The 72,089-nt window shown below is 41.9% G+C and overlaps 2 protein-coding genes across 2 annotated transcripts; both read right to left on the bottom strand.

Annotated features, from left to right (window-relative positions):
* Positions 1-433: 433 nt before the first annotated feature.
* CPZ (carboxypeptidase Z) lies at positions 434-34,689 on the bottom strand. The gene is made up of 11 exons (XM_071447345.1): positions 34,458-34,689; positions 22,438-22,461; positions 21,159-21,533; positions 20,055-20,267; positions 17,818-18,014; positions 16,720-16,881; positions 10,782-10,940; positions 6,665-6,800; positions 5,457-5,596; positions 2,740-2,839; positions 434-895 (listed from the first exon to the last, which is right to left on the bottom strand). The coding sequence occupies exons 1-11, from the start codon at positions 34,543-34,545 to the stop codon at positions 540-542; spliced, it is 1,950 nt and encodes a 649-aa protein (XP_071303446.1). The 5' UTR covers positions 34,546-34,689; the 3' UTR covers positions 434-539.
* A 15,428-nt stretch (positions 34,690-50,117) lies between these two features.
* GPR78 (G protein-coupled receptor 78) lies at positions 50,118-56,835 on the bottom strand. The gene is made up of 3 exons (XM_071447296.1): positions 56,165-56,835; positions 55,523-55,636; positions 50,118-51,692 (listed from the first exon to the last, which is right to left on the bottom strand). Exons 1-3 carry the CDS (start codon positions 56,830-56,832, stop codon positions 51,455-51,457), a joined length of 1,020 nt encoding a protein of 339 aa, XP_071303397.1. The 5' UTR covers positions 56,833-56,835; the 3' UTR covers positions 50,118-51,454.
* Positions 56,836-72,089: the final 15,254 nt, after the last annotated feature.

Raw genomic sequence — 72,089 nt, forward strand, 5'->3', positions numbered from 1 at the left:
GCATTTTCCTGTATTTTGCTAAATACATTAAAAGCTTATTTTTAAATTTGTAAAAAAATTTAAAATTTTAAAAAAAGACCCTATATTTTGAGCTGTTATTAGAAAAGGTAATGAACTTAATATGCTAAAGTAAAAAGGGAAAAGATTTTTCTGAGTGTTTCTGAATGTTGTTTTTAGTATGTTATCATTAATGTATTAAAACATGTACAAAAATGCATTAAAGGATCAGGAATATTTTCCTGCAGGTACTTAGAACCTAATAAATAATGAATGTGATGATTAACTACATGGGCAGAAGTACAGAGCATTACCAAGAAAAAACCTGCATAAAATCTGCCCTTTGAATGGATGTGCACCGTTGTTTTTAATACTTAAAAGCCCACTTGAATATACTCAGTTGTGTGTGAAGAGAAAACAAAAGAAGCAAGCGTGCTTGAATTAATATTATATTTTCAAATGAAACATTTAAATATTGCCAAGAGCACCGCGGGTGTCTGGAAGGGCAGCGGAGCGAGCCGAGAGGCGCGCGGCGCCGTCCCTCAGCGCTGCTTGAGCAGCCACAGAGGTTTGTGCAGGTCCAGGGAGCTGAAGTACGACCACCACCACGGCTTCTCCCTGCCTGCTGCGGTCCCTCCCCGAGCCTCGGCCTGCCCGTGCTGGGCGTGAGGGTCAAAAAGTTCCAGCGGGTCCTGAGGGTCGTAGGCGTCCTCCATGGAGCGCCGGAGCAGCTTGCTGGGCCAGGCCTCGGCGGGCCGCAGCACGAAATCCACACGGCCGGCCTGCTTCATCCTGGTGGGGATGGTGACCCTCTTCATCACCCGGCTGTAGCCCGGCGCCTGGGCGCTGATGATGAACGTCCCCGGAGGCAGGAGCCGCCAGTAGTCGCCATCAGCAGCTTGGGAAAGGGACAGGCACAACAAAACCCAGCTCAGTTTTTTGCCTTGCATCCCCTGTAGCTGCACGCACTACCTTAGACGGCAGCTAAGGGGTAGGCCATGGAAGCAGCTCAGATTTTGGAAAATGTTTGAAGGCAAACTTTGGATGACACAAAAGAGACTTTGCCTGTGAAAACTTGGCCCTTGGGAGGTCATGGAGTAAAATTCACATACAAAACGTCGCTACCTGCTGTTTCTATATCACAGGGAAGAGATGCTGCTTTTCTCAAGGGTACAAGGAATAACTCCCAAAGAAATCAATTTAAAACTAAGTGAAACTTAAGAAAACTTGGCCCTTGGGAAGTAATGGAGTAAAATTCACATACAAAATGTCCCTACCGGCTGTTTCTGTATCACAGGGAAGAGATGCTTTCCTTCATGCTGCTTTTCCCAAGGGTACAAGGAATAACTCCCAAAGAAATCAATTTAAAACTAAGTGAAACTTAAGAAAGCAAAATCAGAATCCAGGCTGCAATATATACACATATATATATTTAGAATGTCTAAGGAGCTAAGAAATCCCTCTTTTAATTAAATTACATTCAATTCCTTTGCAGACATTCTTGCATGTAAGACTATGGACTTGGAGCTGCAGCTGGTATAAATTGCCATTAGTGTAAAATGGGTGTAAATTTCCTCCAGCTGAAGGTTAGACCCTGCAGGCAAAAGCAGGGGGCTTTAAAACTGAAAAATTTATTCCTCATTTTATATTTCCTTTATTTTGAATGGCAAGTCTCTTAGCTCAGTTAGTGTTGCATTAATACTATTTTCTCATGGAATTTCCTAGTTCTTTTTAACACTAAAATCAAAAACCATTTTAACCATATGACATTTTTAACCCCACCTAACTCAGAGCAAATACTCTCTTTCCTACAGTGTAAACATATTTTTCTTTAATTCTTAATCCTTTAAAGGATTATATATGGAAAGCCATTGTCTGGGAAGAAGTTTGAAAAAGACCCTAATTCATGCCAGAATCTCCCACTAGCCTCAATAATCTGCATCATCTCCACTATTGTATCCCCTCTAGTACTAGTTTTTTGAAAGCTGGAAAACATCCACTACATTATAAGCCATTCTGGCTTTCCAAATTGATTCAACAACGATCATTAGACCAAAATGTAACCATTCATATCTTCTATTTTGCACTTCTATGGCCTACCCTGTTCTCACTGAAATCAATAATAAAAAGAAAGCATTGATTTCAGTGACAGCCTAAGAGCTCAGAACTTTATGACTGTGAAAAATAACAGTTGTATATGCCCCAATATATGTTTATCAGCGGATGACAGGTATAAAGTGGACATAATTCAATGTTCTAATAATAATAGTTCCAAAAATTGCACATGTTTACGTGTTTCCACATGAACAGGAAAGGTTGTGGACTCTTCAATTTCTGCAATTATTCTAGTTGTGAAAATCAGAGGGGATCCTACTGCACTACTTACAACATGTTCACAATATCTCAACTAACTTATTCCATCAAGGTTCCACATCTCCTCATGCTGAGTTACAGCCTCTGAACAGAGCTATTGCCATATTTCCCCAAACACTGGCTTTGGTGAACAGCAGACTGCTCCAGGTGAAATTTTTCACATCAAGAACTCCATCATCCCAGAGACAGAACAGACTTAGCAGTCAGCTCAACATGTCTTCTCTCTTGTTATTCCAGAAGAGAACCCCCACCTGAGCCTTCAGTTTTCCATTAAGGTGTCATTTCTACCAAACATGGCAATACTTTTGCAGGTTAAGTTCCCAGTACTTTCAATCTGCCCCAGGAAAAATCTTAAACTAAAAATATTACCTGTGGTGACATCATGCTGAATGCCCCTGACTGAAATACGAGCATTTTTTATTGGGTTGCCGAACTTATCAGACACAATTCCTTTTATCCCCCGATGAACCTGGCAAAGCAAAGCAGAGTTAGATGGGAGCCACTGAAATACCATCCTCATCACAAGGAAACCTTTGCAGAGAGGAAACAATGGTCCAAAAGTTCACCCCATTCAGAGGCTCTCAGGAGATAATGCCCCTTCAGATCACATTGCCTATTTAGGGAGGTCCAAGGGGACTGAGGGAAAGGGAAAATGGAACCAGAGCTTTTTTGGGATAGGTATGTGGCTCTGCTTGGAGAGACCCTTCTCTGCACAAATCACTGGCACCTTGTGGTGTGACCACAGTATTTAAGGACTGTTCTGAATGTCTGCCCTAGACACAGAACCATAAAGAAATGGAAAGTTAAGGCTTTCAAAACCAATCTGGTGCCCTGAACACAATGAGAAGGCATCACTTCAGGTACTTGTGACTCATCATCACTCTGCTGCCTACACTTCACTGCCTGTCAGAATGCCATGACAGCAGTGTGTATGACAGCCATGTCCCCTTCTCTACAAGCACAGAGATGCTTGAGATGTTGAGAAATGTGCTTGGTGACAAACTAAAGAGCAATGTGAAATTTTTCATACAAGGAGGTGCACTAACAGCTATACTGAAAGTTCAATAAAATAAAACAAAACAGAAAAAAGTTCCAAGTATTTAAACATTAGGCCTATTAAGGTTCTCTTTTTACAACATTCCAAATTTAAAATATTTTGTATTGGGAAATGTATATGACCTTTTTAAATAAAAATAATTCCATTTTTATTTTTTCTCGGAACAGCTTAAGTTGTTCTTTACTTCCCCACCTTCTCTTTTCTTTTTCACTCACTTTCCCTTTCCCATCACCCTTGTCACAAGAGAAGAATAAAAAACCCCACAAAGCATCAAAACAATAGAAAAAGCACATTTGCTTTTCTGTTGGAATATAAAGATATTTAAAAATAACCATTAAAGTATCCAACTTGACAGTAGTTGATTATACAAAGTTTGAAAAAAAGTCTAGTCTAGTGAGAGCAGTTTTTAATTTAGGGTGAGACTGTGTTGTCACTGCTCTTGTTAAGCAGCTGTTCCATATACTGAGTTAAGCTACTCACTGGAAAGTTTAGGAGCAACTCAATATAAGGATTTGAAAACTATCCCTTATAATGAAGCACTTCAGTTTGCTTTGCAGCATGAACTTGGGGATTTATCATATGGATAGAGAGTAAATATGGTCAGAAGAGTCATCTTGGACTCAAATTCAATTTACAGTGTAGACATACTCAAAGTAGTATGACCTCATCCAGCTTCAATACTAATTTTGCAATTATAACATGACAGGATAAAAATGAAAAAACTGAAATTTCTTTCTCAGTCTTGCTTTGGTTTTCTTTAGTAAATGTACTATTTTTCATTTTTCCTCAAATCGGTGTCACATGAGTGTGGCAGGGTATTTTGATATTGCTTCTGATGGAGAGAAGAGATCAGTGTTTAGGAAAATGAATTCTACTTCTGTGTGTTGAGTCAAGTATATTTGTACACACACCAAACAGCCTGGTATATATCAGAATAAGAAAAGTTTGAATTGGTTATGGCAGACTTAATCCTTATCGTGGGTAATTCAGTCATCCTTATCTGCAAAGTTGTTTTGCTTACTGTCCTGCATTTACTCAAAAAGCTTTTCCAGCACAGACTTCTACAGTATCTCACACTATAAAATCTTTACATCTTGAAGACTTCAATTGTAATATATATGGATTTAACCCAGCTCCATTTGGATTCACTAAAACTCATTTTCATCAGACAGCTGTAAAACGAAATGAGTTTGGTGGTCTGCACTGTAGACTTTATTGAATGATAATACTTACCACAAGTAGCAAGAGGTTGCTTAGAAAGGCCATAAAAACACTCCTAACAATTTTAAATTACTGCATACTCTATCAAAATAAGGCATGACAGAAAGCTAATCTACTAATGGCTGAGAGAAAGATGAGCAACTTCTGTTTCTGTGCTCACTTACTTATTGTCAGTGAGGTATTTGTTTTTGCTGAGCTTAAACTTATTATTAAAAATGACATTTAAGTGGCAGGTTTTAATGCTCAGAGACACACAGTTCTTCCTTTAGAAGATTTGGCTTGAGGTTTTTAATAACTACTTTCATAAAGAAATCAAGATGGAAAGTGTGTAAATGGTATTTCTAGCAAGATTTTAGCTGAATCTAAATTTCTTGCTGTGGGACAGTAGAGTTTGGGACACAAACATGGAATATGGAAAGGAAAATTTCAGGAAGCTCTCTGGAGAGCAGATCTTGTTGCTTTAGTCTTCAAAAGGAAAGTTGATTCATACTTTTCTGAATATTAAGGTTTTCTCTAGTGCTAAAATTTTGGACAGTTGATGAATAATGCTGCCCAAAGTATTCACAGATAATTCCCTTTCTCACTATTTTCAAGGCCTTTGCAGTCCTCAATCTCAATCCCTTCTGCAGCATAGATAAAATACCACCTGTGTGTCCTGCCAGATAAACTGAGGCACTGGGGCCTCTGGAGGAGTGGGGTCTCGAGCATCGTCTCGAGAGCTAACCAGGAAAACAGCAAAGAAATTAATTTGACAAAGAATGAAAAAGAAAAACAGAAAGCAAAAAGGTCTGTAAAAGCAGAGCAGTACCATTTCCATGTAATTCAGAAGGGCACCTTTGTTTTCATGCCAGATTGTAAACAGTTCTTCCTCCAAAGGAAACTTTTCACATCCTACCTCCACGGTAACTTCAAAGCAATTTGTGTGAAGGTAATTAAAATCTGCCATACCTACAGGTTTAAAAAGAAAGAGGACAGCTCATGAACAGCCATGTAGCTTTTAGCTGGAGCTTTGCTGCTGCAGTCAGCTGAATGCTGTTCCCATGGGTGTGGGTTATTATACTGTAAAAAGTGCTTGCAAATATATAAAAAGTGTTCAACAAATTCAGAATTCCATAACTTGTTTCAACGATAAAAGCTAATGACAATGACACTCCTTTCAGGCAAAAAACCATAATTTTATATTATTATTCACCTGGCCAAGAAGTAGCAATAGAGCAATAAAGATTAGTTAATCACAGTAACTGTATAATCAGCTGTATCAGAGGTGATTGCCAAGGGTCACCAGAACAGAAATGACCTTTTGCCATTATTATGTTCAAAATTGTTTCTGTACCAAAGACATTGGATTTAATTTTGGGAAGAAAGTAAGCCAAAGATATCTAAACCTAATTCTCACACATGCCCTAAAGCATTCCAAATGTCTAGTTTCAACATAATTATTTGGGCATCCAGCTGAGTCTTATTGGAAAACACAAGTGAAGCACTGCTGAAAATTTATGAACACTGATATTTTATCCATGTCAGTATTGAAGGAATTCTAAAGAAAACAAAATACTATTATTGGGGAAATCAAATTAACAGCAGAAGCACAAATGAACTGGATGTTTTCCCTGAAGAAAGAATTTATTTAAACAGATGAGAAAGCAGCACATGCATTGTCTACAAGATGGATTCAGACTCATGAGGCTAAGGAATGAGAGCATAGAATTAAGAATTTATTTCTACATGTCAGATTTGAAAATAAAAATATTATATTATATGGTATAACAAATTTGACCCTTGCATAACTTGTTAATTTTCCTCAAGTCCCATTGGGGTTGAATGCATCCCATGTTATCTGCATAAAAACATTACTAACATAGATTTTACTACTTAAATCCCCTAAAAATTATGTTTTGCATGGGTAGGACCTTAACCAAACTGAAATGAATGAAATCATTTTGTTCAAACCCTGGTGTCTTATAAAGGTCACATAGAGGTTTTACCTCACTTGATATGATGGTAAAGTGGTTTTACCTCCAGTGAAGCTGTACCACTCAGCACCATTTATAATACCTCCACGTTTCACAAAATTCCCACCACAGCGGAGCTCAGACCGGTCTGAGATGACAGGGTGTGCATCTGCATAGGCTTTAGCCAGCATCTTGAACACCTGTAACAGACATGATTGGAATATGTTTGCTTTTACAAACTGAAAACTTTGCCATTGCTGTTATTAACTATTGCTGTTGTCAGTCCAGACAATGAGCCACCCTGTGTCCTCGAGACTGAAGGAGGGGATGAACTGCTCTACAAGGAAGTTTTGCTTGTTGTTAAGAAATTTTGATTTGTCTTCTTCTCTAGAGTTCTCTTCAATCCAATATATTTATCCAGGGACAACATATTAGATAACAGTGGATTTTTTGATACTTGGCTTCAATCTACCACCTGGGGCAAGAGCAAAGGATATTTTTGGTTGTACTTCAAGTTCCAGGTTTTAAAGTTGAAATTTAGGCCTCTTCTATGTTTTGTTTTAGATATTTTTTACCCTTCACGCCAACGAAATCTTCACACTGAATGCTGCTGTTTAAAATAGTCAGTGTCAATTTGCTTTGCACTTATCACTCACACAGGAAAACCTGCCAGTTTGATCTCAGAGAGAGCTCCTTCTGTGTGGGGCAGAAACCATTCCAAAAAGTGAAGGGTAGGATGTGATGATGCAGGATGTCACCACTGATTTCCAAAGAGTGTTGACACTGATGAAGAGCAGAGCAGTCACCATGCAGAAAGGAACAGTGGCAGAACATGTAGTGAAGACAGAAGAAAGAGCAGTTATCTGAAGAAACCATTTATTTGAATCATGTTCCTGCCCTTCTTCTCCAATAGTTATTCCAACTTTGTATAAAAATCCTCCCTCCCCTTTTGGTCTATTTGGACCTTATCTGCTAAGACAAGACTCTCAGATTTCAACACTGAAATTACAGCAGTTATCAGGTGCTACTTGATGTTACTATTCATCATCATGAGTTTCATCCCATATTGCTTAAGACAGTGTGTGCAAGAAGTTTGGTGGCTAAAATCCTAGTTTTAGAAGTGATCCTAAAGCTTTATCCTAGTGTTGTCATCAAGGATACAGACCCAAATGACCAAGCACACAACGTTGATTGATATTTGTGATTGTTTCTAATAATCACATGGCTGAGCCAATTATGGGATCAGGTAGGTGAGCAAAGAAAGGTGGAAAGACAGTTTAATGTAAGTGTAAAGACACATTGCTGAAATACTTCTGATGATCAGAAACTAAAAATTCAGACTTAATATACAATGCTTTTGCAACTCCCTTAAGTTTCTATGTGTTTAAATATTGCTTAGACCAGAAAATTGTGTTCTTTAAAGTTTTGCTGAAAAGAAATAGAACATGTTAATTAAATGTTAATTAAATAGGTTAAGAAGAACTTTCACTGCCAATAGTTCAGTGCCAGGCACAATATCTTTAATTTCTACAGGAATTTGGGTCCCAGTTCTGAATGTTCCATGGAAGGTATTTGATAGAAAGTTTAGAAGGTGCCTATGTGAGTTACAAAGACATCTGCAGATGTCCTATTTCCAGTGACCAAGCCTCCTCTTGTTTCACACCAAGAGGCATAAGGCTTTTGTCTGGCCAATAGTTCAAGTGAAGGAAGGCCAGTGGTAGTGAGAAGAGGAAAAAAGTTCCTGGATAACAATACATTTGTTATCACTTAGAAGCAAGTGATTTTTAGGTATAATATAGAGGAACAAAAAGGGGAAAAACAGAGGAATCCTTGTGACTTTGGCAGTGTGAGGTTTCACTCAGTAAAGTGAGGTCAGTGCTGTTACCTCAGCCAGCACTTTTACCCCACTGACCATCACAGGTTGGGTTTTTCAGGGGGAGGGAAGGGAGTATTTCAGTTCACCAAAGGGAGTGAACTTGACTTGGTGTGGACCTTTGTGCTCTGGTGAGCAGAGTCATCAATTCAGTTTCTTGTTAAAAAAAAATAAGTTAAAACATCCATCTCCACAAACCCCGAAATATGGGAAAGTTTTTAGCGGGGCTGAACCAGATGCAAGAATGTGAGCGTAAGGACATGGTCCAGCTTTGAGAGTCCTTGCTCGCAGCCAGTACTGCCCCAGGATGTGGTGCAGGCCAAAAAGAGACGTGAAATCTGCAGTGTCTGGGAGCAGAGGAGAGGATCCTTGTGCTTCCATGCATGCACCATGATGGACATAGGGAGGTGGAAGCACAGATGCATTTTCAAATAGGGAAACGTGGTTTGAATATATTTCCCAAAATTTGATTTTTTAATATCTGGCTATCATCTGCTCTGCAGCATTTCACCCTGGTCTGCAAGTTTCCCCTTGCAGAGCAAATGTAGCAGATCAGCATTCAGAACAATGGTTATGGCCAATGTATGGCAGATAACCAAACTGCTGTATTTTGGGATGAAGGTTCCCTGACAACAGCAGCTGTATTCACATTACTTAAATGCAGGTCACTTCACTGGTTTTCTGTGAAAAATTTCAAGTGATGCTAACAGGGCTGTTAAAGTTTCTTGTGCTGAGTAATTTGAAAAATCAGTTTTTCACTGAAGACATCCCCAGCCCTCCCCTGCATGTTCTAAACTTCCAGATTTGCAGCCAAATTCCCAGATTTCGCAGTCACAGACTATGCAGCAGTCACCTGTATAGGGTTCCCTGTCCCTGTGCTGCAAGCCAGGAGTGCCATTAGGGTTTGTCCAGCTGTGCACTACACTGGGATAGAGACCTTGTCTGCATACTTCCACTCAAAATACACGTGCTGTGCCTGAGTGGAAATGATAGAAGTACTGCTGTACTTCCATTCCAGGGGTGAACTGCTTAACAAAGCACACATGGCAATATGCCTTCACCACCTCTGCATAGGATAGCCCTAGCCCAGGCAGTGGAATGTAAAAGCACAATTTGATGATTTCCCCCAGTCCTCAGCAAGAGGTTCTGCAGCTTGCATTAGCACCCAACAGATATTTCTTACACAGGCTTGTTGCTGTGCAGTGCCTGGTTAATTATATTGCTAAATAATTTTCATACACACATAGTCACTAGGCATTGTACAGCTCAGAAGAAATGGATTGATACAGAAAATGTTTAACAACCATACATCTTTAATATGTGTTAGTGAGAACTGCCATTTCAGAAGAAGTCAGCCTAGAGATATGCTCAAAGATAAAGGATGCTTCAAGTCAAAGATCAACTTCTGACTATTTTCAACTGTTCTTTGTTTATATAAAGAACCACTTTTCTTCAGAGGCCACAGACATTTTTAGCTCAGCTAGAAGGCTGAAAAGCTAGCTGTTCTCCTGGTGGGCATGTCAGCAATGAATACTAGATTGAGGAAACCAAAGGGAAATAGGAAAGATGGCAAAAAATTTCACAGAAGATTTACAGTGAGTCCCAAATGAGGAACTTTCCAGGGACAAGAGGGGGAAACCAATCCCATTCATCTGACCTGGAATAAATGTTACAAGGCTGCCACCATATGGCAACAAGTCTTTTTTTCCCCTCACTCTTTATGGATTCCACAGGAAAATAACACTGCTGGTCAGGCTTGTTCCTTTTCTTCTGGAAACCACTGGTAAAAATATCACAGCCTACTCCCTTTAAAAATTAAAACCTGGATTTTCCTAATCTGTGCTTTATGAAACCTTATCTGGCCTCACAAAAGATAGGTCAATCTTTCCAGACTAAGCTGATAGAGTATTAACAATCCTATATTTGAAAGTACATTAAGTAAGTGTATAAATTAGAGTCACACAATATTCTGAGTTGGAAGGAATCCACAAGGATCATCAAGTCCAAATCTTAAGTGAAAGGCCTCTGTGGGAATTGAGCACTTGACCTTGGCATTATTAGCATCAGCTCTACCCAAATGAGCTGTATCATGTTGTATACATACATACATATATACATATTTATATATATATATACACACACTTGGGTTATGTATATAAATATGTTATTTATACATATTTAATACATAAATGCATACATATACCCACATATGTACATGATCTAAATTAATTAAAGTTTGTTATTTATTAAAAGTAAATGTTTCCATAGTTTCACAAATGGAATCAACATCCTGCAAAAGCAACATTACCTTCTCATCAGGTGTAGGAGAGAACATTTTTTCTTCCATAGGATGCCTTGAATAGTCATAAGGATAGGTCACCACCAGCTCACCCCCATGCAGGCTGGCAGAGAGCACAAATGGGATAGACCTCAACCACTTCATGACTGCTTTTGTCTCAGGGGCCACCTGAAATCCAGGAGGAAAAAAAAAAAAAGTTGTGACTAGCCATGCAATTCCAAAGGGATTTGATCCTCTGCAGGATGAAGCCCCATGGAGAAGAGACTGTGTCAAAAAGAGAACCTTGAAGCTCTTTGGCTCTTCCAGCCTAAAAGATACTGGGGGAAGAAAATCAGTTTTCTCCAGGGAATGGATGATACACATTGTTCACTGTGGAAAAACTGGAACACAAAAGGGAAAAGAACATTTGACAGAAGAAGAAACTTTTCATTACAGTGACATTTTCAGATGATGATGGCAGTACTTTAGGCTGGAAAACTTGTGGCATTTATCACAACTTACCTAACTCCCTATCTAATTTCATTTCTGAATCAGCAGGATTGAATTTGAATGGATAAACTGGAATAGGGGGACAAATTTGCAATTCTCATCACTTGTTGAAAAGCATTTGCTATCCTTAGGTGCAGGTTAATCTGTAAATAAATGAAAACTAATATATATAGTATTAATATAGTATAAAGCACAGCAAAGCCTGCAGTTTGCCTGCAGTGAACTGTGGCAGATAAGTCACCAAATGCAGGTGTTTTTGCCAGTGCCCCCTCAGTAACAGCGGCCAAGGGAGAGGGCAGCAGACTCCAGGAGATGTTCAGGCAGCCGGCATGCAGGAGGCTCCTGCACCCCGTTTCTGAGGAGTGATCACCGGACCTGCTCCGGTGCTGGTTCATTCTTAGGGATAACAGTGGCATCTGGTGGCCGGTCCCTGCAAGGCCAGACTGACGCCAGTGCCCGGGAGAGCTGAGGTTCCTTTCCTGGCAGCTGGGGGAAATTACCTGGGGAAAGCCTGAGGAGGGCACAGGCTGCTTATCTGGACCCCACGCCACTGCAGGTATGCGGGTTTCATAAAAATGAGATACACCTGTGATGATGAAGTTAATCCAGCATCTATTTAGGGCTGCTTTAGGGATTGCTTATCAGCCTTTGCTTTGACTCAGCTGTCAGAAAACCAGGCAGCCAGGGCTCCAGAGCACTAGTGACTAACAGTGTGCAGGGAAAAACCATCCAAAACAAACAAGAAAAAAACTACCAAACCAACTGAATAAAGCCCCTAAAGACCTATATACTTGTGTTTCAACAATAGTAATTCCTGTTTTCTTTGGATCAGTCCCTAATCTACTGTTGTTAAAAAACCTTTGGGGATCCACAAACCCAGGTGTGGAGCACAGAAAAACACTGTGAAGGTGCACAATACATGTATTATAGTTCCATCAACGAGGCACAAAGCCAAGGAAAAAGCCATGTCTAAACATAGCTTTACCTGGAATGATTTAAGAAGATATTGCCCTGTCTGCTCCTGACCAAAGTAGGAGATTACTTCCCTATAGATGCCATGGTTTTTAAATTAGTCCTTCTAGTGTTTGGGTTCCCTTAAAATGCTCTTCTGTAGCAAATGAGATAAATGCTACTCTGTAGGTTTCAACTTTGGCATTTTAAAGAGGCAATTTAAAAAATGGGATGTAACAGGTAAAGTCTGATCAACTAAGGAATACAGAATGCACTTTCCATACCAGAAGCCTAATCAAAGTTTTTTTACATAATAGGGAAGATTAAATACAGAGTTTCCAGGAAGGGCATGACATGGAAAAAAAAATATTAAAAAATGCAGATAAAGGGCACTCCAAAAGGAAAGGACTTTTAGCAGTCTCACACACCCACTCACACAATACAGAAGTGGGAGAAGAAAGCAGCCCCCAGGCTTCCTGACAAGAAACATGTCAGTGTCCAAAGAATGCTATCTGCACCAAAGGATTTGTTTTTCTGGCCTTTGTACAGTGCCCTGGGGTGAGCTGATCATGACCTTTATCCCAGTAGTGCTTTGGACTGAACCAGCCACTTCCATCTGCACCCTGGAAGTTCATCCTCTGAGCCCATCTCTTCTGAAGAGAAGACCCCAGAGGGCTTGTAAGGGGCTGTGTCACTGCCTGCCCCATGGATTGGGCACTTTGGGAGTTTCTCAGGGTGGCTGGGCACCTGGAACAAGCTCACACCTTCCAAGCCCATAGCACCAGCCCTTCTGAGGAGGTCGCTGTCCCAAAATCCCATCAGCTCCCTGCCCTTCTGCAGGGAGCTGCCCTTCTGCCCCAGCTCCTGCTGCCCAGCCAGAGGCCATGCCTGACACAGCATCAGCCCTGCTTTCAAACTGCAGCCTTGGGCCTTGATAGGATTTCTAAGTTGCTTCTGCAATTCAGTGAACAAGGGTAAAAAACACATTTTTATTTGAGAGCTCCTGGTTTCAGTCCTTCAGCCTGATCAGCCAACTGGCTAAGCAGATACCTGCATAAGCCCCAAGACAATGCTGTCTCACAGAGCCGGAGTCTTGCTGAAGTGAATTTTGTGAAAAACCAGGACTTTCAATGACACTATTTTTATGCTAATAACATTTCAGTGACATGAAATTAGTATATTCTGGTTCAGCTCCACTGCATGATAGCAGGTGTTATCTCTGCCACTCTGGCCTTTGACTTTTCCTTTAATGTGGGTTTTGTGGAGTGTAATTTTTTTTCCACCAGAGCTTTTGCTTTTAAGTTAGATGAGATAAATTTTAAAGTATCCATCTCACAAGAACAATTCAGAGCACAACTAGAAAACAGGGAAATTATTTCTGCATGAGCACAGAGAAGAGCTACTACCCTTTCTAAACCTGAATCTCATTTCTTCAATTATACTGCAATTAGTCACTGTCTCCATGGCTTTCAAAGATTTTTTTTCTCCCTTTAAAAAGCAGCCAGACTAATTTTCTTAAAGAGTATGCCAGCCTCCACTGGCATAGACTTCCGAATTCTGTTTGAACCAAGACAATTGAGCTATACTTGAGATGTAGCCTGAGGTCTGTCTGTCTGAGCCCTCAGACCACTTATTACAATCATTCATAAAAGAGGGGAACAAAACACTCTGAATGATGCCAGGCTTTTGGGGAGCAGGAGCCCTGGCTGAGAGCTCACTTTCTGCTTCCTGATCTTTACACAATGCCCTGCAGCACTCAGGTAATTACTTTAAAAAGGCAGGTAACAAACACTGTTAAGTAAATGAAAGAGGAGAGGCTGGTGTTGAAACATTCAACCTAATGCTCCTGCATGCACAAAGCACCACTGTAAGAGCCATGGGCTCATCTGCCTGACAAAACTGAAGGTCAAAACTGAAGGGACAGCTGATTTGGAAGTCCCATGGTACCATCAGCAGAGGAGACACAGGGCTGGGAGAGCACTTTCTGCCAGGTTTGTGAACCATAGGAAACTACAGTCAGCAAGGAGATTTTGTGGTGCCACTAAGGCCACAGGCCTGGTTCCCTCATATGCTCTGTAAAGCATGTGGATTTGGAGATGTTTTGAGTGTAGTTTATGTGAGGACCAGCTTTGGGGCCAGGAGAGCACCTAGAAGTTCCCTGAGTTTTGGTATTCTGAGGGGTACCTTGGATGACCATCTTATTCTTCTTTAAAAACAAAAGCTTTGCAGGAGAAGTGATGTATTTGTAACCCCAGGTCCCCACCCACTGAAGCAGAGGTGGGGTGGTGGTGTGCCAAGGTTGTCCCTCCCTTGTCTGTGACAGATAACCCAGGGTGATGCTGCAGCTGGGGCAGAGCTGTGGTGGTAGCTGTGAGAGCAATGTTGGGCTGCCTCCACCCTTCCCTCTGTAAGCTGCTATGATGTTACACAGTGTTAAAGAAAGATAAATACATGGTTGTAAAGATGGCTTCTGCAAGTGGCTGCCTGCCACTACCACCTCTCTCACAGGTCAGCAGAAGAAGCAGGGCAGAAGCAGGACTTGGAGAGGGAGGAGGTTAAAGCTGGAAATGCAGAGTTATAGGGACAAGCTCACAGTTTGCACCTGGCACTGGCAAAAAAATGGGGGTCAAAGATAGGTTTGTCCTTCCTCAGTGTTGCCTAGGTCCTCAACCCATCACCTCTGTACAGAGAGAGAGAGGGAGCACATGGCTGAAGAAAGATCTCCATCCTTTCCTTCCCATGTTGGAGCAGGGGAAGGTACTCCCTCAGATGGAAGGAGTACCACAGATAATGTGGGATGAACTGCCCACAGCCCCCATTTCCAGTTCCTCTGCACCACAGTGGGGAAGCAGGTATGGAATTCAGGTGCAAAATTAAGCCTAGGAAGAAGGCAAAGGCGGGGGCAAAGTGTTTTTAAGATTTCTTATTATTCTACTCTGATTTGACTCATAATAAATAAAATAGATATAAATAATTTTCCTCAAGTTGAGTCTGGTTTGCTTCTGATGTTAATTAGTGACTAATCTCTCCCTGTCTTTATCTTGACCCATGAACTTTCAGTCATATTTTCTGTCCCCTGTCCATCTGAGGAGGAGAGTGATAGAGTGGCTTTGGTGGGCACCTGGCATCCCACTAGGGAAACTCACCACAGGGATAAATCAAAATCTCTCTGAATTTTGTTCTAAAATCCCTTTTTTTCCCTCTCAGTTATTTTCATTTGGCCTCAGGGTCTGTTCCACAGCTCTCAACCTTTCTTTACCATCTCAGGCTCTGAACTCCACTTGCATTTACACAGCTTGCTGTTATCTGTTATTATTCAGTCATAAGTTGAAAACTTCTAAGCTTGTGCCAGAAATTCAGTGCCATAATCTGCAGAAATTCAATGCCATAATCTGGAATCTGTGATTACATGCAAAAATAAACTACTTGAGCTTAATTAGGGCAGAAATTAGTAGTCTAATACACTGCATTACTGAGCCTCTTACAGCCTTGGGTCTTCATCTGCACATTATCTTGATGAAGTGAGGTGCTTTTATCTAGATTTTAGTACTGTGAAATGGGGTACCAGAACACTGGGGTAGCATCAGGGATGCCTTTGGGATTCAGACCTGGCTTTACATAAGACCACCTGCAGCAGAGTAGGAACATGAAGTATGATCTCTCAAATCTTCTGCTGACACCAGATGAAGCAATCCTGCTCCCCACCTGTCTGAGGCTTTGTGCCAGCAATAAATATTGAATCAGAATATAATTAGTTTAAAAGTAGAAGAAAAGCAGAGCTCCCAATATCTGAACTACTGATTTAGCTTCCTGTGATTCTTCTTTCAAGGGCAGCTAAGGTCCACTTAGAGTTGTGCTGGGGCCTGCTGGTCTGCCAGCAACACAGGTAGGGCTGAGCTTTGCATTCCTGACATAACATCACACAGAGCTTAGTGATGATGAGTGTGAGGCCCTGTAGTGCTGCCTCCATCCTGCTCTGACCTCTGCAGCAGCAACTTTCCCTCCCAGCACCTCTGCAGCTCAACTGGCTGTTTCCACTGCTCCATATGGTTACAGTCATTTATAAACATCCTCTCTTAATGGAAGATGACACCACACAGCTTTACATGCAGCCTTTGTACATTTTCCGTGGCAGAAACTCCTATTGCATCAGACCTGTGCAGGGCTTGGTGTAATGACAACCAAATCCACAAAGGCTTTAACAGGCATCACAGTTTAAAGCACTAATGATGAATTATTACACACTTGTGACCCCCTCATAACAGTCATTATTCTTAATCTAAACCAGCAAAGTTCAAATTGTCCACAAATTTTCCAAATTATTTGTGACACCTGCCTCTTTGGCCAGACCTACACCATGATTTTCATGCAAATTCTGAGCCTGTCCACTTCAGTCTTACTTATAAAATCTGATTACAAGCAAATAACTTGAGAACAAGCAATCTCAGTCTCTTAACTCCTGAGTTGCTCTGCAGTAGAAATGATTTATAAAATGTGTAATTCATACCTTACCCCACCAGTAGGACTGTGGAATGGGGATGTGGTCCAGACGGGCCCCACGAATCCCAGCTCTTCTGTAAGCCTCAGATGTCAAATCTGGGAAATTTCTGTTCAGGTCCAAGTTCTGAGCTGTCTGTCGGCCGATGACCCATCCATTGTAACCAGCCCCCTATTTTGTCACACAGAAGCCAATTTCAGAATAACTCCCTGTCTCAAAATAGCACTTTGTGGAAATTGATTAATCAAAGGGAAGTTTTAAAAGAAATAAACTGAAAATGTCTGTACTGTTAAAAAACCCACGCTTATTAATTAATCACATTTTGTCCCCATGAATATTAATGCACTAACTAGCATTCAGGAAGTGTTTCACTCACCAGTGATGTGACTCATGAGAGGAACACAGGAGCCTCTTGCTCAGAGCAGCATGCAGAGTCGGTTAGAGGAGAAAAAGAAAATACAGCTGATGCCGCAAGACAGGATGAGGCAGAGTGCAATAACCCCAGACTCATACAATGGACAGAGCTCACCACACGAGCAAAAACAGAGAAAAAAGGTCTAATTTCATGCTAGTGGTGGTAGAGAAAACAGAGAGGGGGAAATGAGAATCTCAGGTAACAAATAATAGAATCTTAGTTTTCACAGGTCTCCATCAGACATGAGCTGATCTCTGAAAACTGCCATCCATTATGAAACTTTGACAGTACAGAAAACATTCACATTTCATTATGCCTACAGATTTAAAAGAGGGGGAACATGAGCATGTTATTAGACTGCATTTCCTTATAAAACAATGTAAGTCATTATAGTGAGTCAGGCATTTTGTTCTAGAACTGATAGCAGAGAGTGCTAAGTGTGTGAAAAAGTAACACAGTCATTCCTACATCATCACATGCAGGCAGCAAAACTGACAAATATGGCTCTGATTTCCTCTTAGTTCTGTTCACATCATCTTTGGAAAGCAATGCACCACCAATGCTACCTGGGATTCTGGCAGTCAATTATTAGTGTTCCCCCTTTACATGACACCCCCTCCCAGTTTGCTCTTTCCCATGGAGAATTATAGAAACACGAAGGCCTGAAGATCTCCTTATAATAAAACTTTTACCTCTTCTGCAGCCAGTTCATAGCCATCAGGATTGAGTGAGGGCAGGAGATGAATTCTGGTGTTGTTGATCAGGGCCTGGATGCGAGGGTTCCCAAGAAGATATTCTGAGCACAGATACTGTGCGAGGTATATCAGCAGCTCCTTCCCCACAACTTCATTTCCGTGCATGTTGCCAATGTACTTAAATTCTGGCTTGACTGTGGAATGTCAAATAATGAGATGCTTTAATTTGATTATACATGAGTGGCTTCCAAAATCAGACTAATCCAAGTTGCTTACTGATTAGTCAAAGTTTTATTTACACTAAATACATGCACATCTTCCTGCAAATAGCACAGCAGTTCTAGGTGAGCTTCTCTCCATTAAACATCAGTTCAGCCACAGTTTAAGTAGTGTGAAATAAAGTTAACTCCAAACTATCAGGATTCCATACCATAAGAGGTGATCATTGCTCTGAGCTTTTGCTAGAGTCATCATTAATTGTGTGCAAAGGATGCTGAAAACAAAAACATCAAGGCATGGCTGGGGAGGAGCAAAACACAACCCTGGTACTCTGACCTACCTTGGGGGGCTTCAATGCCTTATTTTGTCACATATCCTAGAAACCACCTGCAGATATGTAATATATTACCCCTTTATTTAGGAAAGAAGTTGGGTTATGCATAAAAAGGGGCTTTCAGGCTAAATAGCCCTGGAATAAGCCCATTAGAAACACATAACTTTGCAATTCCCTGTAGTTATTCTCTCAATTTCCATCCTTCCTTAGAGACTAATGGAAAGTAGAAAATAGGTGCACTTTGGAGACACCCTTTCCTGTCTATCCCTTCATCTTTGCCTTTGATCCTGGCCAGCCATGAGCACTAGACACTGGAGGGAGCCTGGCACAGAGCTATTATGCCACTTGCTCAGGCTGGTAAAATCTCCAGCTCTGGACCTATTTCTACCTCCTTTTATGGTGTCCCGAGCAGCATGAAGCAATAGATTTAGAGAAAAATGCTAGGAAATGTGTTAAACTACCATCTTTTATCATGCCATATCACAGTTTTCATTTAAAAGCCTGATTCATAGGCTTTGTGTTTTCCTGGAAAATGGAGTACAAGATTAAAAAGACACCTGCAACATATTATCTTTGAAAAAGAGACAAAGGGTGATAGGCCAGGAAAATGTAACATAGATCTTTGCTCTGTTAATGACATCTACTGGGACCTGATTAAGTTTAAAGGCACCTCAAAATACCTCTAGACCACACAGGGCAGCACAGCTGAGAGTAAACAAAGTGACCAGTCTTTGCTGTCCTCTCTGAGTCCCCTCTGTGGGCAGCACAGCACACAGAGGACACAGCAGCCTGACCTGAGACCATAATCTCAATAAAGTATTAGTCAGATGTAGTTCAGTTCAGCCACACTGCTGAGGCTATGCTGATGCTGGAGCTCTTCTGATGAGAAGCAGTCTGAGGCTCTCAGCAATGGCCATAGCAATCCACCAAATCTAGACAAGTATAATTTTTGACCTGGGAGCTGGTAACTGGAAAACAATACCTAATTCTGCCCTAGAAAGTTATCTGCTTTGTGAAGAATTTAAAACACTTAAAAATCTGGCCCTTGCTCTCTTAGTGACGAAACTACAAAATAGAGATTTGTAGAGTTCCCCTCTACAGAAAATTCGTGAGGACTCATGTCCTAATTTATATATTAGCACCTATAAATGGTATAATAACATCTGTTCAGGAGCTATGATAACATAAATTCCTGTTACCACCGACAGGTATAATACTGACTGAATCTCTGTTCAAGAGGATTGTTTTCTGTGCTGAATCATCTCTTTTTAGTGTCAATGTCCTTCTCTATCTGAGGTCTTCTCAGAAGATTTGTGTATTTTAGGATGTGTAGGAGAGTGAGGAAATGGTACATGATAGGGAGGACAAGTCAATGTATCCCAAATTTGTGCATTGGGCACAAATAGATAACAGTGATATCACTGCAACCAAATACACAGTGATACAAGGAACAGCATTACCAAGTATGGTCCTGCACAGAGAGAGCCCATAACAGTAAGAAATTGCTGCTGGGTTGTAATTGCTACAAGGAATCATCAGCTATCAGTGCAAATCAGGAACCCAAGGGAGGAGAAATATTTTGGAGTCAAGGCTTTTTACAGTTTAGGAGATGTCCCAGTAACAGGGCCTGTTTTCCCTTGGATAATCTGCTCTCCCCTGCAGCAGCACTGATCAAACTCACGCAGTTCGTGGTGTCCAGGCTTGGTTGAAAACTCAATCACAAAAAGATCCTTCCCCTCAAAGCTGCGGCCGATGCTGTAAGTGGTGGCAATGTGGGAGCACCTCGAGGCTGTCTTCTTCAGCGTGCTCACCATTTGGGAATAGGAGTGGTGCTTGAACTGAATAAAAGTTGCTGGCAAGTCTGAAGGCAAATCTTCCTCAGCATCTACTTCTCCTGCAATGAAAAATCATAACAGTGTTTAAAACCATAGTGCTCAGAGGACTGTAAGGAAACCTGCACTTTTTCTCAAATTATCTTTATAAGTAAAAGAATTATAGAAAATAAAGCTGCAATCAAAACCTTAAATGTATGTAGTACATCCTACACTTTATTGTGACATGTTTTTTTTTTTTTAATTCCACTAATGCATATGCACACTAACAAATATTTGTGCAATCTCCAGTTAAATTTGACCTTTGGCATGCTAGCTCACTTCAGTAACAAATTGTGCAGATTTTTCCCTTTAAATTTGGTGAATCTTTTTTTTTATGAGATTCATCTATCTTCAGCTATCTATATCTTCATCCAAACAAAAATCTGTGACAATCATTAATGAGAATATTTTAATGAGCTGTTAAGCTTGACAGGTAGTCATAGATTTATAAGTGCACTAAAGTTTCAGTTTTTAAGTAAAATATTTCAAATATATAGACAGCTATCACACAGGACAGGGATTATCTAAATGCATCCAAATATCTTGCTCTGAGCTGCCTGTCTTGATGCTCTTTTTAAATGAGGGGGACAAATAGATACTTCTTCAGCACAGTTTAATTAAGTCTTTAAAAGAGGTTGAGCAAAATTAATGACACATTAGAGGTCTCTACAAAGACAGCAGGCTGACATGACAAGTGAAGAGGTTGTGTGCCATGGGTAAGTCAAGCTGAGTGAGACAAGACCTCCCCATGCCGACAAGGTGTGCCAGCAGAGCTTCCTTCCTTCCTTCCTTCCTTCCTTCCTTCCTTCCTTCCTTCCTTCCTTCCTTCCTTCCTTCCTTCCTTCCTTCCTTCCTTCCTTCCTTCCTTCCTTCCTTCCTTCCTTCCTTCCCTCCCTCTCTGCCTCCCTCACCTCTCAGCTTGGCCAGTGGGTCGAAGCATCCCTCTTCCTCCCCAGCGAAGAAGCGGTCACAGTCCAAGAAGTAGGGCCAGGCCATGTCTATTGCATCAAAGGCAGGGAGGCAATTCTTTTTGAGGTTTTCACAGACGTGCCTGCAGGGCTTTATGACTTTGTCCTTTTCACACTGTGGGGCCAGCACTGAGCAGCCCAGGAGCCTCAGGTCGGGGTTGCATTCCCCCTGGAGCAGGTTGTGCAGCACGCTGATGAGCAGGTACTCGGAGCTGTACTCAATCACTTCTCGAGACTTCTGATCCAGAAAGTTGGGATACACCATTTGAGTGTAGGCAACATCAGTACAAGAACTCAGGGCAATATCCACACATTTTGCTATGAAAAGGAGGTGAACACAGGAAAAATAACTTTCTTCACTGATATTCTGAGTAGACAAAGAGAACATAACAAATACCGTGTCAAATGAACTTATTTCTTTAGCTGTCAAGTAGGCTGGGAATAGTTTGCAAACTGAATTGCATGTTTAAAACCACTTATAGAAAGATGATGAGAAGCATGCTTAGTTCTGGAGATATAAGTTGAGCTTAGAAATTTGACCAGAGAATTACTAAGAGAAAGGTGGGAATCTGCTGGTGAGAAAAACTTAGATTCCTGAATAAAAGTGTATTTGTGATATGGCTCTCTCCCCTGTCCTTGAATAGTCACATGGATTCCCTGAGTAGGTGTGAGATCCTATAGGTTTTCTTCTTTAGTGGGGAATGTACCACTAAGTTACCTCTTTTCTCTGCTCCACAAAATTTGTAGAGTTTAATATCTCTGAAATTACAGACCCTCCACGAAGTTTGATTGAAATTGCCCAGAAATAAAAAGCCATTCTGGTGCTTAACTCACAGGCAAGCAGACCCATAATATGATTACATGTATATTCTCACAAACCCAATACATTTTAATGAATCAGGTTAGGAGGTCTTAGGAAAGATAAGTGTTGATAAAACCCTCAATCCACTTAGAAGTGGAAAAGAGTAATAGAAAGACATCTCTTCATAAAATTACTGGCTGTTAAAGTAATGGGTCTACATTTGAGTGTCCTTCTCTTGGTAATGATTCTGGCTGGTAAGAAACACTGTTGTCACAGCAGCAAAATACTGCACTGCATGAAAGAGCACATTTTTCTTGTGAGCAAGCCCACCATAGCACCAAAATGAGTATACTTATCAGGAAATTATGAAGGAATACTTATGGTTTTGAGGTTCTCCAAGAACAGCAAGACACTTCATACCTTTCTGTACAGTTTGACATTGACCTGTAAATTAAGAGGAAAAGAAAAATCATTACAGAGTGGGTACACATGGTTCCTCCTTTGTGTTAAGAGTTGTCTGATCTGGTATCTGCTGCAGCTCAGACTGAGCCATACCAGCCATACCAGGAACAAGCACATATTCCCAGCAGGCACATATCACAGAATCACAAAATAGGCTGAGTTGAGAAACCCCATTGCCCCTCATCCACACACAGTTAGGTGCCTAGGAAATTTCACTAATCAAAACCTAGGTATTTTTTAATCTGGTTAGTCTAAAAGTCCATATGAGTCCTGTACATATCAAGGTGTTTTATCAATCTCCTCTAAAAGATATGTTTGTCCCTTGTAATGCTGTGGATACCTTTCATGTTAAAGCAATTCAGCCTTTGGTAGATATGAGGGGACTTCATTCATTCCTCATCCTACTTAATTGTATCTCTAGCAGTTGGGTTTTATCCCACTTTTAATAATATCTTAAAGCTAATTATTTTCCTCCCCAACTACTCTCACAGGAAAGCTTTTCCAAAAGATCACTCTTCTAACGACCAGAAATTGCCTTTTAATTTCCTGTTTAAAAGTATTTGTGGTCAGTTTATTTCCATTGTTGTTGTGCCAGCATTGTCCTTTAGCTTAAGTAGCTCTCTCATTCCCTGGTGCATTCCTTCACACTGTGTTAGCAAAGAGCCAACAGATCTCCTCTGCCTTCTGTTTACTGGGTCAAATAAATGATGCTCTCTTGATTTTGAAGGAGCATGGTTTGGTGACCATCAATTGGTCATCAGTTGCTTCTTTTGCTCCTGTAGCCAATAATTCTGTCCTGTCCTTCTCCAATACTGGCAGCTAAAGAAACATATTTCTGCCAAGGTATTGGAGCTGGTTTCACCAGTGCCTCATAGGAGCTAAATCACTCTGTGCCAGCCTGAACACCACCAGGTTCACCCTTCTTGAGGTGTACTGGGGATCTCTTCTGTTGCTATTTCTTCTTGCTCTCACTGGGGGGACAGGCATCCCAGCTTCTTGGTCAGTAAATTGAGCATTTATCCTCACAAGACCAAATTAATTACATTTTCCTTTTTTCCTGCTAAAGAGGTTAAACTTCTACTCCTGGCATATTTGTTTAAACGTAATCATCTGCATATGTGTTGCTAATGAGTTGATCATTCTTTTGCCAAAATAAAGTCATTGTAATGAGAACAAAATTAACCCTGGGATTTTATATTGGAGGGAGACATTTAATTGGAAATCAGTCTCGTTCTATATTATGGATTGTAATTGAGCCACATTACCTCATAAAATAAATGAGGCATCAGAACTAGCAGAAGTAGCCCATCCCCAACACCAACAAGTTCTGTTAAGCAGCAAGCTAGAAAAAATTATATCCATACAAACTCCTTTCCTGGCTCAGTACATTATGATAATTGCATTAAATAATACCTGGTTCATCAACAGTGATGAATCCATTATAGGATTTCATTGTTTCCCCTAGCTAGGCACAATCCCCTCTGTGAGTTTGTTATTAAGGTCAAGGCATTTCTAAAAAAGCTTCATCTCAGCCAGATACTGCATACAGTGCTACATCTGGGGATAATCAAGGAATAGCATTTCATACAATGCCAGTTCGGAGAGAGAAAGAAATGATCTCTTGTTCCAGCAATTAATCCTGCTGATAAAATTGGATGTTACTGCCCCCTGAATCTGGATGGTCTAACATCAACACACTCACATTTGAGAGACCTTGGACATAAGTCTGGAGCCAGCCAAACATTCCTTACAGAGGGGAAAATGTAGTGTGGGGAGGACTGGCTTGAGTTTAGCCTCGTCCCAACGGGGAGAGTAACAGTGACACTATCTCCATTTATCACCAGGGTTATTAGCAATGAATCCCCTTTGTTACCTTGAGGGGTGGATGAGAAATATTTGACAGCTTTTTTTTTTCCTCTTCTGAGCAGAAAATTAATGTATTGTAGCTATTATTTTAGACTAGAGGGTTGTATGTGCTGAGCAGAATTCTTTGTGGGGTATTTGGGGAGTGTGAATGGTCTTTCTACAGCTGCTCACATTTCCTCAAAGGTAAGAGGTATTTCCCCCTCTGCTGGCTCCAGGACCAACCTACAAATGTCCTGTTAGTTTCTGTCTCTGACCTGCAATGATCAAATAATGAAACTGAGGCACACACAGTCTCCCCAAACACTTTGACTGTGCAGGAGTGCTATTAGCCATCAGTCAGTTTGAGATGTGGCATAGCCCTGTTCTCAATGCATCTCAGAATTCTGCCTATTCAGCTGGGGCAAAAAGGTGTTCTGGCAACACACTGGAGCAAGCAGAGGAAACCAAAGGGAAAATGCAGCAGGGAGGGTCTGGAGGTGGTGCTGCCTCTGCCTGCCCCAGCACCTCAAGCAGCAGCAGACTTACTGCCTTCAGCTGATGCCTCTTTCTGCCCAGCTGGCCAGGAGAGGCACCAGGAAGCAATGGATAGTTGATGGAAGAGATGTGAAATTCCACTGATATGCGGTCCCAGGGTTCACCTGAGGACTGGCTCCTTTTGTGAACAGGAGGAGATGGTAGCACAGGAAAGGGAAAGTTGCAGACTGTGCTACATGTCATCCACACTTTGATATTTTTATTATATCTATATAGGGAGAGGAAATCTATTAAGCAACATGGCCAGTGCTCATTAACAAAGATGCTGACTGAAGAGGATAAATCTATTTTTTAGATGAGGTACCAAATCCATATAAATCTTTTCCATTGCAACTGAAATCATTCATCTCAGTATGTAATAAGCAGAGGTAATTCTGCAACACCTCTGCTTAGTGGGTAAAGCTTTTCCACTACCTGTGATCCAGGATCCCCTTTACAAACTCAAAGATACCAAGACTCACTCACTGATTAGCAAAAGCAGCTCCTTGCTGCTGGATCCTAAACCTGGATCTGTCACCCTGTTCTTCTAAGTTCTTCTAAGCTTTCCGATGTTCTTGTAATGAACTTTCTCACACGCTTTTCTCTAAATTATTATTATTTTGCATTCTTTTCTGGAGAAGGAGAAATTTGATGGACTGATGGTTTGTCCAGTGTCATTGGAGAGGTGGCACTGTCATTCTCCAAGCCACTGTCACTTTTGAAAATCTATAAATGCTTGAGTCAGAAATTAAACGTCCTTCTTTTTACTTTGGAGATTCCAGTGTCCGCATAGTTTTGTTTCGTGTCCTATAGTGACATCGATCTAAACCTACATCTAGATCTAAGCTAAAATTAGATTTAAGCCTCACACTATTGCAGCATACTGTGGCATTTTCTCTCTGTCTCTCCTTATTAAAGACATCCATGCTACTTCTTCTGGCCACCTCTCCCCATCATGCAAGCTCCTGTATGACCCATGTATACATATAAACATAACCCATGTATGTATATAAACACCCAGGACTGAAACAGCTTGAGATTTCAGGTCATCAGGAGTCAGTATACATAAATCAAGAGAGAAAAGGTCTGGTTTATACCAAACCTTGCTTTATAGCCAGCCTTAAATATGTGTGCTGATGTGGTGTTTGGACCTTCCCAGTGTTTCCTAACACCAATGCTTACATATGTTTTGGAGGGTGCAGCTCTGCAGGGGCCAAGGATAATTCTGCAGAATGTGTGCTTACATAAATAAGTGTGGATACACGTAGCTGGGCCAGAGCCTGCCTGCCTGGAGAGCCAGCAGCAGGAAGCTCCCAAGGCCAGCTCCAGGCTGCAGCTGTACGATCTGTTCCTGCAACCTTGCACCCACTGGCCGGGGTCTCTGCACAGAGAAATCACCAGAAAATCCCCATCCCTGCCCATGACAGCTCATTTTCTCTAAGCTCTGGCAATACCAGAAGAGTTCAGCCACTCCTTTCTTCATTTTCATAAGAGAAATGACAGGGGCTGATATACAAAGAGTTTCTCAGGTTTCCCAATTCACTTGGCAGGCTTCAATTGCTGCTTCTTCTGTGCTTGAAAGAGTCTAAAATTTTTCAATTTTTTTGTGTAAAGGTTTCCCTGGGCTCAAAGGAAGACAGTGTCACCTCCTCTCAAAGTCCCATCCACCGACAGGTTGGTACAGAGGGACCTTTTTCTTCCTGACCCAGAACAGCCTTTTCAATTTTTTATGTTTATTTTTGTACTCTAACTATTCCACTAGAGCTACAAAAGTCCTTTCAGTAGCACAGCTTCTATTTAAGATTATGGATAAAATAGCTTATTGAAGAGGAGAAAAGCCATTTCAAGCTTTCTGAGCTCTCTCTATAAAATACGCTTCTGGTTTTAATTTGCAAAGGCAAGCTTGAAAATCTACAATGCAGCACATACATATTTTACTGCCAAGCTTACATTTTTTCCCCTTGATGACTCAGCACCAAAGGAAGAAAGCTGCTGTGATTAACCCTAACCCAGACAACAGAGCTCAACAGCTACTTCTAGTACCATGGGCTGGCCAGTTGCCTTTTCAAGAGCAAAGCCAACAGGAGACTTGTGTAATTGATGATCTGGAATAAGCCCAAGGGCAAGTTTTAATCTGAAATATCTAAGTCATTCAGTGAGGCAGATGGGTAGGGGGGGGTGTGTTGGTCAGTACAGGTCAAAATAGATCAGATAATTTATATTGTAAAGACCAGCATACACCCTCACAGCTTTCTGGAATTCTTATAAATCTTTTATAAACTAGAAGAACATATGTATTCATTTTAGTCTGTTTATAGTGAACGCCTCCACTTTACACTTCCAAACAAAGCAGTTCAGTTCCTTATCACATTACTATTACTCTCCTGGCTGTTTCACATGGTTCAATCAAGTCAGTCTTTCAGTGATATTCTGCCTTTTTCACTAAATAGACAAAACTTAGTATCAGTAGAAAGATACAAACACAGGAAAAGCACTCAAATGACAAAGCATAACCTTCCAGAGCAGCTCCTAGCTACAGCAAAAAGACCAATGGCAGGACAAGATCCATTATATAACACTTAAATGGATCAGAAACATCAGGAGAAGGGTGTGGAAGAAGTGGAGATGTAAGGGGACTAGGGGCACAGTAATGAGAGAGCTGAGCAGCTCAGGCAGGGGGAAAATGGTTGAGCAGAAAGCCCAGAAGAGAGGGCAGCCACACACCCAAGGCACACATGCAGAGGCAGAAGTGGGGAAGATTCCCAGCCACAGAGAAGAAATTCCAGGAAAGCTGGAGGAGAGAGGAGTGCTTGCAAAAAGCAGCCACGTGGTTCACTCCATTTTCTGCATACATCAAATGTTTTGTGAGAAGAGGACTGAATAGATGTTATTAACCCTCCAGTAATTGCAGTAACTGCCTGGGGGAGGGGTGTGTTCAAAACAGGCAGAAGCAGTACCTAAGAGCTCTGTGCAGCCCTCCTTTAACCCTGCTCCCTCATTTGAAGAAGCCTGAAAGCACCTGAAAGAGATTAATGCCTCCTCTGCCTTTATTTTGCAGAGCAAGATCACAGCAGGAAGATCCAAGCCAGTGTTCATTGCCTATCACCCTCCTTTCCAACCCACCTGCTGCCTGGCATTTGGTTAAACATCCATTTTTATGGAATTACTGAAGGTGTGCCCACAGCTGACACTGCAATGACACTGCAATCAGCTCTTTTGGGATTGTTTCTCTCTCAGGACTGCTCTGGAGCCAGTGGGAAGGTGCTGCAGCTTTTCCATGGGTGATGTAAGGTCACAGCCTGCAGACCACAGGTCAAAATCTGTGCAGATGCACACCAAGACCTGCCACATGGCAAGGGCACAAAGACAGCCTTAGTGGGCACCCTTGTTTCTAGTTCAGATGTAACTTAAACATGTCTGCAGTTGTAGGTGGTGCCTAAAAGAACTGATGAAGAGTATTTCTATCTGTCTGTCTGTCCCCACCACTGCCTTGGTGCCTCTAGTGACTCTGGTATCACCCCAGCTGTGTCTCTGGCTGGTAAGTGCTGCTCCAAGGAGTCCTTCAGGAGTTGAAAATTCTGAATATAAACACAGTTCCCTAAACAAAACCTACTAAATGCCTTTTTCTGACCTCAGCTGAGATATTTTCCAAGTTGCAAGGGAAAAATTACCCACTGGGAGAAGAAAATGCAACAAAGGTGATGACAACAAAGTGGGCCAGCAGTTGCCAAATTGGTTGAAGGTTTAGTCAGCTTCACATGTGACAGGGCTGCTGCTGAACAAGGATTTCCTGTGCACCAGGATGGTCTGGAGACACAGGGAAATAATCTCTCAGGGTCTGGTCAGTGAAGGAAGAGGAAAAAAGCTCAAATCTGGGGGATGATGGCATTAAAATCAGCTGGGGTAAGTAAGTGGAATAGGTCAGGAATTCTCTACAACTATCATCTAAAGGATCAATTTTTTTTTGCCAGGTTGCCTGGTGAAGGATGAAAACACCTATCAATCAGGTAATCTGGGTCTGTGATGCCCCCATAGCTTTACTTTGTGACCATGCACTCCTTACAGCTCAGTTCCCATGGTTTAAGGATGCAGTACTCTCCAAGTGCTTTGGCCAACAACCTACCACAGTTAAAAGCTTTCCTTTAAGCAAGGCCAACTCTGTTGAATGCCATGGGACAAAGGATCATGTCTGAAAAATTGAGGGCTTTATCTTTTCTGCCACAATCTTTCCAAAATATTTGCCAAAATATCATCCCATCCTCTTTAAACAGTGAATCCATCCCCCTAGATCAACTCTGTCTTTTCTTTAGTTTAGAAGTATGAGGACTATTATAATTAACACCACATTTGATTCTTCTGTAAGTAGAGTTTTAACCAAATGTGGTACTTTTATGTTACAAAAGATTGACAGTTAATTTAACAACCTTGACTTAAATCTGTGCCTTAATATCATATTGTCTCTTAGATAAATGTATCCTATTATAACCCTAAAAATTGGGTGTCAATTATATCAGTGGAGTTACAAGAGTATAAATTAAGGGATTGAAATTTCAGCTTTATTTTTTAAGTGGACAAAGTAACCTCAAGTCCTAAATTCCACTGATCTGTGACAGATGTATCCAGCTGTGAGGATTCAGCAGTGATAAAAGCCCTGGGTCATAAAAGCTCAGCAAAGAGACCAGGACATGGCCCACCAGCCTCAAACACCATGCTCACAACATGATAGGTGACTTCTGATGGTATCTCCATGCCCAGCCCTGCATCAGGCAATAACACATGACATTCATCCAGCATTTGGCCCAGGCTTCAGAAGGGGTTGGCTCTCACAAGGCACCAGCAGCCCCAAGGGGACCATGGCAGCTGTCAGCCAGCGAGCATCCTCAAACACTGTGACTGTGTGAAGGGAGAGGTATTGTCTAGAAATGTTATAGGAGATCAACCATTAGTGTTATTAAATCTTGCTAAAAGCCTAGCTGTGACTAAGAGCAGTGGGGTTTTGTTCAAGTTTTGACTATGTATGCACACCCCCACACTTTAAAGATGTCTGTACAAGTATTCTGAAGAAAACTTTGCCTTCAGATTAAAATCATGTATAAATCATTTCAGCAGTATAAGGAGATACCTGTGTATTTTATTTTCAATATAAACTTTTCCCTCATAAGTGTCTGTTTCTGACCCCATTTCCTATGTTAAAAGGAGCTGAAGGCCAGTGTTGCTAAAATAATAATTGTGTAGAAATCCTAGAGCCACTGGCAGGAATTCAGCAGAGCTCACATGATTCAGTGATGACAACTGGCTTCACAAAGAGCAGAAATTTCTCATCTTGTGAGTGAGCATGATGTAGATGCTAGTTGTGCATTTTTTTGTTTTGACACAACTTGGACACATCCATCTCAGGTCCAGCCAGTGCTATTCCTGCAGCCTGTGGCAGCACAGTCCTGTGGCCATGCTCCATGTCAGCACCTGCCAGTGCCAGCCACAGCAGGATAAGGGACCACCCCACCGGGGCAGGGGGAAGACCCCAGCCCACTGCCAGGTCACTCAGTGCAAGCACAGGAGCAGCAGCAGCTGGAGAGGCTCTGCCTCTGTGTGTGCACAGGTTTCACCAGGAAACCAGCATGAGAAACATCCACAGCAGGTGAACGAATTTGCTCAGGTCTCATGGACTGGGGCCAGTGTGAAGGTCATAGGAGGAAATAACTTCTGCATTTTTTTTGCCTTTTGCTTAGCAAAAGCTGTGGCACATTGCGGAGTTTGGAGCTGCAAAGAAGAGAGGAAAGGTATAACATCTCTATGTGAACACACTTTTTCTGTCAGTCTTATTTAGTGTTATAGCTCAGAGAAGAGCCAGTGGCACAAAATCTGTCCTGGGCTCCAGAATATATACTGTAATTGTCCCCTGCTCCCTGCCCTGGTGGTTTCTCACTCCTCATCTCTCTTCCTTGTACCTCCCCACTCTCTCATCTCCACTGGCTAGAAGAGGCCAGAGATCCTCAGGATGGGACAATGTCTGTCTCAGGAGAAAGCCAAAATGATGAAAACAACAAGGTGTTTGGAAGAGGAGGAGAACCACAAGTGACAGGTGTGCCAGCCTGTCACGCTGGCTGAGAGAGCACTCTGGCTGCTCTCCTACCTCCACAGCTTCAGGTTAAACAGCGCCACTCCTCTGGACAGGAGAGTAGGAGGCTCAGGGGGACCTTCTCCTTCTCTACAACTGCCTGGAGAGGGGTTGTAGTGAGGCTGGGGTCAGTCTCCTCCCAGGTAACAACTGAAAGGACAAGAGGAAACAGCCTCATGTTGCTCTAGGGGAGGTTTAGGTTGGATATTAGGAAAGATTTCTTCACAGAAAGGTCGTCAATCTTTGTAGCAGGCTGCCCAGAGGGCTGGTTGAGTCAGCATCCCAGGAAGGATTTAGAAGATGTGTAAATGTGCTGCCCAGGGACCTGGTGTGGCGCTGAACCTGGCAGTGCTGGGCTCATGGTTTAACTCGAGGATCACAGCGGCCGTTTCCAGTAGCAATTCCATGGCTCCATCTGCCAGGCTGTGCCCCTGCCCGAACACCCTTCAGGCGCTGGGGCAGGCCCGGGCGGGCGGCAGAAGGCCCGGGCGGGCGGCAGAAGGCCCGGGCGGGCGGCAGAAGGCCCGGGCGGGCGGCAGAAGGCCCGGGCGGGCGGCAGAAGGCCCGGGCGGGCGGCAGAAGGCCCGGGCGGGCGGCAGAAGGCCCGGGCGGGCCCGCTGGCCCTGAGGCGGGCCCGGCCGGTGCCGCCTCAGCCGTGCGGACGGGCCGAGCAGGGGCCGCACGGGGGCACCACAGGCGGCGGCGGCGGGGCCCAGCCCGAGGCCGGGGCCGAACCGGGTTGGGCTCCCCGCACACCCTCTGAGAGCCGGGGGTTCGCAACCCCACTGCAACACCCCTGTACCCCTGGAATTCCGCAGAAAAGCGCTCCCTGAATACAAGTAACCGGAACGGAAAGGAATTGCTGCTTTTAGCATCACTATGGATAAAGAGTTTTTCGCTGTTTTGTCCCATTCTGGAAGTGTTCAAGGCCAGGCTGGATGGGGGCTGGAGCAATCTGATCTAGTGGGAGATGTCTCTCTCTGTTCAAGGCAGGGGGGTTGGAGCGAGATGACCTTTAAGGTCCCGTCCAGCCCAAACCCTTCTATCATTCTATTATACAGCCTCAGCCTGACCCCAGTGGCATCACAATTGTAGAGTTGTTCCTAGCTGCCAGGAAAGTCACCTATTTGAAGATATATCACTTCAGTCTGCCTCTGTGGGTTTTTAGTTTTGTTGTCAATATTTATAAAGCACTTCATTTAACTAATTACCACTGGACTACATCAGTCAGTAGCAGAGATGCACAACTTGGATAAAGAGGAACCTGTTTTATTAGCTCCCTCTGAAAATGTTTGGCCATTTCCATGCTAAACTGTATTTTTCTCACCCAAACTATAGGCTAAGAGGCCGGTTAAACTCATAAGGGTCTGACAATGGGACCTCATAGCATGTCATCTGAGAGAGACAGAGCTTACTGACTGCCCAGGAATACAGGACACAGCCATGGAGAAGGCATCTGGCCTCTCTCAGTGCCACAGCTCCCAAATGCTGACTAAAAAGCCCACCACACAGTGTATGATGCCTCTGTCATATTGTGGAGCTGGATGACAGTAATCATTTCCTTATTTTTCTTAACAGAAAAGCACAAAGCATTTTCAAAGGATCTTGGTATTGTAAATCATGTTCCATTTTGGCTTCTTATAAAGAAAAAAAAAAGCAGAATGAGTCACTGCAGAACAAATACCACCAGGAAGCCTGCAGAAAGCAACTCCAGCCTTGCTGGGAGTCAGGCAGTTGTACTGGCTCCTGCTGCTCTTTCCTGCAAGAGCAGCTCCAGGCTGGTCTCCTCTTAGAGGGCACTACAGGTCTGGCCACTGGGATACAGCAAGACCTACACAATGGATCCCAAAACAGGAGAGAAAATCCCACTGCTACAGCTGAAGATACAGCCTATGCCCTGAATGCTGAGAGGAGACCCCTGCAAGGTCCATTTGTGAACATGTGCATCAATGCAGGCCCCTTTCTTTTCATGTGGCCTGACATGATCTTATCCCCCCTTTAGAAAAGAAAGACCCTGGAGAAATCTGTCAGGTCTCTCAATGTCCAAGCTGCCTCTTTATTGTCTGACCCAACAGCCCTGCAGTAGGCAGTGTGTCCCCTCCCTGGCACACAATGTGGTGCCATTGACAGCTCTATTTCGCTTCCTCTAGCCATCCCTCCAGCAGCATATTCAGCTGCCTTTCTGCAAGCCCAGCCCTAAAGGCACCACAGCTGCCAACACACACAGAACACTCTCAGAATCACCCCTCAATGATCCATATATTTGTGGTTGCTGGGATTAATATCCCCATGGCAAGACCCTGATCAGCTGGAACTGGAGCATAATCATACCTCACAGAGAAAGGTCATGCTGCAAACCACACAGCCTCTTCCTGTAATTGGCTGTAAATAGTCTACAACTCTTCTCTTTGTGCAGCTTTATCCAAAAATAAAATCCCTTTAGGCTGTGGTAGACCTCACTTTGATGTTCATGGGAACAGCACTCTCAAATTATATGCAGTACATGGCACATGGACTGTACTGTACAGCAGTTCAATGCCAGTGACAGTCTATGGCTTATATTTAAGCACTGAAATACAGTTGAATTTCCTTGGGTAGCATTAAGGTCAGTTTCAGGTTAACTTATCTCTTCCTGTAATCCCATAAAATAAATATTTTTCTGACTCATTTTAAGTTTAGAGTCTCTGAAAATAGTTTTCCTGGAATAGACCTTGTCACTACACTGAAATTCATGTCTCCACTGTCCCCACATAATTAAGCACACTTGATAAAAAACATGTATTTTTAAAAGGCACTGTTAATATATTTTATTAGCCAAGTTGTTACTGAATCAAAACTTTCAATTAATTTAGTAGCATGTTCGTGTTTAACCTTTATTCTAAAGGATAAATCTGCTTTTCCAGTCTATCAACTCAAACAAATTCCATATTGCTTATAGCAAGCTAAAACACACCCTACAGCTGTCAGATCCTAATAAATCTCATACTTTGGACTTGAAATAAATGACCTAAAGCTAAATGTAAGGAAAAGCATTTTTTTTTCCTTAAGCAGAAAAGCATACAGGAGGTCAAAAGGTCACCTTCTTGCAATCTGACTACCACATTCCTAGAAGGCAAGGCCAGAGATGAGGTGAACCTTCCACATTCCCCATAAGAGTGAGGGGGGGTCCTTACAACTGGGAGCTACACAGATTGACAGAAAGACACCTCTGTGACAGCCTAAAGACAGTGATGACGAATCTTGATCAGCCTTGACATCACAGCCTTGTTTTTCTGTTGCACAGCCACCCAGTTCCCACCTCCTCATCCATGCTTCCCAGTTTCACCACCAGCAGTATGCAGATTTCCAAAGAGTTGATCCCCCTCATCTCTAGGGGAGAGTGACAGCTCCTATCTCCCTCCCCTTGGAGCTGGAACTCTTTACATATCTCCAGGAGAAGGCAGAAGAGAAGAAGGAGGACTTTAGGGGTGGTTAGCCTTACCTAGGGTCTCCTGGCCGGTTTCACAGCGGGGTGCTGGCTTGGTGGCTCTAAGCAGCCCAGCGAGGAGGAGCAGGAGCCTCAGGACCATGCTGGAGCCCCTTGCACAGCAGCACAGTGATGTGGCACTCAGTGCCTGATGGAGTGACTCCTCTGCCGAGCCTCAGCGCGGCTCTGGCTCTCGGAGCTGCAGAGGAAATCAGTGCACTGCAAGGGCATGCCCACGTCTCACAGTGTGTGCAGTCCAGGCGTCAGATTTCAGCTGCATTTCAGCTTGGAAAGCAAAAGGCTTTGAGACACAGAGGGAGGAGGAATGAGCTCCCCCTCCCCTCTGCCTCCAGACCGTCTCCCTCCTGCAGGCTGGTTTACAATTCCATAAACAGTTTGAGCAAAGGGGGGATCCTGCAGGGTTGTGCCCCCCTGGGTCCCTTTGGTCTTCATGCAACACTTTTCCTAAGGGACAAGGGACATTCATGAATGTGTGTCTCTCTGAAGCCAAGAGAACTGTCTGGAGAGAGCAGGGGGAAGAGACGGAAAAGCAAACAACTGAAAGCAACTTTCCTCAAACTGTGGTATTTCATCACATACTTAACTGCAAGTTTAGAACAAACATGACAGTGAAAGGACTCTGAGCTGCATTCTTCCAGCACACAGAGAATGGGAACACACAGAACAGCCACCAGGATCCCCCTCTGCATGCTCCTCCTGGGCATTTTACTTAAGATAAGATCAAGTTGTCTGGAGGGATTCCAGTGTTTTCTGTCTATTCTTAAAAAAATAACAACTTCACAAACGACTAGAAGAGATTCCAGGACAGCATTATAAGGTTTAAACTGGACAGTAAATCTACATTAGGTTGATAGTAAATTGATCTTTTAATTTTCTTGTTTGGTTGGTTTTGGTGGGTTTTTTTCAGTATATTTTAAAGAAATATGTATTGTATGTTTTAATTTCTTTGCAACAGGTATGGTGGAGAAGCATACCTTAATTAAGATGCAAATTCCTCAATTCTTACCTACACATCAGAAAACATCCCATATCAAAAAAAAAAGGGATTTTTTTCCCTCAAAAATCTAGACCTAAACAGACAAAAGCATCCTATCTTTTTCAGGCAGTGCGTGTTCCTTTGAGAACATATACCTGCTTATACAGAAGAGCAGAGAATTTGTCCTTGCAGGCAGAGCATGCTGGCTCCTGCTGCTCAGTGTTGGAGATCAGTAGGGAGTTATGGTGCTGTATGATAATGTAATCAAATGAACCCCCCATAGGGAAACCACTAAAGAGGCTGACAGGGCAGGAGAATGCTGTGTGTGTCTCAAAAAGTAATTGATGTCTCATCTCATTTGAAAGGGATGCATTGAGAAGCTCAGCAGTCAAGTATGTCCTCTGCTTCCAGGCTCGGCAAGGCAGGTTGGCTTTTTATCTTCAGGATTTCCCTCTAGATCTGGAGACTGCAGAGTCTGCCCTGTCTAAACTGACTAAACAGTACCAAAGCCTATCAGGGTTTGAAGAACAAACTTCCAAGGACAAGAATACTATTTACCTGCCTTATTTTTTGTCCTGATCACACAGCAGTATGGCTGGACCCTCAAGAAAAAAACAAACAAACAACAAAAAACAACAAAGCACTGGAAGTGTGGCCTCCAAGGGAACGAATACTTCACCTTCTGCCTAACTCCCCAACAACTGGCTGCTCTGAGTACCAATCTGCCACACTTGTACTTGATGTGCTCAGGTACAGCTGAGGGTGTGTTAAAGCCTGAGGCTTGCTGTGTGCCCAGCCTGTGCATTTTGTGTTAAAGGGGAAAAAGAAGCTGCTCAGAACTAAAAGGGATGTGGCTCAATTTTTTACAACAACAAAAGGCAGCAGAGGTTATACCTACAGACAAGCCAACCATCAGCCCTTGGAAATGTTCATGCCTGTACTGCAGTTTTCTGCAGCCCTTGAGAGTGTGAGGGGAGGGGGAGTGTGAGGGGAGATCCTGTCACATACATCCCAATGCTTGTGGTGGTGAACTCTGCTGCAGAAGTAATCCTGTACTATCTATAGTCCTGTCAGCTTTTCACTTCTTTTTTGTTGGCATGTTTTCCTGCCTGTATTTTCTCTGTTTGCTACCCTCCAGCATAGGCACTATGTCCTTGTGAGTGATTTCTCACCTCCACTGCACTTCAGTCACCATTGCCAATGTAGATGCCACGTACTTTGGGACCATGTGTTTTAAAATGTGGTCAGTGTCATTATTGTTGGATATTAGAAGTGAATTCAGACCATGTAAAACTTATGATGGGAAGGAGTAAAGGGTGGATCAGGGAGGCCAAGAGCAGGAAAATCAGAGGAGGAGATTAAAAGGCATGGCTGCATGCAGGTTGGCTGTGAGGCTGTACACTTGTCTGGGTCCTGGGCCTGATCACTGAAATCCAGTCTATTTCATATTCAATCCTTAACTTTTTTTTTTCTCCTACTATGCAATCCCCTCTCTGACCTAGGTATGCAAGCTGAATGGTCAAAATGCCAGCAACTGAGAGACTGAGGTGTAAGCTGCAAGATCTAGGTGTCAGCCTCTGGAGAGACCAGGAGGGTTTATATTTCCCAAGTGAACACAATCCTGTGTCCATGTGTAGGTTGCCAGCAAACTTCAGTCTGGATTAGCAGGCAAGTAGGAAAGGACTTATCTGAAAAGACTTGAGGTGTGTTCAGTGGCTGGGTAAAGGGCCCAGGGTGCAGACATGACCTGAGAGCTTGTGCTGATGTTTGAGGAGTCTGTGAGTGTGAGCCTGCCTGTGAAGCCAGAGTGGGAGCATTTGTGCTTTCACCAGTGAGCCTCCAAACTGAGCAGCCACAGAGGGACAGCAGGACTGGGCTCTGTGCACTTATGTGAGTGCTGGTGGCAAACCAGCTTGTCTGGAGTCATGTGTGTGTGCTTGCCACTGTGGGACTCACCCTCATCTGTGGTGTGAACTTGCACATGTCCCCATTGCCTGGATGACACCAGAAACGTCACATCCTTCACAAGCTCCACTGCATCAACTAAATAAAGCTGTCAGTAGCTGGCAAGCTCCAAGCTTCTTTGTTCTTCAGCTTTCAGAGACTATTGACATTCAATCAGGGTGTCTATTTGATACCAGGATAAAAAATTTAGAGCATAAGTAGGATAGATGGGGCCTAAGAATGACATTCAGGTAATTAAAAACAAAGTAAATTTATCAGTTTATCACCACCATCTATAATTTTTTTTCGTGCTTTCATGCCCTAAGGTACAGAAAACAGAAGGTTTGGAAGGGTTATTTCACTTTTAGCTTAGATTGCCTGTTCTTTTCTTCTTTTCCAAGGGATTTGATCCCAGTGTGTCTTTCTGTGAAGGTTTGGCATGTTTGTCACCACTAGGTTCCCCTGTAGACCTGCACCTTTCTGAGGGGAGCAGTAGTTCAGATACTGTTCTTACCACTTATACAATATTTCCTGCCTTCCAGCATTTCTAACTTGTGTGGGGTTTTTTCAGCCCATTGTAAGCAGTTTGTGTATATCATTTGCCCTTCTCATATTTTTGTTGTGGGACTAGCAGGAATTGCACAGCTGCATGACCAAACCTAAAAGCATTAAAAGCACCTAGGACAGGGATGGTTGGGCATAGAGGGATTTCCTGACCTCTCTGTTTTCTTTGCTGTGTTTAGTAAATCTTCTCATCTTAGGAAGTTGAAAACAAGTTCTGGCTTAGGGTTAAATATACTATTTTCACCCCAATTCTAAAAGAATCTTAAAAATGAACCAATGAATCCCAGACTGTTAAACAACACCGGGGTTCCATCATTTGCATTTGAATCACTGCAATCAATAAAGGTTGATAATTTCACTAGCTGCTGTTGCTGACTGTGTTTTCCTGATCTGACCTTTCTGTTAGCCTGCAGTCCACAGTACAGCAGCAATCCAGAAATCCTCAGACTGGACTAAATACCAAAAATGGTTTATGTCCTTGGCAGGTACTCAAAGTGGGATTAAATACAGTACATTTAACTTGCTTGCATTCTCATGATTCTTACTCTTGTAAGATAAATTTAGCAGAGGAATATCTTAGATTTAGACAGGCTTTCATTACCTGTTTCTTTTTTATTTTGACTCTGCTGAGAGGAGGTTGAACATTAAACAGAAGCAGTGTTGTCTAGATAACTTTTCAGAAGGACAAACAGAGACCAGATGAAAATGCTACTTCATGGCTTGTTATTCTCTCCCTTACTAGGTGCTAGTGAAGCTGGCAGAAAGTGTTTGGCAGCACATCACATCTGCTCCAGCACAAAGTCAGCAGCTGTGGTTTCAGGACTTTACAGCGGTTTAAATTAATCCAGGAGATATTTTAATTGCACAGAGGCAACCAATTGCATTCTGTGGGTTTTGTTTATTTTTGGTTTTTTCCTCCCTGTTTCAGTTTCTGAAAAACAGGGCAGAGAAGAGGAACTGGTCTCAGGACAGACAGGGAGTAAATCAGCAAATTCCTACAAAGCAATAGCAATATTTCAAAAAATCCAACCCTGTTCTACCTGTCTTTGCAAGACCTTATCTCCCTATGAACGGATTGAGCTTCATGTAACAGCAGAGAACTGGGAAAGGCCCACAAGGGCTTCTCTTTCAGCTTCTAGATGCTAAGTTAAAAAAGGAAAACAAATTTGTTCTCCAAACAAAGATTTCTAATTCAAATTAACATGCATCTGGATAAGAGAGATGGCTAATTTCTTCTAAAGATACACAGGCTATTCTGAGCTTTGCACTTAAGCAGATATTTTGGGATATTTCTCTGTGCCTTCTGGCACCATCTACATTATACTTGGGGAGCTTTTAACTTTCTCATTGAGAGTTTTTTCAGTGGTACCTTTTATCTCAACTTTCAATTTGTTCCCCTTATGACCCACAGGATTAAAAACTTCAGTTTAGAAACTGCCACACATAAACATTAAGTGCTGGAAATTTGATTGAGAGACTACAAAGAAAAGACCACAAGAACAAATTCTCCTGTTTTCCAAAATTTTAACCTAGAATGGATCATGGACTGCAACTGCCTACATGTCTCAAATACTTCAAAATTCCCTGTTGACTCTACCAGTTATTTTTTATCATTATTGATCAAGTACATATTTGTACCAAGTCACTAAGGGAGAAAGAATAATGCTCCAATAAACCTCAGTGTGAACCAGTTTCACCATACTCAAAAAATTAAATTTCCTGCAATTTGTTTTTTTTTAATTTTATTTTGACATGTCTTGCCAATTTCTTTCCCCCAGTTTTTCCCTCATAAGCTGGAAACAAAAGCAAGCAATGAGTGGGTGGGTTTACTTCCCTCACTTAATATTATAGTCACAGACACATCTTTCCTTCCTGATTACATATAATACATGTTAAAAAATGCAGCTCTTGAAAAATATTTAAATTATTTAAATTCAATACAAGTACTGTCAGTGATAATTAAATTCTGGTTTTATCTTCTGACTTGTCACAGATTAACTAAGTCACTGACCCACAAAATTAGTTGCTTATACCACATCCAGGTGATTCACTGAGCTGATCCTATCAAAATGCAGAAGAACACAATTAAAACTGGAGAAGACCCTACCATCCCCAAAAGATTCAACTGGCTACATGCCTTTCCTTTAGCCTACCCTTCATGTGGTCTCTGTGCTTGTTTCAGTTAATCAGTAAGAAATGAAGCTGCTCAGAAAGTTTCTTTTGATGACAGGAGAAAATGATATCTAGTTAAAATTCATCCATGATCAAAGGCACCAATGATACAAAAGACTGGAAAGGAACCTGGCACCAGATGGTAGAACGAGACCACAAAGGGACAACAGTAATAAATATGATTCTATATCCAGCAGAACATGTGCAAAATAGCATGCACTGATCACCAGATCCTGCTATAAGCACACAATATTATTTAAATTTAATCATTAAAGAGATAGGGCTGACATAAGGACCTTGTTATCCTCTCAAAGGGCTGACATAAGGACCCTGTTATCCTGCCTCTTATTACTCCCACATGTAAAGTAGCAAAGCAGGATTGCTGCTGAGGGGTTACTGGTGATGCATTTTGCTGTTTTTGTTCAAGATGAGGCCCAAAGGTGACTCTGCCTGACTCCCATAAAGCAAGAAAAATAATACAAATATGTTCGTGAATCATAGAACTGAATATATAACAGCTACGAGGAAAAATGTGAGCTCAAAAAAGATCTGTGCTGAGAACTAAAGATCTTTCTTTTCTTCTGATCACAGATGGAGTATTAAAAATTAATGTAAGTTCTACCAGAAAAGAACTTGACAGTCCTATTTTGAGACTCATTTCACTTCATCTCTTCTCCCTGTCTCACAGAACATTAATGCCAAAACATTCAAAAGAAGTTCTCTGGGGCTTGCTTTTCACATTCACAGAGGTGCTGGGAAGCGTTTTGAAAAAGTGATTTGGAGTGCTGTAGTTTGTAGATACCCGATGGGGGAAATACTTAAGAGACCCTGATGCTTTTAAAGCAGATCCTTGGCATTTTCTGAAGAAAAATTAAGTTCCTCCAAGGCTGGCACTCCCCAGAAAACTGGGAGTTCATCTCAGATAGCAAGAACCAGTAGCCATTTCAGATGATACTGACATGACAGCTCTGAGGATTTTAACTTCACTTTCAGAAATACACTTCTGAGACATGAGTCTGACTTAACACCAGGAGAAAAATGGTGTTAAATAAGTCAATATAAAATGTTTAAAAATATATTTAAGCAGTTTAAAATTACATAGCAGTATACTGAGAATCTATATCACGCTAAATATCTGTGCCATGATAATGTGTCTTAATATTTGGTTTTTTTTATAACATGGTTCCAACTCTTTAGAGTGGCATAGCCTATAAAAATAAACAGAGAATATTTTAAAAGATAAGGGGTTTTAGTTAAAATTTTATTTTCTGCATTTATTCAAAGAATTTGCAAAACATCTATTAGGGTATCAAAACATCTACCAGTGGAAACTTCAGACCAAATATAAAACCATCATTTTTTCCCCAGAAAATCATTGGAAGACAATATCTCTAGCCTGTGGTATTCAGGCATGCTCCACTCATCATGTTCAGATTAAAGATGTGCTGAATTGCCCACGGGCACCAAAGGTACTGGATAGAGATATCAGAGGGGCAGAGACCAGGCTGGAGGCTGTCCTGGAGCTCATGCAGGATCCCATACTGCCAGGATTTTCAGCAGCACAATACCCAGCCCCACAGAGCCACCACAAACAGCCTGCTGACCCCAGTGCTGTTCTCTCAGCTTCATCTACATGGGCATAACTCATGCCAGACCCACGTGCAGCATCCTGGCTCTCCAAGCCATTTGTAAGAAACTCATTGGTTTCTAGATTTCTATTTCAAATGAAGGTTGCACAGAGTCCTGTGTGGGGAGGGCAGGGTGGTGGTGCTGTGTCACTTTCAGGGATGCTCCTGGCTTGTCCCAGGGTCCAGCAGAGAGCTACAGAGTCCTGCAAGCACTGCCATGTGCCATCCTTCAGTCAGGCTATTGTGCATTCAATGACATGAGAAGCATGAGTATTCCCATTTTGGGAAAAGCATGAACAAATTGGAAAGGATTTGCAGAGAGTTAACAAAGTGGATGGGGGCTTTAAGCATTGACTCATCATGAGAAATAATTTGAGCTGTTGAATTTGGTTTTTTCTTGGCCAAATAATGAATAATTTGATAGTCAGGAGTCTGAAAAAATAACTTGAGTAAAGCAGGCTAAGACACAGTTATGAAGGGTCAAGAGAATCACCACAGGGCAGTAGGGAGAGTAAAAAACCAGTTAGAAGGTCTTAATTACTAGCCACAGGCTGAACTGTGAGAACAATACCATGGGCTAAACTCTGGGAACAGCTCCATCAGTTAGTCTAAAACTCCTCTCTGCTTTTCTAAAAACCCAGCATTCTGGAATAAAACCTCTGCCAGGGTAAAGTAATCCAGTGATACTGATATCATCATGTTTCCCTGGTTAAAGAGCTGACCCAGAACTGATAAATTTTGAACAAGTGTGAGAAATGCCTTTTTATCCACATATCAAACTGAACTCTATGGAAGAGATTTCTTCAGTCTACAAGGATTCAGGACAAGACCTTTAGCAGCTCCAAGACTGTCATTGGCCATTCTAGTCACTCCATTAACAACCTGAGCTACTGTGACACTGAGATCCCTATGAAAACTGGGAATTTGCATTTTTCTAACTTTCCTCAACCATTCATATCACTAAGTTATCTCTTACTATCATTAGAGAACAAAAAAGAACTAGTGTCTCATCAAAAAAACTAACTTTGTGGTCAAAATTTTTAATAGTAAGGACCTTCCTTTAAAGCACTGCTAAGCAGGACAAATTTGGAGAACAGATATCCCAAGAAATTCCTGAGTTTTTCCATTTCCTTGCAGATTATTTTGCTAGACAGAGCTTGAATCTCAACTTCTTTTTCCCTGGAGTAAACTGCATGGTACCAGAAGGCAAGTCCAACATCTGTGAGGAGCCCAGGGTCTCAGAGTAAACTATTTACATACTCCAGCTGATGTTGGTCCTGTTCTGCTTCCAGCAGCCACCCCCAGGGCTTGTCAAATCAATGTCATGGCAGTGGGGGAAATTACAAAGCTGAAGGTCCTGAGATCCATTTATCTGGGTTTTTTGCAGGTTCATATCGTGATACGAAAATCAACTGAAAATCCAAAGGTGGCTGACACTCAAAGGCTGAACCTGAGAGCTTCAGATTTGGTCATAGAGGCTCTGAAGTGCCAGGGCAATTACAGACATTCAGCCATTGCAGAAAGAGCCTGGAGAAACCCACTATGCATCCACATGGGGTAGGTTGCATTTCCATCCAATCTTCCCTTCATTATGCTTATTAGGACAGTAGGTGGGAAGATTTATGGAAGCTCTAACAATACGAATTTTATTTTTATGAGGAATTCATGCTGAATACCTTGATTCAGCCATAAATGGATATCTGGTAATTTTATCTGAAATTGAGAATGTGACAGTAGTCATATTATTACTCTATGTACCACTGACTGCAGAAATTGGTAGCTGTAATCCCAAGGGACAAAGTAGATTCAGTAAGATTCTTGGGTTTATTCCTTTATCAGCTTGCTTTCTTGAGCACAAAAAAGTGAGGGGCACAGCTTTCTTCCTAGTTTGTTTAATATGCATTTTGCAATCCTGCTCAGCTGTCCAAAATTAAAAACTGAAAAGGCTGTCAGTGGAAAACTGATTAAAGACAACAAAAAAAAAACTCACAGAAAACCAAAACCACAGGAAAAAAAAAAAAAAAAAGAAAAGAAAAAGTGAGAGTACCATCACAATAGCCCAAGGGAATGATGCATCAAGGAAAGAAGGGTCTGAAGATGAAGAACAGCCTGCCTTTCAGCTGACATGAGAAACCAGAGGGCAGGTAGAAACTTTACAAGCTGAGGAAGGTGGAGGAAGCATGGGAATTGACTGAGCTTCCAGCAGTAGATAAGGGAAGACAGGCTGGCAGAGATGCAAAGAGCAAATGCTGTTCATGTCTCTGTTCAGCTCTAAGGCCAGAGATTAAAATAATGCAGTAGGAGGTAATTTATGAATAGGAAGAATAAACAGGGGGTTTAAGAAGGAAGGAACATATCCTGGGTTTGAATCATTTTTTAGATGTCTGTCTAAAAAGTCCCTGTGTTGCCCTGGATCTGGAAGAAAGGAGCTTACAAGGTGCTCAGCAGAGAGGGGAAAGCAGGAATGTGCACAGCAGCCTGAGGAAGCTCAGGGAGAAAAGGGCTCAGGGGTGTAAGAGGCTGTCAGAGACTGCAGTGCAGGCTCCTCCACAGCCACACCATCTCTGTTTTCAGTCTGTTTGACATATTTTTTGTCACTTTTAGAAAAATGTACACCTTAGATTACCTTTCCCTTCAGTGCTGTTAAGGTGGTTCACTAGGGTATACAAGAATCAAACTTTTTTTTTTCTTTAATGTGATTCATTCAGTGAGCAGACTTCATAACTGAGGTGATCTTATATGACCTTCTCAAAGGATTTCTGCAAATTTAGACTTGGAGTCTACTGATGAAAAGCTTCAAGAAAAATCTTGGTTTACCTCCAGTGGAAGTCAGTAAAGTCAGGACCTTCCCCTGAACATATTTTCTGATTCAGGAAACTTATTTTCTGCCCACAAAATGTTTGGGATGTTATACACAGATGGGATATAAGCAGCTCTCAGAAGAGAGGCAGAGTCATCCTCCCTCCTTTGTGATAAATTCCCTTACCCACTGAACTTCACCATCCTCTACACGGAGTCTGCTCTCTCTCATACACAGCTCAAATTTCTACCAAAATTCCAGCCTGGCCAAAGTGGTGTTCTCCAAGAAGAGAGACATCCCAGCCTGAGCTGTCACACCAAGAGAAGAACACTGACACTCCATCTAGAAAAGTTCAAAAGGGAGCTGTAACTTCAACATGCAGCTGTGTTTTATGAGTGAGGGGTGTCTGCCACTCCCCTCTTTGCATGGTGCTGGCACAGCAAGCTCCTCAGGATGAGAGGAGGAGGAACATCCTATTCGTGATCCTAAATATCTTTCTCCCAAAAATTCATCTCCACTGTCAACTCTGAGGTATGCTTACCATTATGACAAGCACATTTTTAAGAAACTTTCACCAAAAGATCAGCAGGCAGATTCAGGATGAACTTATTTGTCTTTCATTCTTAGGTATCTTCTAAGCCACATTTCATGCAATTTGATCCTTTCCTGGCTGTGTGGTCTTTCATCTGTCTGTGCCTCAGGTGTCCTGAGATTAGCAGTTTTAATACTTATCTGGCTTCCAGCAAGGTATTAAGAATAAAAGGATAATGAAGTATTCAGACTTCTGGGTGAGAAGCCCAAAAGATATTTTAAATGCCTAAAGCAGGCTTCATTAACAATGATAACAATAAGGGTCTGATTAGCTGAAAAGCCAGATTTCAAGCTGAAAGCCAGTCTGAGCTAAGAACTGCAAGGAGTGATCAGCAGCCTTTTGTAACACAAAGGCCACATGTCATCAATCAACATTTTGTTTTCCCATGATAAAAGACAAATATGAAACATTAGACCTAAAACATGTTTAAATATTTCCATGGATGCACACACACAAACCACACAAACCCAGTCTCCAGTCCCATGCCATGGAGCAAGGGCACTGAGCAGTTAAATGGGTTTCAGAGAACATTCTGAAAATGTGCATCAGAGCTGACAGCTGCAAGAAAAGAGAAGAGAGAGGTTGGATATGTAATGACAGGAATTATAAGAGTGAAAAGAAGGTGGTAATGAGTCTGCCACTTACGGTCAGGCTTCATTGAAGTACAATTTGAGTGCTACACCTTGGCTGGAAAAAAAATCAAATTGGGAAAGTGGGTTAAGTAAAAGCACTCTAGTGTTAGGCATGAGGAGCTTTCTTGGAAAGTGTTTGAAGATTTCAATCCATTTGGTAAAGGAAAGGAAACTTGGAAACTTGAAGATACATTGGATAATTTGCTCCAAATTTGCTGGATACAAACCTGTATATGACACAGAAAGATGCAGTGAGATGCATGAAACATGCACTACAAAACTTAGGTTCTGTCCCAAAGGAGATGTTTTTGGGGTATTTTGGCATCTTTATTGTCAACAGTGGACTGCTCAACAATTTGCAGTCTTGTGATAATGGATTGGACCCTGAAATGAAGGTGCTTCACTTATGGCTAAAGGCATCTAGTTAAAAAGTGATGTCAGTGGACTGGAATGATTTGTAGTTCTGAACACTCAAAGCTACCTTTAAAACCATATGGATCCTCTGACATCCAACATACCTGCTTTGCAATATGTTTCATTTGCATAGAGAATGTATGAGAAGCCTGGCTGGGAGCAGCTCGTGGTTCATGCATTGCTCACTTACAGAAAAGAGCAGAAGCACCAAGTTTGCATCACGCACCCTCTGTCCTGGCAAGGAAAATCTGACATTAAAGGGAGAAGAATCAGGGATATGCAGAAATGGGACCAGTCACTTGGCCTGTTTCCCATTCATAAGCCACAGGGAAAAGCAGCTCCAGCTCAGAGAAGGAGCTGGCTGCATATACTGTGCCAGGTGACATTTTGCTCCCCCAGGCTTCTGCTACTGAAAGATATTCATATATTTACAGCCTTTCTTAAGGTCATCTCTGCTGTGTCTCCAGCTGAGCCATTAAATATTAATTGGACTACTTTCCAAAAATAAAAACCAGAATCTCTGATTTACTTGTGTAATTAACACTTCCCACAAACCAGGTGTCCTCCTGAACCAGACTGAACAAGCCATTTGCTCTTCACAATACTGAAATATGCTATGTGCTTTTGAGACAGACACACAGTTGCTTGTTCATTCCATCTGCACAAGGGCAGGTAATTAATTGGGGGGAAAAAGCACCTCAAATACAACAGAAAATATGCCCTCTAAGTGATGTAATCAAACTTTCCCACTCACACTAGATCTCTTCAGTTTGTGTTTTGTGTTTGATTTTTTTAAGCGTTTCACATAGAGGGACTTTAATATCTTGTTATAGGTATTTTTTTCCAATGCTGCACAATGCTGCTAAATTTATCAAAGAGCTCAGATTTTAGCCTGCAGTTATAAAAGAGCATGATCAGTCTCTGGTCATAACCAAGGACTTGCATTAAGAAACTTGGATTGTCACTTGAAATCATAGAGCCATTTAAGTTGGAAATTGCTTTTGAGCTCATGGACTGCAGCTGTAAACAGATTTAACCATGTAACAAGCCTAACATTGCAATTAGCTCTGAAATTTAAGTTCAAGACCAGCATTACTCACGTTAAGACAAGGTAAATATGTATTCAGTAATCACTGAGCTGCACAGATTATTTGCAGAAGTTTATTAGATGCTGATTTACCCAGATGAGTTACATGTCTGCTCTTCAGTGAGGCTAAGGAATTTGTAGAGAGAAAATTCACAGAATTCAAGGTCCTCAATGCTCAGCTGCCATCTAAACTGAGAGACACTAAAGTTCTCATCCAAGAAAACTAGTTTTGTAGTGAAGCACGTCCATCCTGTCAGGATTTAGCAGACTGGGAGCCAGCTCATACCTAAACCTTTTGGGAATCTGTAGACTAAGCACTACTTTGACTTTATTGCCTCAGAAACTCAGTGTGTCAGTCTCAGAGCTTACATGGAAAAAAAAAAAAAAGCTTTATTTTCTTTTTGAAGAGGTGACTCTCTTTTTCATAAATGAATATCAGAGCACTCACCTATTAAAATGAGGCACACAGACTCCATTTCCTCCTCTGAAAAGGCAGATTCAAAATGCCATCCTGGATCTTACCTGAGAATATCCAAATCATCAGGCTTGGAAATATTTTGGTGAACGTGTGTTAAGAATTAAAATTTAGTGTCTCCTCATTTGCATGGACTGATTAAAGGTTTTTTGTGCTGCAGAGTTTATACCCTGCCTACCGTTAGTTGGAGGATGTCATTCAGGGGAGGTGCAGTTCTCAGCTCCAGTCTTTGCAGACAAAATACAAGTTTGGAGAAGAGGAGAGGACTTTGTGACTTTGAACTGCAGCCAGGAGCTGAAAACCCACAGCCCAGGAAATTTCTGGGGGCTCTACTGCTTTGAGAAATTTTCTTATACACTCTTAAGAACTTGCCATCCTTTCCTCTCAGCCACAAGTGGGTGAGACAGCACCTCCTGCTAAGGAAATCACAATCCAAGTTTCAGGCAGTTCCTGCTCACCTCTGTGGCATTTCCACCTCCCCAACACACCTACTGAGTATTTGCCAATCTCTTGTCTCTTAGCAAAGGTGCCCCAGGCCCTTGGGCAGGAAATCCAGATGAAGTTTCCTAGAGCACCACCTTTGAGTTGGCAAGAGTGTGTCAATGGCAAGAGGCCATTTTGGATATCACACTTCAGCTTTGTTGGAAATCTTCTGCTCCAAACAAAACCCTGCTGTCAGGACTGTGTACCCCCTGTTTTACCTAAAATGTCAGTGTGTCAGTAAGAGGGAATCCACAACCTGTGCTGAATGTTCCCATCATGTGAGATATATGCAGCACTAAATCCCTGGATACCTTTTGTGGCATTCCAGAGCAACGGGGACAGAGTGTGGTTTCCTCCAGCTCCTCCTGCCTCTGAACAACCCCCAGCATGGAGAATGGAGCACAAACCTCATGAGTTCTGCCTGTGTCAGGAAGGCAAGGGAATGAAAGTGAGACCTCTCACTGAATGTTTCCAGCTTTGTTAGAAAAGTAGAGCAAGATCTTTTCTGGTGGGAGTGGGTGGTGAGAAGAAGAGAGAAAGGACAAATTTACCTGTATACTGCACAGGGGGAGATGCTTTTTGGTGGTGCTAAATAAGGCTGTTGAACTTCACTGCAAATCAGGACTGAGAGCACTACAGCTCTCCTTGCCCTTGCTCAGTTTCTGGACTGCAGCACTGCAGATCTTGGCTTCCTGATTCCATGTGGAAATTAAATCTAAAAGATGTTCTGTAACACCTAGTGCAGGCTCAAATATTTTTTCCCCATCTAGATCTGAGTACCTCCAGAAATACTCAATGTTTTGTGAGATAGAGAGGTATTGTAAAGTGTACACCCTCAACTGGCATATGTAAGCATCATTAATTAACCTAATAGCAGAGGTAGCATTTTAACTAGGTTTTGTTTTGTACCTTAAAAATGTGGCTTATAGCTTATTAGCTTTAGAAGTTTATTACTCTAATAGCTTAAAAGTTTATTATTATTTTTCTCCTTTACCATTTTCTCTAATAATAATAATGCTTTATTTCATTTGCATGTCTTGAAGGTGACAATTTAATACACTAACTGTATGTAGCATATTCTTTTCCCAAAGTGAGGACCATTTTGTTTAGGAAACCAAGGGTAAGCTAACAACTGTAGGTATCATTGAGCTCATGTTTATTCATGGACAGCTACTGTAGGCTATTAAAACTTTTTGGCACAAAACTGACTAAAAAATTACTGAAAATTTAGCATCACTCCCACTCCCCACAGAGTTATCAGGTCCTTATGTTACAGCTGAAATGAGAGACTGAAACATCAGGTTTTTCTAGCAGCATGGAAGAGGGGGAGGCATGAGGAGACAGGAAGACATTTAAACTGAAAAGATTCCACAGACAACTTTTTTTTTTTTTTTTCTGAAATACTGTATTTACACAAAATTGAAGAGAGTACAAATACTTTACTAAGAAGACAAAACCATTATAGTACATTCAATTTCAACACAGGCAGAACTATAGATGCAAAGCACAGAGGCCTTTGGGGGAAGAAAAGAAAAAAAAAAAAAAAAAAGAGCATCTTAAAGGCCCCAGAGATTAAAAGCAGGAGGTAAGAGAACATTGTATTTGTTAGGCAGCATCATCTTTCCTTGACTTCAGTGGGATTGAACAAGACACTCTCCTTCCTCACTGTGGATGGTGGGAAAAACCCTCTCAATGTGCTGACAGCTCAACACTGGTTTTGCAAAACAGTTGAGTGTGTACTTAATTCTCAGCATAGAAATAGAACTGTTAGCTTCAAAGAAAATTATATTTGTGCCAATTTACATGCTTATATGCTTAGTTTGACCAGAAATAGCCTTCTCAATGCTTTATAGAGTCAAGTGCATTGTTACATAAAAATAAGAGTACTTTGCTGTCATCTTTCTTTTTATTTCTCTTAAAATATACTTTAGAATTGCTTTACTTTTTCCCTTACGTACTCAATTAGAAAATAGTAGTTTATTGAATGCCTTAGAATTCTTAAATTTTAATAAATGTCTTACATAATCAAAGGAATATTGTTCAAAAATAATTCCCACATTTTTCCAAAACCTGTTTAAATTTAAAAAGAAATAAAAGAGAAAAATACATATGCTAACAAAGCAGCTTTGTGTTTCTGGGCATTTGGCAGCAGGTCTGTTATAATATTTCTGACATCTCTTGTTTTCAGTTAAAATCACCAGATTAATTGATCATTATTAAAGAAAAGATTGTACAGTATTATGACAATCCACCATATATAGCCAGTGCATGAAATATTTTACACATTATATATCCTTTAAAAAGGATTAATATATTTTAGCTTTTCCTTTGAAAACAGATAGCTTCTGAAGTAATATATCTTAAACACAATGGTATCTGTCACTTCTACTGATTTTTTTTTTCTGAATAAAAAGCTTGCTTGAATAGGACTACTAGCTCAGTGGTGGAACTACAGTGCTATTTAACTAAATTCCATACATGTCTTTGTTACTGTTGCTGCAATTATTGTAATCACATACCACTGAAGTGCTAAATATTAGTAACTCAGATATGTGGACTTTGGTTATGCTTGATAGAATACTGGCATATCAAATATATATATGTACCACTTCCTAAAGGCTATGTTACAATCATGATGCCTAGTAATAAATAATAATATTAATAATAATAACAATCTCAGATTCAAAGTGCTGACTCACTTGAGGCACCAATACAATAAATCAATCAATTAAAATATCTATTTTTGATGTTCAAAACCAACAGCACATCCTGGGCTGCACGTGCAGCACGGAGGACTCTGAACCTGTCCTTCCAGTGTGGGGATTCCTGTGCTCCCAGAGGAGGACTCTGAACCTGTCCTTCCAACATGGGGATTCCTGTGCTCCCAGAAGACACTGGAATGTCATGTCTGATATGGAACACTCCAAGACATACCAAGTCTTCACACATGAAACATTAAAAGCTGTCTGTCTAAGCTCCTTGAAAGGCTCTCTCAAAACCCCTCAAGCCAACTCTGTTCACTGGGGACAAGGCTTTGCCATGAATTGTGCTTGGCTGCAGACCAGGGAAGAGCCTTTTTATGAAAGTCCACGATGCAATGTGTCACATGAATGCAGCCTTCACACCCTGGAGACATTGTCACCACTGTCAGCAGGAGAGGAGAGAGGCAGTTTTCCAGCAGCAGCAAACACCTGTCTCCCTGGAAAGGGAGTGCTTTCCTGTTGTCAGTTTGTTCTGTGCAAGCAGTAATCATTTTCAGTGTCGAGAGAACTGTTGTACCCTGATGAGGGATACAGGTCCCTCTTCAGTATCCTGTTGACGATGTTGATCAGAACTTTTTTGTACTGTTGACGTAAAAGTGAGTAAACAAATGGATCTGATGCAGCCTTACTGTAGGTGAGGCACTTGCTTATAATTCCCCAGTAGTAATTTATGGTAACAAAAGGAATGAGCTCTATCAACCTGTTAAACATTAAAGAGAAATGGAAACACTTGAGTGTTATATTCACACTGAGCCCAGTGCTCAACTCATGTTTCATGAAACATTCAAGTACCATTTATTTTCTTCAGTACACAGTCCCTGCAGGAGAAGGATCGTGTACTCCTCACATTCAATAGGGGCAAAGAGAGCTTTCCTAGCAAGGCCACTGGGAGACAAAATCGATTCTTACTATGGAAAGAGGGAAAAACAGTTTTCAGTGGTAATGCTTCTGTGCAGAGGAGATAAGAGAGTGCTGCAGTTTACTGCTCACTTTCTGAATTTACTGATCTGTGCTGGTAAGTGGTCAAAATTGTGGTGACATAATTGACTACCTCTCTCCCACAGCAAGATTGAGATAGACACATGTGACGGGGCACCCAGACTCAGTGACCTCAGTTTCCTGAGCAGAGCCATCTAGTGACACTTGAGACACTTGGACATGACCCCACTGGCATCAGGCTGCTGCTCCTGGAAGGTCCTGTGGCATATCTGCCAGCCTAGGTTAAGGACTTGGATGCCATGCAGCATCTCAAATGACACCAGCAATGTGGTCTAGGTCACTGAATCCATCCCCTCAGACCAGACCAGAGCACCTTTGTGAATTAACATGGATGCAAAGTGGATTTATGTCAGACCATTGCAGTATGAAAAACAACCTGGCAGTATCTCAGGGAGGTCTGGTTGGCACCTGCAGTCCCACAGTATGCTGAGCAGCACACCCACAACTTCTTAGCCATGGAATTTTTTGTGTGCATTTGGCTGACTTCTAGATTGGCCAAAGAAAACAAGGAGACAACACTTTTATCATCATTATATGACCAGTCAGCTCCATCCAGATCTGTGTCTCCTGGTCTGTGCTTCACGGGTGATTAGTGGCCTCAGCACCTCAGCAGAGAGGGAGGCATTAATCATGGGGGCAGAAACCACAACTAAGTTAAACAATTTTTCCACAGAAGGGAGGGCAATCCTTCAGACTATTCCAGCAAATGTCTCACCCAGCTCATCTGCAAATCCTTCAGGAAGGTGGAAAGAACTGGGTGAGGGACTTTTATTTTGTGTATGTCTTTTGTAAAACCTTTTGCAGGAGCAAGAGTATTCTACTTTGCTCTATTCATCCCAGAAGAAAAGAAAATGTTCTGGGAGATAAAATAGCCATTTTCTGTACTCTAAGACATCACTGTTTGAAGATGTAAGATGAGAAGCTTTCTCAAGGCTTGAAGAACCTTCTGTCCTCTTTCTAAAATGCAGAGCTCCTGACTTTCAGGGTGTTGACTTTTGAAGCTGTTCCAGTCCCTCCTCATATAAAATCTGACTTATCATCATTTGGACTGAACATTGCTACAAATGACAGGAAAAATCCTTATTTATATGACTAAAAGTAAAATCATTTTTATGGCAAGTGCATTAAGAAAAACAAATTACTTCTGTTTGAAGTTGCTCAGAAAAAGTTTCAGTGAATTCAAAATAAGTAGTAAAGGAAGATACAAAATATGAGAAAAAATGTACAATAAATGACACTTGCTACATGATTGCTTAGGTTTATCACATCCTACATATCATCCTAATACAAGAAATATATAATTGATATTTACACAACTGATGTTCTTATAAAGACACTAAATAAGAGGAGTAAGATATCTTTTAGTCTTGAACATAGATGTATTGCTATGTTCCCATTAATGCATTATGGATCCTAACTTAATTGCACTGAGGCCAACAGAAGAAAAATTACACAGATTTTAAAAAGATAAAGGGTCTGGCCAAAACAAGTCAGAAATATCCATATAAATGCATCTTAGTATGATTTTCATGTTTTCAGTGCTGTTACAAAAGAGATTAAATTCATCTGTCGTCTCTTAGTGAACAGACGAATATATTGCTAATGAGCCTAATCTCATTCAAATTTCTAAAGTGAGGAGGAAATACTGAGCTCACAATGCAACCTGAGTCACCAGGCCAGGAGCAAGACAACAGGGAGGATGGCTTTTACATTGCCTCCCCAGAGAACGCTTCACCCCCCTAAAAACCAGAACGGAGGAAGAACGGAGAATCAGGCATGGCAGCAATTCCTCACCTTTCATGAAGTGCTGTCTTGGCACTCTCTTGTCTTTGAGACAAGAAGCCTTTTAGGATGTCTTACCCAAAACCTTCCCATTCTGCTGTCACTGAACCAGCTCAGTCCCTGTGACAGACAGAAGCTGGACCTTGACACACATTTCCATAAACCAGCCCTCAGCCTTCTCTGTAGTGATTCACTGGGTACCAGTTTGTCACACATAGAAAATGCACCATCTCACATTTGCCAAATGCAAGGTCTGAAGAAGGAAGTAACTTTTATTGTAGAAGTTTTTGAGAAATACCTCCACCCTGAAAAATGTGGCCACGTTTGGAATTTGCTGAGCTTCATAATGGTCAGATGGGAAGATGGCAAAATCCACTTTGCTCAACATAATTACATCCTGATTATGGTAAAAGTGAATAGAACATGACTCAAAATGTACTGAACAATGATGAACTGACCTTTTAACTATGTGATGTAATGTTAATATTTGTAATAATCCTTTCAACTGCAGAAAAAAGATGTAGTTATCCAGGCAATCAGGACGGAATCCCTTTCAACAGGTAAATGGGAACTGAAATAAATGTCACTTTAAAAATGTTAAAAATATTGTCTGTTTAGTACACTGGCCATAACCTGCCCCCTGCTCCTCTCAGAAAAGGGCAGTGGCTCTGCCCATGAATGGCCTGTATGTGTGTGTCTGTAAGATCAGAGCACTGAAGCTGGCCAGTTTCTGTGAGCTGCCGTGGCTGCAGCTTGGTAACAACCTTGAAGAAGCCCTCACCAGAGGGTTTTGCACACTAGTGCACCTCCCTCCACACAAGTCAGCACTCTTCAAGGCTGCCTGGAACACACTGTGAAAGTGGGAAATATATTTAAAAATCACTTGTGAAAGATGTAGCCCATTGCAGTTTAGAGATGAAAGGTTAAATCTGGCATGCTGCAACTCAATGTAGTTACACTGACTTCCAGCTCACTGGTTTACACAAGGTTTAAAAAAAAATAAAATCGTCTATTGTATGAAGACTACACAAGTAAATAACAACAATGATGCATGGACACTTCAAAAGGTGAAAACCACCATGATGGATACTTATAATTCTGCCCAGTTGAGGAACACGGTGTTTCCTATACATTTAAGGAGTCTAATTATTGCTTTTCCTGGGAGATAACTTTTACACCTCATCACAAGTCTGTGCTGCACCATTAGCAATATATTTACAGGCATTAATGGTTCCAGACTGAAATCTTATCTGACAAATTATCAGGCTGGACAAATTTAAATTATATCAACTCAGCTTCCAACATCAGCAAGCTTGGCCTTATGCCTAAAAAAAAAACCAAAACAGAAACAAAAACCTAAGCTAATCAGAAAAGTCTGTCTGTTTTCCTCTCTATTGTGAGGGTTGTGCTAATAAGGAAGGGTGGCAAGTCTTTTAAACTGCTTTTATCTCCTCCTGGCATGTAATTAATTCCCGGTACTTGTCCTAAAAGCCGCTTGCATTTGGCAGAGGTGCCCAGACCTGGCTGTGATGAGGGGAGGAGAGCCAGGTCCTGCCGGAGCTGTCCCCTGGGACTGGGTGTGCGGACAGGAGCAGCGTGTTTGTGTTTATGTCCTTCGGTCCTCAAGACCAGTCCCGGGGGTCCGTTTGGTTCTGGCCCCCCAAAATTAGCTGTAGAACCCCTGGGCACCTGGGCATCACAAGACATCCTGATCCCACAAAGTCCCCCACCCCTACAGGGGATACTAACCTGGTGATAATGTAAGGACCAAAACAGATCACGAACGACCCTATAAAAATACTGATTTTCTTGGTAGCCCGCTGCCTCCTCCTTTTCTGCTCGTTCAGACAGCGCTGCTTCACACTACGGAGGGAAAAGAGCAGTAAGGGTGTTAAGGCAAGAAGGGAGGAGGTGAAAAGTGAGCCCAAGGAAGACGGGAAGAGCCCTCTCCACGCCCGAAAGCGCCCGGGAAGGGAAGGGAGAGGAAGGCAGCCCCGGAGGAGAGGAGGGCAGCCCGGTCCGGGGGAAGGGCAGCCCCGAGGGGAGGAGGGCAGCCCCGAGGGAGAGGAGGGCAGCCTCCCGGGGGAGAGGAAGGCTCTCCTCTCGGGGAGAGGAGGGCAGCCCGGAGGGACGATCGCACTCAAAGCAGTGCCTCCCGCTTGAAGGGAGCTCAGGCAAGTGGCATAACCCGGAGAGCCCGATTAGCGTTCAAACAGAGAAGGCTACAAATGCACAAGTCACCGTTCCTGGCACTGTCAGCAGCGTCTGAAACCAGAGGCAGGAGCGCTCGCCATGCGGCCGGGGCAGGCAGGAAAGGGTGCTGGGGAGGCGGGATATCGCTTCTGCCCGGGGTAACTACCGGGGGCTGCGGGGCCGAGCGCGCAGCATTACCTGGGGTGGATATCCACCAGCAAAACCAGAGTCTGCATGGTAATAATGTCTATCCGCTTGCAGTGGAACCGGGCAACTTTCAACACCTTTAAATAGGTGAAACACAAGATCACCAGAGACAGCATGAAACTGGTGGAGTGAAAGACAATGGTGAACACTGTAAACCTTCTCCTCTCCGTCTCTTCCTTCAGGTGTAAGGTGCAAGAGGCGTAAACGCTGTTGTAATCTACCCATGAGTAAAACAAGGATACCAAGGGGAACGTGAGGGAGTGGAGCCACGAGTAGCCCATCAGTATCACAGCGTCCTTATATCGCATCTTGCTGGTGTAGCTTAGGGGGAACACCACGGCAATCCATTTGTCGATGCTGAGCGCTGCCATGCTCAGCATTGTGTTGGAAGTCAGGAAAGTTTCCAGGAAACCCACCGCCTTGCAGACGCAGCCCCCGAGGGGTTGCTGGTTCCTCAGGATGCCCAGCAGGGTAAAAGGCATGTTCAGAACGGTGAGGAGCAGGTTGCAGAAGGATAAGTTCACCAGGAAAACCCCGGCGACCTGCTTGCGGATCTCCGTACTGTAGACGAAGCATAGCAGCACCAGGAGGTTGGAGAGCAGAGAGACAACCAGCACCAGCACGAGGAGCAGCGCCAGCAGCACGCCTGCCAAGTCCATCTCTCAGCGGGTCGCCTGGAGCGGGCGAGGGCAGGAGGAAGGGGGCACCCGCGCCGGCACCGCAGCCTCGCCTGCCGCCCACCGCGGCCGCCCGCGCATGGTGCCGGCGGCGGGGCAGGGGCCGGGGGCAGCGCCGGGGACAGCGCCGGGGGCAGCGGGAAGGGCCGGGCCTGGCAGGGGAGTCGAGAGAGGGGCGAGGGGAACGCGACTGGGCGGCTGGACGGGGCAGAGGGGGGAGGACAGGGACAGCGGGGCCGGGGCTCTCTGACAGCAGAGTCAGGCAGCGGGGGGGAGCGGGGTCCGGGGGAGCGTGGCCGGAGCCGAGGGTAGATGCTGCGGGGAACGCAGCGACCGGATCGGGAGATAGGGGGAGGGGGGGTACCCGAGAATCAGAGCTGGAATAGGGGCCCCGAGGCGCCCGGAGCCGGGGGAGCGGGGCCGGAGGCGCGGGGCTGCCGAGCGCTGTCCGCGGTGCTGAAGCGGCGCTGCCCCGACGGCCGCCCCGCTCTCCCTCAAGCCGCCGAGCGCGGCCCCCGCAGCGCCCGAGCCCGCGCCCGCTCCGTGCCCCGCCGCCGCTCCGCTCCGCCGGGCGCACGGCCTCCGCAGGCTCTGAGCATCTTCCCCGTGCCCAGCCCCTCAAATACTCCAGCCGCGGAGCCTCCCGCAGCGACTCATGCGCAGACGAGCGGCTGCGAGGCACAGGCTCAGCCAGGAATCGCGGCGTCGGGCTGATCCACTCCCGGATCGCTGGCGAGAGCAGCAGGAAGCCCAACTTTCCGCTAGCGTGCAGCTCAGGAAAGATCAGACCTGGAGATGAGTTACTGGGATGAGTCTGATCCCTGTGCTGTGCTCAGGCACACCCTGAGTGCACCAGCTGTATCTGGTGCTTCTGAAACCTGTTCAAAATCTGGCGTCTGTGCCCCTTGGCAGGCTTTCCCCCTTCCACCTAAGGGATTGCTTGCCCTTTCCCCCCGGCAATGCTTGCTGTGATTGCCCTCTGGGTATTCACACCGGCACACTGCTGACCAGTGAGGGATGTTTCTCATTTAGAGACTCCACTTTGAGTGCTTGGACTCACCAGCTGGTTGAACAAGTACCCACATTAGGGTGATGCTGGCACACTCTGTGGAAAACTAAACTCTCTCCCTTTACCATTTTCCAATCACACTGATAACACCGTAGTGTGGTCGTCAGGAAGGTTTTATCTGTTATCACATTCTGGAAAAAGCTGAAAAGACAGACAAGAAAGAGAACAGAAATTCCCCCTTGCAGCTGTCAGAAATGTAGATCACGTGACTAATTCCCAAAATGCTGTGAATCTTTATCTTAGATTAAAAAAAAAAAAAAAAAAAAAAAGAAAAAAAAAGAAGAGAGAAAAGAGACTAAGTTTTAGTGCATCAAAATACTGGTACAGAAAAAAGCTGCCATGTCTAATCACTGTCACATTTTACAGTTGATCGCCAGAACTGACACAAAGAAAAAGGAGAAGAAAAGGTAGATTTCCTACTATCCAAAATTACTGTTAATATCCTAAGGAAATACTGTATTGTGTATATTGTCCCTTTAGTGTAGCCTTGTCACGCAAGTGTGACCACTGTGTGAATAACTGTACATAAAACTGCTTGAAAAAGCCTGAAGGTAATGTAGGTTTTGTTGGGCTTTTTTCCCCCAAGAGTAGTTAAAGTTTTGGATCAGGCCCTAATTGAAAAGCTTGCTATGGTAAATTATATGTCTTAAGGAAAGAGCAGAGCAGCAAGACATGAGATGTGTTATTTGGAAGCGAACCAGTGCAGTACTATTCCTCAGGATGGAAAGAAAGTCAATGTTTTCTTTGATCAGAAAGCTGCCATTTCCAAAGTTTAAAAAGTGCAGATACATTTGACAGGGTTTATGCTTGATGAAAAAAAATCCAATATATATCTGTGTAACAGGTACACATATATCTGTGTAAGCATTTAAGGGAAAAGAAATCTATAAAAGCATGACAATGCCAGTTTCCTCAGCGTTCAGTTGTTGCACTTCTATCATCAGAGAGCCAACACTGTTTGGGAAGGGTTGGGAAGAAATGAACCATCATTGGAGAACCTGGCTGTATCCTTACAGAGCAAAGGTTCTGCAATTACTGCCTCCCCCACAGCAGCAATTCTTACAGTTCCTACTAGTCAGAACCCATACATGACCTACCTTTCATTTAACAGTTTCACAAGGTTATGGGGTTTTATGTTAGCCATCTGGGAATAGAGACTGTCTGAGTAGTGGCATCACTGTTGGGGCTATTTTATATCATCACAGTGATAACCTGGATGTGCTGTTCCCTTACTGGGATAGCTACCTGAGGAGCTGTTTCCTCTTGGATGCAGACAGAGGACAACTTCTGTCTCTTTCTTTCTCTCTCTCTTCTACATGCATATATAATTTCTCCCATATGGCCTTTTCAAATGAAGAACAAATTGTTTCTCAAAACTGATGTAGGAAGAATACATTTTAATAGGACAAGAAAATAAAAAGGTGGCAAAAAGATGGGAGAAAAATTGTTCTGATTTTTCAGATGTACAGTGAGTTTTACAGTACCCTGCAACAATATTCTGGGCTCCAAGAACCCAGTAGTGATCACTTTGTTGGATTTCTCCTTTTGCTTTCAGTGGAACTTTGTTAATGTGACAAGTTAAATGTGCACATAACTTCCTGTGGGATGTGAGTCCTCTGCTGACCCTTTCCCATTTACAAGCAGCAACCCCATAATACCTCATACCAGACACCTTTCAGTCTTACTTGCAGCTTGTGAGGCTGGAAACAGTCACTTGTTTGAGACCAGAAGGCTCAGACTTGCTGTGGTGGCCTTGCAAATGTGGGCAGTGCCTCCTTAGCCCCTGGAAACACAGATGCTGCCTTTTCACATATCAGCAGATAAAGGCTTATATAATTTCAAATGCTCACAGCAGTCATACTAAACACATGTATTTTCCCAATCAAGATCTTACAGTATTTATCAAGAATGCTGTTTTGATGGAAACTGGGGACTGTAGAGACTGCTGCAACACAATTAAGAAAAGGAAAAATAAAGATGTTCTTGTCAATAATTATCCCTTGGTAAACATAGTCTATCTAGTTAACACAGATTAGGTAAGTACTTGAGACTTTTATTCTAACAGCTGCATCATTCATTAAATCTACACATTCATCTGTTCTAAATGTTGACCACAACTTATTTGATTTAATGGTGAATGGACTGTATGTTTTTGAAAAATAGGGTAAGAATCAAATTCCTTTTTTAGTTTCACTCCAGGAGAGATGTGTCATGCAAATTTCAGTGTACATCAGAACTGCACATAATTCAGCTCTAATCAATGTATTCTGCAAAGGCTAGGAACATTTAATTTGGTTCTAATTTTAAGAAAGCACCATGAAAGAAGGAAACCTCAAATAAATTATATCAATTAATTTGAAAGTACAGAGAAAAGCAACCCTTTTCCTCTGATTCTCTTATGACAGGTGAAGCGAGGGAAATTAAATTATATTAACCAATATGGGGGGAAATGGAATGACTCATGGAACTGATGTTACAAAAAAAGCTTTTTACTTCTAGGGCACTTACTAAAAAGTGACCCATTTCAAAAGTGAGTAAGACTGGTTAATACCCATGAGATTTTTCAATATGTCCTGTAAATAGATCTGGAACTGGTAGATCCTGACAAGCAAAGAGATATCTCTTCTCACTTCCACAATGACTGCAGGTGTGTGATTGTTTTCACATTACATTTAGCAAATGAAGCTTTAGTGAAGTCAGAATCCTTCAAGTCTCAGCAACAACTTTTTTTCTTATTATTCCTTTGTTCTTTTTTCCCCCCTCTTTCTTTTCAGAGGCCTATTTCATTAGGATTTGAACTATAGAGTCTTTGAGCAAGCAGGGCTACTACACAAATATAGATGTTATGCTTTCTGGAACAATGAGACAAATAAGCAAGCAGATAATAGTATTGTGACAAGTGACATCTTGTTAGTCCCTAAAGAAAAGGTGTGAAGCCTGACTCATCAGTCTAATACAATTCTGAAAGACTGTTCTTGTGGCAGAATTCCAGTAGGCACATTTACCACCTGTGGAATGACTTTGTCCTAAAGATCTTCCTAAAATGGAACAAAGGAAAACTCCATGTGTGTAAAGCCCACACATTCCTTCACTAAGCCTCTACTTTTCAGGGAAAAAATTTGGAGCAGAAATATGAAGCTCAGCCATGCCACAGTTCTGCAGACTGAAATTGCTTCAAAATTGCCTAAGTACTATAATGAGGAATCTCAAAGTTCAACAGATAATCTTGTAGCTGTATCAAAAGTCTACACTCACAAAAATCTTTTGGGTCTTATTTCTGTTTATGCAAACTAGATAGATTCTTACAGTCTGCAAAAATTGATCTCAAAATTATTCCAGAAGAGAATATTTCATTTTGAAAGATGGAGGGCAACAGAGCTGGTGGAGGTCTGGAGCACAAATCTTATGAGTGGCTGAGGGAGCTGGGGTTGTTTAGCCTGGGAAAATGAGACATATGGAGAACCTTATCACCCTCTGCAACCACCTGAAAAGAAGTTGTAGACAGGTGGGGTCAATCACTTCTCCCAGGTAACAAGTGACAGGATGAGAGGAAATGGCCTCAAGTTGTACCAGGTGAGGTTGAGATTGGACAGTAGGAATAATTTCTTCACCAAAAAAGTTGTCAAGTATTGAAATGGGTTGCCCAGGGAAAGGTTGGCACATCATCCCTGGAGGTATTTAAAGGACCTTTAAATATTTTTTAAATGTAGGTGTAGCACTGAGGGACATGGTTAAGTGGGGACTTGGCAGGCAAGGGTTAACAGCTGTACTTGATGGTCTTTAGGGTTGTTTCCAAACTAAGTGATTCTATGATTCTATTCTTGATATTCTTAATGGAAATGTAAATTCACAAATACTGGAAGATGACAGGAAAACAGAAACATTCACAGAAATTCCGCCAGTTTCAGCTGACATACAGTTCTAAAAATAGTTATGTATGGATATGTGTCAATGCTTCCTCTTTCTCCCAGCAATTCTTTTTGCCTTTTTTCCTCTTCCACAATGTGTGGCAGAAGGTAGAACCAGAATTCTGGATTGCAAAATTTGGCTTTGGAAACAAGCTGGTTGATTTGTTGATTTGTTTGGGGTTTTTTTTCCTAGAGTGCAATGCAAAAGTGTGAAGGCAAAAATATGCTATTCTACTGAGCAGCAAAATATATTGATTTCAGTGAAGTTTGTGTCAGGAGGTAAACAAACACTAACTAACTTTTACACCCAGAAGCTTTACAACTATGATGCAGGTCTGAAATATTAATGGAGGAATACTGTTGCCTCAAGCAAGTGGCACAGGTTCTTGAATCTCTGCCTTTCATAACTCAGGGACAAGTTCTTAAAAATATCCAAAATATGTCTTTTCTTTCCCCAGACTGGTTCTACAATAGAACCAGTCTGGGTTCTATTGTAGAACTCTACAATAGAGTTACTCCTGATTTAATTAAATATTCAGGACTTGGGTTATACCCAGAATTTTATATTTTGTGAAGATACAACTCTTCTGCAGTCTTCAGAAAAAATAAAATGGTGAGTGGAATGTTATTGCATATAAGAGCACCTATAGTCACTTAACATTTTTGACTGTTTTGTCTGTTTTTAAGGATTTGGTTAATCAATATAATTCTAACCCAACAGGAATAAAGATTAAAGTGCTTTTTTTTTTTTTTTGTATTTTTCAGTGCATCACAAACACAGTAGTTCTTACTAGAAATGCTGTACTACACCAGATTGTTATAAAATTTATCAAAGCTGCAGGCATGGGGATAAAATTCCCAGGAGCCTTTTACTGGCATTTTCAACAAATGTGACAATGTTTAGCACTTTCAGCGGCCAGAAAACATTAAATGGCATTTTTCAGAAACTGCTGAGGCAATTTATTTACTTTTGTGGTGAAGTTCCAGGAGCCAACACACGAAAAAACCAGCATGTGTTCTTTTGCTGTACTATTGAAATTCTCCTTTTCCTGCCTTGCTTGTTCAAAATCTCGCCCCCATCTAACAAAGATGGTTTGATTCTGTTTTCCCTGAGTCAGTGCAAATCCAAGATAAGTCTCTTAAAGCTACTGAGAAACCAATGCAGTGGAAATTAAAGCAATCAAACATAAGACTGTAAAACAGTATGAAGCTTCTAAGATGAGGCCATTTTGATTATAGTTATTTATTATAGAGAGCACTCTAAGCAAGCACATCAAGGAAGAATTAACCCCACCTTGTGCAGGGGAAGGGCTGGTCTGCCAGGGATCTGTGCTGAGCTGCTCAGGGACAGATGCACAAAGCCCTTTGGACGGTTGCAGAGGAAGGAGCACAAGCACACAGATGAGAGCTCTGTCCTAAGCTGTTTGCTCAGGAGCAGCTTAAGCAGATGCTGGATCAAAAGGGCAGAAAAAGCTGGGCTGGACAAGCCACCTTGGTTTGAACTCACACAGGAGCAGAGTGGCTGCAGCAATGCAGGACAATATTCTCTGGCATTATTGCACAAAGCCTCTGGGCTCTGAAAATCCCCTCCTGCAGGATAGGCATCACTTGTCTTATGGGCATGCAGCAGACCAGTGCCCATAATTCAGGGTAGCAGCTCTGTGTTGTTCACCCTGCCCCAGCCCTTTAACCTTCACCCATTAATCTTTCTACATCAGGATCCTGCTCGAATCCCTTGGTTTGCCTTTCCTCAGCCCCTCACTGCAGAGATGTTTCTTCACACCCTCACTAACAGGTACAGCTCCTTTTGGTGAAGGTAACCAATGAGCACCATCTGCCTTGAGGAATAAATAGCCAAGATATTTTTTACAGCAATATCTAGGCACTGTCCTCCCATCACACCCATCCTTTTCCTCTGCCTACCCACCCATCCACCCACCCCCACATCCATCCTCAGGAACATGTTTTTGCAGAAAATACTCTGGCTCAGAGGCAGCTCCACTCTAAGAAATGGAATTGGCAGGTAATAAATAGGCCTGCACTATGTTTCTTTCATAGAAACACTCAGGGGCTAAGGCTTTTAAATGTGAACACAGGTTATTATGAGTGCACAGCTATCTTGGAGCCTCTATTATCATGCACCTTTCACTGTGTGTTTCACTGAGTGTATTAAAAAAAAAACAAAAAACCAACACCAAAAAGCCCCTCTTTCAGTAGGGTAAAGAAAGAAAATCAAGAAACTGCCAGGACAAAATTGACACTGTATAATGCAAACTCTGTGCACTGGCTTAGCAGGGGTTCCTACAGCAAGTGAGTTGCTTAGGAACAACAATAAGATGTAGCCCCCCAATCAAACCCTCCAAATATGCAAGAGAGGCCCAGTCTCCCTCCAGAAGCATAAAAGAGAAATATTGATACCCTTCCTTCCTTCACTCTCATCCTTACCTGGGATGGGCTTTCATCTGGTGAACACAGGACAAGTTATTCCCAGTCCTGCTGGGAACCCCTCCACAAACAAATGCTGTCAAAGTCAGCAGGATCTGCAGAAATTCACAGGAATGGGGAAACAAAGCACAAATACAAATAATGGCTCTCCAAATCCACTGCTCCTACACCTGCTCCAAGCACCTTTGCCCACCTGTGGGGCAGGCTGCAGGAAGGGTTTCTTACCCCAACAGAGGGATGGAGTGACCTTGCCTGACCTGTGTCTGTGGTGGCAGAGGCTGAGTGGCCCCTGGGCTGGATTTCTGCCACACAGGGCTTCTTTTCTTGCCACCTTTTTCTTTTGCATGCTGCCTTCTCAAACCTTGGCCTCAAGGAGGAAGATGGGAATGAAGGCTTTTCACAGACAGATGGAGAAGAAATGCCATGAACTCCTTCTCACACAAGGGCTCTGGGAGATCACCCACAGCTGAAGCTCTCTGTTGTACCTCACTGCTCACAGCTGATCAGAAGTACCCCAACTCTTACCCTGTGTGAGCCCAGTGCTAATCAATTACCCTCAAAACAACATTTTTTCCTCCTTCTGTTGATGAGGTCCCTCGAGTTTTGTAACCTCTGCAATTTCTTTGGTGATGTGTTCAAATTAATAATTTATTCTGAATTCTAACTTTTTGTTTTGGTAATTCAGTTCATTTTTGTGCCTCTTAAGGTCATTTAGAATTTTGTCTCTCTCGTGGATAATTGTTTTCATTAACATAGCAGTAGTCTTGGAAACAGCTAAGAAGAGCTTTGTACCCATCATCCAGCTTTATGCTACGAGCTAAGCAAGTAAAAATATGCTGTTCTCATATGTGTTGTCATACACAGAGCTGTTCTGGGAAACTGTTGTGTAGAGCTGCACTGAACTCTCCCTGCCACTCCGATGCACACTCAGCTTCTGGTATTTTTGACACAGCAGTTTCAGAAAAAGGTAAAACATAATCTGAAAAATGCCTTTAATTCCCACAAAGAATGTCCCAGGATTTGGAGAAGCTCCCTTACTAGCTGAGCTAATGAAATTGCAAGTCTAAGACAGGAAATTTTTGGGTTTAATTCCTGCCTGAGTAACCCAGGGTAAAAATTCTGCCTTGTTTTAATATGTCTAATCCTTATGTGTTTGATATGCTAATTGCTGCTAGATTTTATATTTATTTAGTAGAGCAACCTTCCACTGCACATTCCCATGGAATTTTTTCTCAGCATTATTTAATAATCTTTGTATTTCAGCATTATATGATTTTTCTGAAACTGTGTCCTCATTTTTATCACATTCCTTACTGTATTCCTCAAGCTAAAAACAACTCCACCAATCTATTTTGAGAAACTTTCAGGTGCTGGACTTTAACTTCTCCCAGGAATAGACACGAGGTTGGGATTAAAACCAACAGAACGCCCAAAGTCATTGACAGAGATGTTATATATGAAACTGAATTTCATGAGGAGTCAGTGGACTTGAGATATCTCAGTAAAGTACATTGTTCTGATATCTTTTCAAGGTAGAATTCCTCAAATATGCTCATTCAAGCCAGCATTTCTCAATGTTTATGAAGGGATATGTCTAGCAAAAAGGTCCCAAGAACAGCCATTATGTTAATTTTGTAAAATTCTCTATGTTCTTTGAGATTATGTATGTGCTATTCCTTTCCAATTATATTGTATAATTGTATTCAAAAGCAAGGTGTCTGCTAACTTTAAATGGGTTTAATCATAGCCTTGAAAGTTATGTTGTTTTGTTTTTAATTAGAAAATGTTAAAAATCAATAATCAAGGTATATTAGGAGGATTTATAGGTCATCAAACCAAATAAAGGGAACAGCTGTGATGATTTCTTCTGAAATTATTTCAGAAACAGGTATGCAATTATCTTGTTTTTACTACAGCCTGAGTAAAAATTCAAACTTGATGACAAAAAAAGGGAATTATGCAGGGAATGTATGGCAGGGGACCGACCACATTTGTCCTGGCTAATTTCTCTCACTGCTAACAAGGATATGGCTCATGTTTGAGCTTCAGAATTAACTTCAGCTAGGGGATGGCTTATACATTTCCCCACCAGATTAAAGAGCCAGTAATCTAAATTCTGTTACTCTAAGCAGAGAGATTGAATCCACCAATGTACTTAATTTGAGCCCTCTCCAGCTCAGCATGTCTTTAACAGGGGAAATCCCAATCAAGCACAGCCTTCCAGATGCCCTCACAGGTAATACCCACCACACTGATTATGGAGCAAAATAATCTGCTATGAACTGAAGGTTTATATTAACCAACATTTGTTTGCATCTGTGGCTGATTTCAAAGTTACCTGGAAATTCATGTTGCAGCACTTTGTTCCTGAGTTCAGAGGGAAGACCTTCTTTACAGCATAAGGTAAATTAAATGGTTCTATAAGTATGGTTTTACACTGGCTGTTTTAAAGCACTCATTGCACAGTTCTTTTTATTTACCTGACTGATCTGGACCACTGTAAGCCATAGACCACTCCTCTTCATTGTAACTTCTCTCCGTTTTCTTTTTGAGCAGAAGCTTTTGTCAGTAATCTTGTTATCTACCAAGTCTCTGATCAAAGTATTAAATATCACAGACCAAACCAAATTTTCCATGGTACTCTCTAAGAAACCTAGTAATTCGATGTTATTTCTCAACTTAAAATTGCCTTTTATGTAAATTGACTTCTACAATAACTAGCTCACAAATAAAAACTGACAACCTTATTATGCTGTTGGAAAAAAAAAACCAACAAAATACAAACAGCAAACATTTATTAAAGTAATGATTGAAATCTGGCCATTTCTACATTCATATTCCCTAAGTTATATTTTTGAATATAAGGGACAAGCAGAACGTTTCTGCAGGGTATGAGGAGCAATCCTGTAACACAAACAACAGCTGGAGCTCAAGCAAACAGTGTGCACTGTTTGATAAGACCAGTGTTTTTGAGATACTCTTAGGGGAGGATGGAGCCATCAGGAACCTGAGGAGCCCTTCTTGAATTTGGGGTAATCCCAGTTGTGTTTGTTTGGACCTGATGAAATTCCTGGAGATTCCAGGTGAGATCAGGACAAGGTGCAGACCGAGGGGGGGTTTCCCCTCTCTCCCTTTTCTCCTTCCTGCCCTGCTGGCCCTGCAGCCTCCTGGCAGAGCTCAGCCCAGCAGCTCTGCTGAAGCCTCAGTTTCCTGCTTCCCAAAGGCACTCAGGGAGATTAAACTGGAGTGACTAAGCATGCACCTTACTCTTCCAAGCAGTTCTCCTCAGGAAAAAAAAAACAAAAACAAACCATCACTTTTGGTTAAACAGATAGTAGTACCTTTGTTTTAAGTAGCAAAACCAAAAATAACTCAATGAAAACAAAATGAAAAAATGTTTAAATCCAAAATGTTAATTGTGGAATAAGAATCTATGTTAACTGGGAAAATGAATGTCTAAGTGGTCCAGTTTGAAGTTTTTGCTGGTTTGGTTTATTTGGTTGTTTGCATTTTTAAAAAATCTTTCTGTAGTTTGATTTATCCTTTATATTTATTTTTTGCTAGCACTTTCCTATCTTTGGATGGTACAAGTACAGAAAAAAAGAACCAAAAAAGCCCAGGATTTTAAGTAGTTTTTTTCCTCTGAGAATCACATATTGGGGCACACTATGAATAAACTGCAGCATCCCAGTTCTTTCATCATTGATTGCCTTTAATTACACTCAATTTATAGCATTAGTGCTGCAAAGCAAGGGGTGCCCTGTTCAAAGTTCTTTTCAGCTGGCTAAGCATTAATGGATGATGATTTACAAAAAAAAACCCTCAATGCCTTGCCAGTCCAGGCTAAAAGCAAATTGATAATTTGGCCAACGTGTGTGTTTGTTGCCCACATATCTGAAAAAACAGGTAGCATTAGTGGTGTTTCTATATAAATGTATGTTGCATTAATTAGTAGACCAACACAGGCACTCTTTTTCTTGCTTTTTTTTCAGATCAAATTTCAGTTCCAAAACTGCTTCACAACCATTTGGTCAAGCTGAATACATAGGAGGTTTGTTTTTTTATAAAACTGTATGTGAATATCCACATACCAACTGGTAAATGCTCTACTCTGTCACCAGATGGTTGAGATTTGGGTGGAAGATGGGGCAACAAACAGTCAGAAGTTAACAAATAATATCATAATAGATCAAGACACCTGATTGGCTCTAGCATTTCTCACTAACTTGCTTTTGAACCCTCAAACACTTGGTCCATTCCTTTCACCATGGTAGAAATGGAGCATCTGCAGTCATCTACCAGAAAGGTTTCCCATCAGATTGCCCCAACATTTCTCCTCCATTTTAAATGGGAAGCAGAAGCATCCCCCGTACCTATCAGTAAAAGTTTACATTGCAACATCTGCCAGCTTTAGCACAATTTTTTGATGGTAAAAGGCTGCAACATTTGTAGTTGCTATAGAACACCCAAGAGGCAGATGTAACAAGTTTTTGTGCATGGTGAAATAAGATTAATAAAAGTGAAAATATTTAGAATGTCTTCTCTTATGTCATGCTACACAGTTGCCAGTTACCATCAGTAGAACCCATTTATTTATGCAATATTTTGTAAGCAACTCCCCTTTCATTGAAGAGGAAATCAGTTTTACCACAAGCTGAAGATTTAACATTTGGGAGTCTGAGAGTAAAAATTGATATATCATAAGGCTGTGTCAAAATAAAACTACAATGAAATGATGATAGAATAACTCTTAATTAACATGCTCCTTAGTCCATGGATTGTGTTTTTGTTTGCAAAATACATATTTTGGAATCTGAGAAAACTCTCAAATATATTTATTTTTAAAATATAAAGATTATAAATATAAAAAAAATATTTTTACTCTTAGGTTTTTCAGGGTATTTCAGTGAGCCTGTAGTGGAATAAAATGGCTATAATTTTTTTCAAGAAGGAAAATATCTAGTACTCCTTCTTTTTAGGTTTGGTTATTTCATCAGTCAAGCATAGTTCAGTTTGTTTGTTTTACTTCTCTGAATTTCCTTGGATGTGTTTGGGGTAATATAAGCACTGCAGTCCTTGGGAAGGATATAGTCACTGGGAGCTACAGGGAAAAGGCATCTCTGATACTTTCTGTACATCTGCAATGGCAAGAGCTGGCTCAGAGCTTCAGTGTCCAAACTGCTGTTCCACCACCTCACAACAGAGGAGCCATTTGATTTTTCATATTCCATAGGAGAAAGATAATGATTTCAAGCAGTAGTAGTAGAAATAATTCTGATCAGCACAGTTAGTAACTAATATCACAAAAAAAATTAGTCCATTACATCGTGACTTTGTATACACATTCTGAAGTCATTGTTTCTTTATTTTTATGTATTATATTGCAAGGTTTTGCACTTTTTGATTATTGTCAATAAATCTTTACACCTTTCTAGTCTTTTTTCCCTCACTGCATTTTTAAAATTATTTCTAGGTTCCTTGGGTAGGTTTTTATTATTTTGTTTTGCTTCATTTAGGTTTTTTTTCCCCTGTCCAAGTTAATCTCATTTCTAATCTCTTAGCCCTGTATTTAGGAACTTTCTGGGACTTCTGATCTTTAGACTTCAAAAAGATTAATCAACCTCTGAAGAACTATATATATACTTCAGTTTTTCCAGATTTGGGTCTTTCTTTCCAGGTAATATTGTTTATACTCATAATGTAATGAGATGTGGATAGTTGGAGTCCCAACAGTATATGCCACCAGACACATATCTTCAACACTGTAGAAGGAAGACTCTTTATCACTGCCACATGTTTACAATTTGCCAGGCAGTTTCCAGCCCACATGAGTATGCTGCAATCCAAGCCAATCTGAATTAATTTGGCTGTAAGATTTCATGAAACACACTGCCAAATGCTTTACTGAACTCTAAATATGCCACATCCTCAGTTTTCCCTTCACACATTTATATTAGAATGGCTGGTGAGGGAAATTTTCAGAGACATGCATATTTAAGCATGGAAGCCATTAACTTTTACCTACAGTTTCACTTTGATTTACAAAGGCATTTAGGGACCCAATTTCCATTGGTGTCCTGTTGTGACTCGGGAATAAACATTCTTGTATCAAAAAAAGAAACTACATTTTCAGAGCAAGTTATTCTTCCTAGCCTTTGTCTATTCAGTTCCTTCCCAGATATGCTAGAAGACGAAAATGGACTATCCAGTGGATCTTGGAATCATTTCAACCCATAATAATGTTTCATGTCCTCATAGGAAGAAAGGCAATTATTCCTGGTGGATTTTTTTTTCCATCCGCTTTGGAAACAGGTAATAATCACTGGGGCCCATGTTTTGGGAAAAAGATCTCATCAAAGGTGCTTTTGTCTCTCATTGGTAGTACTAGAAAAGATTGTTGTGACTTCAGTGGTCCCTGCAGGGAAGATGAAGCAAAATGCACAGTAATCCCACTGGACTGCTGTGTCAGTAGGGAATATGCTTCACAGGTAATTTTGAACAGCATGGGTTAAAATGGGGTAAAAGTAATGAAATAATCCCCTGATACCTGAGTGCATTTAAGGTCAGAGCTCTGACAGGGCACAAATATTTGGCTGAGTCCCACTGCTGTTCTTGCAGGAGGAGATTAAAAGGAAGATAGTCAAGCAAGTGCAACTTTTAAACCACTCTGGCTCTTAAAATTACTATAACTGCCACCATGGAGTGGTTCATTATCAGTGTGCAATTAAAGTAATGGACTTCAGTTACAGCTTCACCAAGTTCCCTTTGCACCACCTGGGCAGCATGAATAGGTTGGTGTTGGAATGAAGGCACAAGTAATCACCTTCTATCTCTTTAACTTCCCAGAACAGCAGACAGAGGTTCTGACAGGAATGCTAACCATCAGCCAGCTTCACAGTGTCCTGGTTAGGAGAGAGGGTATTGTGGAGATGATAGAAGTGCTCAGAGATTCAGGTGCAGATGTGTGGCTCCTAATGAACACCATGTTGAACATGAGCCAACAATGTGTCCTTGCTGCAAAGGGGGCCATTTTTATCCTGAGTTTCATTTGACAAGATACCCTCCCTCTACTCAGCTGTGGTGAGGCCACACCTGAAGTGCTGTGTCCAGTTCTGGGCTCCCCACTGCAAGAGAGACATGGACAGTCCAGAGGGAGTCCAAACAAAGTCCACAATGTTACAGTGGCTGGAGCACCTTTCCCATGAGGAAAGTCTGAAAGACCTGGGGCTGCTCAGCCTGAGGAGAAGGTGGCTTATGGGACTGTATCAATAAACATAAATACGTGAAGGAAGGGTGCAGGGATTATTGAGCCAGGACCTTTTCAGTGGTGCCCAGTGACACCAAGACAAGAGGCAATACACACAAAATAAAAACCAGGAGATTCCCTCTGAATTTCATGAGACTTTTTTATTGTGACATTGTGAGCACTGGCATAGGTTGCCCAGGGAGGTTGTGGAGTCCCCATCTATGGAGACAGTCAAATGCCATCTGGACATGGTTCTGGGCAACTGGCTCCACCTGGCCCTATTTGAGCAGAGGTCACTTTCCACCTCAGCCATTCTGTGAGTTTGTGACTCTGTGACTACTGGAAAGTATCAATGCACTAGAGCAAAATTGATGGTAGAATTGTGTTTGTTTTGATAAGATTTTTAAACAAGAAGGTCATCAAGGTTCTCTATCTTTAGCTTTCCCAGGTAGAAAAATCATCCTCTCCCTGCTCTGCTGGGACTGAGGTCTCAGATAAAAAGGGTATAAAGATATTTAGACTTCTCCTCTCTCTGATTAATGTTTAATCTCATATCACACTGATTTGACCT

This window comes from Agelaius tricolor, unplaced genomic scaffold (assembly GCF_023055355.1).
Source record: "Agelaius tricolor isolate 1412-34295 unplaced genomic scaffold, bAgeTri1.0.p SCAF_24, whole genome shotgun sequence".
NCBI classification, from domain to species: Eukaryota; Metazoa; Chordata; class Aves; order Passeriformes; family Icteridae; genus Agelaius; species Agelaius tricolor.

Coding starts and splice junctions, on each gene's coding strand:
- CPZ (XM_071447345.1), bottom strand. CDS start 34,545: ATGGTCCTGAGGCTCCTGCTCCTCCTCGCTGGGCTGCTTAGAGCCACC. Junction 21,534..22,437: donor ATGTCAAACTGTACAGAAAG/GTATGAAGTGTC, acceptor TCCTTTTCATAG/CAAAATGTGTGGATATTGCC. Junction 10,941..16,719: donor AGTCCTACTGGTGGGGTAAG/GTATGAATTACA, acceptor CCTGGATTTCAG/GTGGCCCCTGAGACAAAAGC.
- GPR78 (XM_071447296.1), bottom strand. CDS start 56,832: ATGGACTTGGCAGGCGTGCTGCTGGCGCTGCTCCTCGTGCTGGTGCTG. Junction 55,637..56,164: donor CTGGTGGATATCCACCCCAG/GTAATGCTGCGC, acceptor TTCCCTCCGTAG/TGTGAAGCAGCGCTGTCTGA. Junction 51,693..55,522: donor GGTCCTTACATTATCACCAG/GTTAGTATCCCC, acceptor AATGTTTAACAG/GTTGATAGAGCTCATTCCTT.